The following is a 72089-nucleotide window of genomic DNA, read 5'->3' on the forward strand; positions in this document are numbered from 1 at the left end:
ACTTTACTGTCACAGTTTACTATTTCCTAATATAATCTTATATTTAATTTTTTTTATTTCCATTCCTAGCTTTGGTTTATATATGTTTTTTGATTTAAATGTATATCATTTATTCTTTTGTTGGTATTTTTTATATCACTGTTTATTAATACTGAGGGGTTCTGAGATTGCCACACAGCGCCTCTAGTGGCTATCAAACTACATTCATATTGGTATAGTAATGAGCTATATATATCGCCATATATCACTCACGTTTAAATCACACTTTCAAAAAGTTTTATATGTTTAGAGTCAGTGCGATTTATATATTTCTCAAATTTTTGATGTTGTACCTGTGGTAGACGGTGGACAGACCAAGGAAACCACTAATGCCACGTATACACACGATCGGATTTTCCTTTTTCCGGCGGAATTACGCTCAAATTTGGCTTGCATACACACGGTCACACAAAAGTTCTCTTAACTTTCGACCGTCAAGAACGCAGCAACGTACAACACTGCGGCCAGCCAAGAAAATGAAGTTCAATGCTTCCGAGCATGCGTCAAATTGTTTCCGAGCATGCGTCAGAATTTTGCACATCGGAATTGCTACAGACGATCGGATTTTCCGATAGGAATTTTTTCCGTACGAAAATTTGAGAACCAGCTCTCAATCTTTTGTTGGCGGACATTCCATCAGCAAAAGTCCGATGGAGCATACACACGGTCGGAATTTCTATCCAAAAGCTCACATCTGACTTTTCTTGTCGGAATTTCCGATCGTGTGTACGCGGCATAAGGGGGAATCTCATCCTATGCAGGCCATGGATGGGGAGGACGGGGGTGTAGAGGAAACTTCCCCACTACAGGTTATGTCCCAGGAGGATAAAGGGGAAATTTCCTCTAGTTCGGTGCATCCGGAGGTGGAAGTGTTAAGGTGTGCATTTGGCACTGCCCAAATTAGGGATTAGTAAGAAAAATGCCGGAGAAAATTCAAATGGATAAATGGGGTATCGCAAGCGTCTGAGGCTGAAAGAAGGTTTCACCATTTTGTGATAAATAGCGATCAATCACATCGAGTCACAGAAGTCCGGGATGAAGTGGTCGACTAGTTACTGGTCCACCAGCCTTTTAGACACATGATACTGGATTTGGCTCACAATGACACAATGGGAGGTCAGCTACAATATAAAAACCCCAGAGGCACAGATAACAGAGCAGTTTTACTGGCTGGGAGTCATTGTTGAAGTGAAAAGAGATTGCAGTGTCACTTTTTAGGAATCCCTTGGTGCCTCTGCCTACTATGGAGGGACAGGTCTGGTGATCCCCCTCAGTGAAATCAGCTCGGGGGCACCAATATATCCTGGTGGTACTCTGAGGAAGACCTTCTCAAAAGCATTTGCTAGAGAGCTATTTAACTATGTTCTCAAGAACTGGGTTCCCAAAAGAATCCTGATGGATCAAGGCACTCCGTTCCTATTGAAGGTGTTGGAAGACCCGTGCAAGTTGTTCCAGATTAAACAATTGCATACGTCTGTCAATCACCCGCAGATGGATGGGTTGGTTGGGAGGGTTAATAAAACCCTAAAATCTGTGCTCATGAGGGTTGTACAAAAAGATGTGAAAGATTGGAACTGCTCACTCCCACCACTGATGTTTGCCGCATGAGAAATGTACTTTAACTATCTACTGGGTTTTCACAGTTTGAGTTGGTTCCTTGATCTGGTTAAAAAACCTGGGCAAGCAAATCTTCTCCACATAAGACAATGATGGGGTATATCACCCGAATGAGTGAATGAATTGCTAAGGTGATGCCTCTAGTAAAGGGGCATTTATAAAGAGCCCAAGAAGTGTAAGATCGGTCCACCATGCTCATACAGCTCTACGTTGGGGACTAGGTCACTGTGCCTATACCAACTGTGGAGAATAAGTGGCAGGGGCCATATGAGGTGATAGAAAAGGTTGGTGGGGTAAATGGAAAGGTACACACACTTGGGAAGCAGAAGCCTTTTTAAACTGACGATGTGAATCTATGAAACCTGTGGAAAGATCAGGAGCAGGTAGCCGCCCTGGCTGCAGTGAATTCAGAGCCCCCTGTAGTGGTGGATTAGTCCCAATTGCCACCAACCTGTCCAAACCCCAGACTCAACAGGTACACATTTGTATTATTTATTACATCTTTTATTTCACAATTGTCTCCATAGCGCGGGTACCTTCATTATTATGTTAAAAACATCAATAGTATGAAAGCTGAAGTGAACAGAAGCCCTTAAAGCGGGGGTTCACCCTAAAAACAATTTTCTAACATTAGAGCCAGCATACTAAGGACTGTAATATTGGGGGTGTTTAGCTCAAGTGGGATATGCGATTTTAAGCGATTCACGCCAGTCCGGAACTATGTTTAAGGGCTTGTTGGCCCACTTTTATTGAAAAGGCAAAAATAAACAAAATCCAAACATAGGTTTCCCACGCAGGGGGTTTTCACTGTCCACACGGAACTGTACCTTCAGCCTCCTGGCTTATACGTGCCAAAGAAAATACCGAGCCACCTCGCTCTTGTCAGCAGTAGCACAACTGCTCAGGCTCCAGCATGGAGCTCTCCTGACTCCTGTCAGCAACCTTAGACTCAGGTCTCTGGGGTTTCACAGTGCAGCCTGCACTCTCCAGCTTCTCTAGCCACTTCACAGTGCACACCTGCACTCTCTGCGTTCTCCCTTGCAAGCCTGGACTCCTGGGGAGGGTGGAGCCCAGAATGCTGGTCCTGAGTCTGCTATCAGGCCCACACACACCTGCACAATCAGTGTGCTGATCACCTCTAAAGCCTGAACCCAGGACTGGGGATTTTATTAACCATTGAGGAAACTTGAATGCCAGTTTCCTCTGTAAACTGCAAGCTCCCTGGAGCCCCTCAACCAGTCCAATTGAAAACCCTGGGTCACCACACCCCTGGGGTACCACACTACTACATATCTCCCCCCCTTGTTTCGACCCAGAGGGCGGAACACCAGCATACCTCATCAGGGTTGGGACACCTCTGTGCCGGCTGTCAGCCGCGTAGGCCGAACCCTTTTTCCGGGTGCGCTTCCAGGCACACCCTACCCTGGATCGGAACGGGGTCCTACCATTCTGTATCCCCAGTCTACTCCCTCTGTCCTTGGGGTTCCTGAACTCACATTTCTTTTCTGGTGGCCCCCTGCCTTTCCTGCTACTTCCTTTAAACTCAGTTTCTGGTTTCTGTAAGGAACCTGCTCCAGACACTACGCCTGATGAGGAACCACCTTTTCTCCAATTACCAATAGTGTCAGTAATTTCTTGCTCAGGGTTTGTTAGGACCAGGCCCAAGGAGGGACAACACCCAGGTGAGCAGCTATCCCCTATGGGACCTTCACAAGGCTTCACTTCACCTGTTGTCCAAATCTCTGTGGGCAGTTGTCCTAACAACTGACATTGAACAACGCATGACCCATTCCTAGCCGTACCAATTTTTGCCAGCTCACACTTTTCCATGTCACAATGTTTGTTCCTCTCCACTCTATATTTGAGAGTGTCTCCGGGTACCCCATCTTGTACCTCTTTATAGGTGAGAGACAAAATATCTGCTTTTGCTGCGTCCATATCTGGCCCTTCCTTCTTAGGAGGTGTAACAGGTGAGGCAGTATCCACGCCATTTACTAAACACTGCTCAGCCGCACCTCGGACCGCACTAGCAGATATGTCCATCACCACATAAGGCGGAGAGACCTCTGACATCTCCAGCAGCCCCTCAGAGTGCCTTTCGTACTTAACTGTATGCGGAAGCACCCTCACAGGAAACCGGGAGATCACCTGCCACACTATCAGAAAGCACCGTACTAACCAGTTCCACTGGTGACTAATTTTAACTGGCACAGGTTGCACTACCTGGCTCCATCCATTGGTACCACACAGTACCACCACCGCCGACTGTAATGGAGGCACCCAGGTATACAAGGACTGTGCTTTCACCAGTTCAAGCAAATCCACTAGCATATCTGTAATTTCTACACACTCCACATCAATATGCCAAACATTTTTGGGGACCTTAACCTTATTAGAGACATGGAGGGGCTCATTCACTGCAGCTTGGGGGTCCGAGACCTTTAAAGGGGCATCCACCTCACTGGAGGTAGCCACCACAGTCGGATGCTCCCCTGGAACACTGTCCAAATTTAGCATCACTTGTTTCCCCATGTACACTGCATGCTTCATTATGTCAGTTTCATCACCAACATCCTCATATGACTGCAGCCTCGTCCTAGTCTCCCTCTGAAGGACATCCTGACTGTCTCGCCACTCTGAGGTTTCCAAGTCATGTGACACCTTGCTGCGCTTTGGGCCATTTCCCTCCAACCATTGTTTACCAGGATCCTTCTCAGATCCTAGAAGCTCCTCAAACCTCAGGAAACCTTCCCCAGAATTACCCTCCTGAACCTCTAGGGGGTCTACTTCTGCTATACCTTTTTCCTCTTCTGTGTCAAACCCATCATTCCCTGTCTCGCTACAGTTTTCAGGGTTTTCTACAACCAGATCAACTTGACCAAGACCATCATGTCTACCATTATTTTTGATGTCACCCATGGCAACCATACCATCAAAAATCGCCAACATGCTACATTTTTCATCATGGTCAGAAACATCAATGCATTTGTCATATTTAATTTCACCCATGTTCCGCAGGGCAGTGTCTGGAGAGGAACTGCACCCAGCGGAGTGGTTGTCCATGGCAGCTTCAGTACACGCAAACTCCACTGGCATGAGATCCTCTGCCAGCAACTGTCCCGACCGCTGAACATCACATAACACAACATTTGGATCTTTGACTACAATCAGTTCACTTATTGCTGTGCCCTCTGGCACTTCCACCAACATCAGCTCATTTGGCACGGCACCATCCATTACCACATCATTAGAACCTTTGTGGATCACAGACATGACCTCTTCTGTGCATTCGCCGTTACTTGGCGCTTCCATCTTGTGAGCAACATCATCTGCAGCAGCAAATGCACCATTGCATACAAGTTGCTCTGCAGGTCCTTCATCTGGCACTGCAGAAATCATGTCTGCTCCACTTTTACCAACAGAGGCCTTTTCCAACAAAGCCAACAGGCTTTTTGCCCATCTGTCCCAATCTGTTATCTCTGCGCTACCAGAGGGACAGAGTGGCACAGCAACAGACACATTGCAAACATCACTTTTGTGTAAACCAGACTGTGGTAATACATTTTTAACCATTGCAGGCTGCAATACCACACTCTCACCACCTTGCTCTGGTGGCGCTTCATTAAATGCATGAACACCTTCACACCTGTCATTGCCAGACTGCATTAACCCCTTTTCACCATGAGTGTTTTCAAACATTTCCATTTTAGCATTTAACATTTTGTCATCACCATGTTCAGGTACCCTCCTATTCACCAGAGCGGCACCATAGCTGTCCCAGGCAACCTCCGGCTCCAAAACGCAGAGCTCCCTGGGGGTTTCTAGGGACACCTCTATAACCTTTGTCTCAGTTGCTAGGGGAGATCGCACATCTTTAACTACATTCATAGCAACGTTTTTATCTCTAGTGTGCTGCACTAGCCCATTAGCAGCTGGGCCATCAACTTTAGCCAACACAATATTGTCAGTTTTACCCATCACATTGTCATATTCAACTTTACCACTTGCCTCCCCACTGAACAGGGCACTGCAGCGAGGCAAGTCCTTTTCCACACAGACAGCGGATCTCCCATTTGGGGTCATTTCAACTGCAGTGTGCACATTCACATAGTCATTTTCTATGCATTTACCAGCAACAGTCTTACCGATCACTGTAACAGGGGTTGTCATGTTCATTTGAGTACGTTGTCCATCCTTTATCGCACTTTCACTGGCCAACTCTCCCTGGTGGCCATGGGATGAAACTGCAGCAGCCACTGCTGACTCCTTAGCACCCCCTGCAGGCACAACAGATACTTCCTTACTGTTGCCAGAGGTGATTGCAGACACGCTTGCAAAAAAATCTGGGCTTGCAGACAAAGACTTCTGCCCAGTAGCCATATCTTCAGCCATGTTCCATAACCTGGGACAAGAAAAAATGCCATGCCCGAGCCGACCACATTCCAGGCATGGTACATTTTTGCACATTTCTTTAGTGGGACGCCTCTCCACATCTCCACTGTAGCTCCTTCTTCCGGTTGACATCTGATCTTTCGTTGCTAAAGGAGATGGCACTCTTCCAGCTGTACTTTGCTGACTCTCCCAATTGCAGCGACTTTGCGATTCTTGATGCATTGTTGCTTTCAGCTTGCCACGATCCTCTGTCGGCAATATGTTTCTCACGTGGTTTGCAGACTTGACATCATTACCGTTGCTACGGGCAACCACATACCGCTCAAACTTCTGATCCGCCTTTTGGACACTCCTGGCACTCAAATTAGGTTTCCCAAACATGGTCGCAGACCTTTGTCTGGCCATGTCACCTTGTCTTGGCGACTGAGACAAAGGGCACTTGGAGACAACATGCCCCCACTCTCTGCACCGCAAACAGCGCTCTTGCTTCAGAGCATTAGCAGAACGTTCCCAACTGCATCCTCTTGTAAGTATGGGACTTTGCATATTAACAGCTGGCCTGCCTGCACCAGCGTTGCCAGGGGCAACCACATGCACTTCCCCTTTAACTGGCGTTGGTTTAGCAAAAAACAGTCTGCAATGCTCTCCGGCAGGCTCAAACCCTTGCATCATCTTTGCAGTCACTCCACCAAACTTTTGCACCGTCCAGCAAAAAAATTAAGCACTGTCACTTTAAAGCAAGTTGCTTTTCACTTCATGCAAGCTCTCCTCAGCTGCACACACAGATTGTGCTGTCTCAAGCACACAAACACAGTTCATAAAACAGATGAACTTACTTTTGCAGAGATCTCCAGTTCTGCCAAGATTCTCCTTTCACAGGTACATAACCTGCAATGCCTTTTGCCTGGCTGCACTTCCACACACAGCCAACAGTTCCTGACGTGAACTCACTGTAGAGCAAGGACCCGGATACCACCGTCTTGTGCCCGCTGAGTCCACCACTTGTAATATTGGGGGTGTTTAGCTCAAGTGGGATATGCGATTTTAAGCGATTCACGCCAGTCCGGAACTATGTTTAAGGGCTTGTTGGCCCACTTTTATTGAAAAGGCAAAAATAAACAAAATCCAAACATAGGTTTCCCACGCAGGGGGTTTTCACTGTCCACACAGAACTGTACCTTCAGCCTCCTGGCTTATACGTGCCAAAGAAAATACCGAGCCACCTCGCTCTTGTCAGCAGTAGCACAACTGCTCAGGCTCCAGCATGGAGCTCTCCTGACTCCTGTCAGCAACCTTAGACTCAGGTCTCTGGGGTTTCACAGTGCACACCTGCACTATCCAGCTCTCTAGCTACTTCAGTGCACACCTGCACTCTCAGGGTTCTCCCTTGCCAGCCTGGACTCCTGGGGAGGGTGGAGCCCAGAATGCTGGTCCTGAGTCTGCTATCAGGCCCACACACACCTGCACAATCAGTGTGCTGATCACCTCTAAAGCCTGAACCCAGGACTGGGGATTTTATTAACCATTGAGGAAACTTGAATGCCAGTTTCCTCTGTAAACTGCAAGCTCCCTGGAGCCCCTCAACCAGTCCAATTGAAAACCCTGGGTCACCACACCCCTGGGGTACCACACTACTACAGGACATTTACTGTATGCTGGTCTTTTTTTTTTTTTTTCTCCTTACATACCGTTATATTCTGATTTTGTCCAGGGCTTCCGGGTTCTGATGACTGCGGGACTGGGCGTTCCTATCCCTGCCTCAGGTTTCTGATGACTGCGGGACTGGGCGTTCCTATCCCTGCCTCAGGGTTCTGATGACTGCGGGACTGGGCGTTCCTATCCCTGCCTCAGGTTTCTGATGACTGCGGGACTGGGCGTTCCTATCCCTGCCTCAGGGTTCTGATGACTGCGGGACTGGGCGTTCCTATCCCTGCCTCAGGTTTCTGATGACTGCGGGACTGGGCGTTCCTATCCCTGCCTCAGGGTTCTGATGACTGCGGGACTGGGCGTTCCTATCCTTGGATTACATGATTGACGGCTTGTGAAACAGTTCCCCTGTCGCACAACGCGCGTCACCAGATTTCCGGAAATAGCCAAGCTGCGAGTCGGCACTATACGGCGCCTGCGCAGTCAGCTCTACACAGCAGGCGTCGTATAGTGCCGACTCGCAGCTCGGCTATTCCCGGAAATATGGTGACGCGCGTTGTGCGACAGGGGAACTGTTTCACAAGCCGTCAATCATGTAATCCAAGGATAGGAACGCCCAGTCATCAGAACCCAGAAGCCCTGGACAAAATGACAATATAACGGTATGTACTGAGAAAAAAAAATGACCTGCATACAGTAAATGTCCTTAGTATGCTGAATGTAATGTTAAAAAATTTTTTTTGGGTGAACCCCCGCTTTAAGATGCTAACTCATTCACAGAAATCACATACTGTACACAAAGATCACATTTATCTGCTCAGGGTGTTGGTTCCAAAGTCCAACAGTCTTTCTCAGTAGGAAGTTGATGGCTGCCGAGAGAAATTACGCCATAGGGGAGCAGGAATGCCTGGCCATCAAATGTGCTAGTTTCTCCATGACAGGAAATTTCATTTGGTGTCAGACAATGCCCCACTGACCTGCATGAGACTTAACAAACACACAAATGCTAGGGTGACTAGGTGGTTCTTGGCCCTACAAGAGTTTAGATTTGTGTTGGACACAGGCCTGGAAAACAACCCCATAATGCTGGTCCCCTCTTAGGGTATATTAAGAGTGTCCCACACTGCCTCGGACACCTCCTCATAGAGTAAGGTGACCAGATTTTTTAAATGAAATCCGGGGACATATTTTTTCTTTACTAGTAATGGCAACAATCAGCGACTCTCTGCCCGTCGCCGCCCGCCTCACAGCCTCTCAAGTCTTACTCTTCGGGCCCTGGCTACTACTGGATGGGGAGCCGAGGAAGATCACTCCACCAGGGAAGGCAAGGAGATAGGCAGGTGGCTGGCCAGGATTTGAGCCAAGGCAGAAGAAAATGCGAGCGAAACTGAATGGGCATGCGCCCGAAACTGAAGAAATATTCCCTCCGCTCCGACCAGCACATGATCATCAGAAAGGGGCACAGATAATGGGAAAAATACAACCCCCCTATGCTAGTAAATACAGCAGAGCGGGGATGTGTAATTCAAATTTTTTTATTTTAATTCTGCACTAATTGTCTTTGAAATTGTCCCTGCCCCCTATTAGATCCAATCTGGGGACAAAACCAGGGACAGACTTGGTCCAGGGACAGTGTCCTCAATCAGGGGACTGTGCCCTGAAACTGGGGATGTCTGGTCACCCTATCATAGAGGTGGGATATGTTCACGCTGCTAAGGATGTGCGCTGGATGGGAGATGTACATCCCCGATGTTTGGGTTGATCTTTTTAAGAGAGATGACAAGAGCCAGTTGGATTATTCAGGCATTATGAGGAGTTCCGGGGTGATCTGGTAAGGGGGGGAAACTGGCCTGTAGTTTCCCCAGGATTGTTAAGACCTATTAGGACCTAAAATCGGTTGTGGAATTCAGTGACTCGGAGATCAGCTAGCTGATTATCCAAACTCTCCCAAATATTACAGACTGCCTTATTTTTCAGAGGTCAATGGAATGGTCCCTTACATTGGTGACCAGTGGAAGAAGGGCCCTCTTACATCGTCATCAGCAGGTAGACTGCCCCTTTACAGATCATTGATGCCAGTTGTTACTGAGAGACAGAAATTGTTAATTTCTCAAGGAACCCCTAGTAACCTTTGGAGGAACGCTGGTTGAGAAAGGCTGGACTAAGCTGTAATATATTTCTATCCCCTTTGGTGGGAGTGGAGATTACCTCATCTATAAGGATATACAATACATACACGCATAGCACAAGGCCTGTGTTTACACTACGAAGCGTTTCTCAAGGCTGCAGTTCCTCTGAGCTCCACAAAGTGGTGATCTCACTTCTACCCAGACAAGAAGTCTCTATGGAAGACAGGAAATGATGTCAGGTATAAATAGGAAGTTCCAGGTTAGAGGTGCGTCGGGAGGAAGTAGAGAGGAGACATTGCTGAAAGTGGCAGCAGAGGAGGTAATAAGATCTTATTTTCACCCAGTAATCCCCGTCATGTCCGTCCTCTTCCTCCATAGTCACTGTGACGTCTTTTATCTCCAGCAGATGATGATACACACATATATTGTGTGGAAACCTAGATTAATCCCTTCAGGGTCAGAATATTTTCCCACTTATGGGGTCAGAACATTCTCTTTATTTTGGAGATGGGTCACCTTTTCCACCAATGACCTTCTCACCTCATCAGTCTATACCAGGGGTCTCCAAACTTTCCGAGCAAAGGGCCAGTTTACAGTCCTTCAGACTTTGAGAGGGCCGGAGTTTGGCCAGTGTGAGTAGAAAATGCCCTGGCGTCAATGTGGGTAAATAATGCCCTATCATTGATATTAGTGGGAGGAAAATGTCCCCATTGTTGGTATTAAGGGAAGAATTATGGCCCCGTCATTGGGAGGATTAGGGTCCCCTCATTAGTGTCAGTGGGAAAAATAGTTGTTGGTATCAGGGCAAAGAATTGTGCCTCATCATTGGTGTCAATGGGAAGAATAGGGCCCTATTGTTGGTGTAGAAGGTATAGTGCCCCATTGTTGGTGTACAAGGAATCAGTGTTGGGAATAGTGTCTCAAGGGCCTGATAAAGGCAAGCAAAGGGCCACAGTTTGGAGACCCCTGGTCTATACTAATGGATTATACAATGCTTATTATAGGGGGGTTTATTTAGGGGGGTTTGAACATGTATGTTTGTAAGATTCAAATGACATCACAGTGACCTCACAGCTCCTCCTCCCAATGTCCTTTCATCCCGCTCATTTCTCTTATTTTCCAATGCTCTTAGGATGTGGGCCTGTTTTGTATGTAATGATGTCAGAAAGCCTGTGACCTTTGTAGTAGGGGGCTCTGTGTTGGTAAATTATACCTCAGCCTGAAGTGACTTTAATAAATTGGAGACATAAATAGAGAGGTGAGGAGGATTCTGGCAGGTCACATGACATCACTCCTTTTACTATTATTAAAACACAGACCTGACTGGAGAGGTGAGGGAGATTTAAGGAATGTAATTTGATTTTTACTATTCATACTGTATATCGATTTTTTTAGATTTGGGAAGTCTGGTGAAAATGACCATCACATTTCTTCCAACTCCTGATAGAATACAGAAATAAAAAGAAGATTCCAGAAGTCCCCAGCAAGATCACTGGGCTGCTGACAGGAGAGGTGAGCGGTGCTGGGAATTCTGGGACATTATCCAGTAACAGACAAGGGATGTGTCTGGATGGTGACTGTATCATTGTGTGTGTCAGGTTCCTATAAGGTGTCAGGATGTCACTGTCTATTTCTCCATGGAGGAGTGGGAGTATTTAGAAGGACACAAGGATCTCTACAAGGACGTCATGATGGACAATCAGCCGCCCCTCACATCACCGGGTAAGAGGAGACTTTATTGTAAAGGAGAGAGCAGTACGGAGGCTCCACCTAGATCCCCCATCATCTGATAAACACACAGAAACAAAGGGCCAGATTCACAAAGGGGATACGACGGCGTATCTCCTGATACGCCGTCGTATCTCTGTTTCTATCTATGCGACTGATTCATAGAATCAGTTACGCATAGATATCCCTAAGATCCGACAGGTGTAATTGTTTTACACTGTCGGATCTTAGGATGCAGTACCGCGGCCCCCGCTGGGGGAGTTCGCGTCGTAAACCAGCGTTGGGTATGCAAATTAGGAGTTATGGCGGATCCACAACGGATTTTCGCGTTCGCTACGTCGCCGCTAGTCTAGTTTCCCGTCGCAAAGTTAGTCGTCGTTTTAGGTGCCCTAACTTTAGTCAGCAAACGTATTGCTGTCTAAAGTATGGCCGTCGTTCCTGCGTCGAAATTTAAAAATGAACGTCGTTTGCGTAACACGTCCGGGAATACGGAAGTACGCTACGCGCATCGCCGTTCGATAAAATTACGTCACGGCGCGCAAAGCACGACGGGATTTGCGAAACTGAGCATGCGCAGTAGGTCCGGTGCGGGAGCGCTCCTAATTTAAATGGCACACGCCCATTTGAATTGGCCCCAAGAATTGGCGTAGTTTTCATCGCAAGTGCTCTGTGAATCAGGCACTTGCGATGAAAACTTGCGGCGGTGTAACGTATCTACGATACGTTACGCCGCCGCAGTTCTATGTGAATCTGGCCCAATGTATTCAGTCAGTGTTCTGGACATTTTATAGATAGACAACTCCTATCCTCATATTGATTCGTGGTTCCAAATTAATAACTACTGCAGTAGGGAACAGACAGAAAAGATACACTCAGCATCTTTCCAAATAACTGTTCTGTTTATTGAGCGCAATTTAAAAAAAATTTATATACGCGATTACGTAGGTATCACATTAATATTACAATTGTACTTTTATGGTAACAAGGGGCGTAACATAGACAGGCCAAATTGTAATCAGGACTCGAAAAAGAATGCAACATGTAATGAAAACATTATTAGAGCTGTTTGCACAATAATGTCGCCCACACACCGCCGGAATTTCCGACAACAAATGTTCGATGGGAGCTTGTCGGAAATTCCGACCGTGTGTAGGCTCCATCGGACATTTGCTGGCGGAATTTCCCACAACAAAAATTTGAGAGCCAGTTCTCAAGTTTTTCGAGCGTGTACACATTTCCGACGCACAAAATTCCACACATGCTCAGAATCAAGCAGAAGAGCCGCACTGGCTATTGAACGTCATTTTTCTTGGCTCGTCGTATGTGTTGTACGTCACCGCGTTCTTGACGTTCACAATATCCGACAACATTTGTGTGACCGTGTGTATGCAAGACAACTTTGAGCCAACATCCGTCGGAAAAAAAATCCACGTTTTTTTTGTTGGAATGTCCGATCGTCTGTACGCGGCATCAGTGTAGTATGCAATACATAGGCAAACCATACAAAAATAGAATACGGTTCTATACAGAATTTACAAATTTCCTTTACAATCTCCCCTCTTCTGATCAATATTTTACATTTTGATCACTAACCATACCTCGTATTACCCTTAACCTGGAACCTCTACACGCTTAGGGAGGTAGTCCTGGCCAATGAGGCAAACTCCAATGGGGAGAATTTAATAGCTGAGACTCGTTACAATGTTACAAATTACCTTTTATTGTGATTAAAACCTACATAGAAACAAAGGATTATTAAGAAATATTTACAGAGTACAGTGGAACCTTGGATTACAAGCATAATCCGGTCCGGGAGAACGCTCATAATCCAAAGCACTCGCATATCAAAGTGACTCTCCTACTGTGAAACATTCTCTTTGAGATCCGAGTGGAGGACTTCAGCTGCTGGGACAAATACAAGCAAGTGAGCAACACACACCATACCAAATCTCATAGGGAGAGGTTCCAATGTCCCCTTAGGGGCTTAAGAAAACGTTCAGGCAATAGTTTTCTAGCTTCCCGACATCCCTTTAGTCTCTCTACTTTTTCCACTACATTGTGGACAGAAGCGGTGTAAAATAGAAGATCAACATTTCTTGTAATAACTTCCCCACAAAATGTGTCTGTTACTCTCTCTAGCTTCTGGGACTACTACTTACAAACTACTTCTGATAAAACTTTTTGCTGTGGCCTTTGCAGTAGCATTTACAACTGGCCAAACGTCTGGCCATCCAGGAAAAATCCTGCTCAAATTGCTGTTTCTCTAGCTGCTTAATCTGCATGATTCTTAGTCCCTGTAGACTTGGTAACCCTGTTACCCATTGCTGTGGATCCCTGTCCACTTTAATCAGTTATCTAGGGGCTCAGTATAGGTGGAACCACACCTTTGGTTCAAATATATTCTAGTGCTCCTCTTGCGACGGGCATTTCTGAGGGTCTCTTACCCTCCATTAACTACTTAAAGCGGAGGTCCACACAAAAATTGAACCTCCGCTTTCCGGATTCCTTCCCCCCCCCTCCGGTGTCACATTTGGCACCTTTTCAGGGGGGAGCAGATACCGGTCTAAGACAGGTATTTGCACCCATTTTCGGGCATAGACCCCCGCATATCTGCCTCAGTCTGCGCCACATCTGGCGCCCCCAGCTGTCTTCTAGAAGATACACGAGTTCCAGAAGACAGTAGGGACCAGTGGCATTGCGCAGCGCGAGTCGCAGCAAGTCGATTCCCTTACCGAAAATGGCAGTGGCAGCATCCGAGGGATGGGTCGGCCTTGGGTGCAGACATCGCGTATGTGCTGGACAGGTAAGTGTCCTTATTTTAAAAGTCAGCAGCTGCAGTATTTGTAGTGTAGTGTACTATTTCAGCAGATGTATGCTTCATATAACCTGTTATTAGTGTTAGTCTTCCTTTTCTTATCTAACACTCGGATGAACAGTAGACAGTGATGACATAACCACCAATTAATTGTCACAGTTCAGGAATGTAGTCAAAAACAGAAGCCAGGGTTTGGAAGCCAAAGCGGGTAATCAGAGGGGCTGGGATCAGGAGACCAGAAGTCAGTGTTGTCAGGAGCAGGAATTAGAAGAGAAGTCAGGCAGGTACGCACTGGAGATCATAGACCACGCAAGGGCACGGAGGGAATGAGCAAGGCTGTTTAACCCCTTTTAGACCGCCCCGCGTATATGTATTGTGGCAGGGCGCCCTTGAGCGTGAAGTCATGTACCTGTACGTGATTTTGATTTCCGGGTCTGGGGCACGCGCCACTGGCGACCAACTTCCACTGTGATTGGACACAGCGGGAGCCAATCAGCGGGTCCGGAGGACCAGATGTCCGCTGGGACCCACCGATCATTCCCGAGGCAGACAGAACTGCGGTCTGTCTATGTAAGCAAGGCAGATTGCCATTCTGTGACAGGAGAATACATAGTATTTCTGCTAAGCAGGAACATGGATCTCTGTCTTTTTACAGTACAAGCACCTCCATCCCACAGTTAGGGACACATGTAACCCTTTGATTGCCCCTGATGTTAACCCTTTCCCAGCCAGTGTCATTAGTTCAGTTACAGTGCACAATTTTTAAGCTCTTATCACTGTATTGGTGTCACTGGTCTCCAAAAAAGTGTCACTTGGTTTCCGATTTGTCCACCGCAATGTCGCAATCCCGCTATAAGTCGCTGATCTCCACCATTACTAGTGCAAAAAAGAAATAAATAATAATTCCATAAAAATATCCCATAGTTGGTTTGCGCAAAAGTTCTAGCATCTACAAATCAATATACACTTATTGGAGCCGAATACATATTGGCCTAAACTTAAGAAGAAATTCGATTTTTGAAGATTTTGAATTGGATGTGCTTTATAGCAGAAAGTAAAAAATATAGTTTTTTTTTCAAAATTGTCTGTGATTTTATTGTTTTTATAGTGAAAAAAATAAAAACCACAGGGGTGATCAAATACCACCAAAAGAAAGCTATATTTGTGGGGAACACGGACATCCATTTTATTTGTGTGCAGTGTTGCACGACCGCACAATTGCCAGTTAAAATTGTGCCGTATCGCAAAAAATTGCCTGGTCATGAAGGCGGGTAAACCTTTCAGTTTTAGTCAAAAAGGGGCTGGATGTAGGCTGACTAATGAGGCAAGTAATGGTAACCAGGTAAGTCACTGTGGAAACAACAAGTGGCTGGTAATTAATCAACAGCTGAGCAGCCTCTGTGTACAGAAAGAAAAGAGCTGCTAGTAAATAGGAGGAGCCAAGCCCTGACATCAATACAGTTCAATTAAGGGGAGTAAAATAGGTACCCTTTGTCCCAAAAATGCCTTACCGATCAAGTAAGTCTTATAACTCAAATGTAAACAAAGGGCTTACCTCAGCCGACTGATTATCAAAAATTCCCAGATAGTCCCAGCCTCCTTGTTTCGAATTCTCAGGGTCACCTGTAAATCCCCTCCTGGCTGGCTCGCCAACTGATCTGGAAATTTTATAGATAGGCAACTCCATTCCTCATATTGATTAATGGTTCCAAAGTACTGCATTAGGGAACAGACACAAAATATATACTCAGCATTTTTCCAAATTACCATTCTGTTTATTTGGCACAACTGAATCTTTTTATACACATGATTACATAATTACAATTGTACTTTTATTGTTACAAGGGGTGTAACATAGGCAGGCCAAATTCTAATCAGGACTCAAAAGAATGCAACATATAATGAAAACATTGTGCGTGCCATGTGTACAATGAGTGCAGTGTGCAATACATACAGTAGGCAAATCATACAAAAAAGAAACAGTTTTATACAGAATTTTCAAATTTCCCCTTTACAGTCAGTGTTTGTGTCTCCGACAGATGGATTCAGTAATGGGAATCCACCAGAGAGATTTCCTCATCCTCTGTATTCCCGGGATTCCACACAGGAACATGACACCATCCCTCACAATGATCAGGTAGATGCATAATAACTATTGGTAGTTATGATTTATACACAAGCTTGTTTGACACAATGAATGTTTTATGTAATATTCAGAGCGGGAATCTCGAGGAATATAATATTGTTATCAAAGAGTATAAAGAAGAGGATGAGGAGTATGGAGTGATGGAGAAGTTCTCAGGAGGACACAAGGATATGATGGAGCCACCTAATACCAGGAACCCACCAGAGAGATGTCCCCGTCCTCTGTATTCCCGGGATTCCACACAGGAAGGTCACACTATTCCTCACCATTACAAGGTTGGTGGGATGGAGCATCTAGAACATGGAGACATGATGGAAAAGTGTGGATTTGTTATGTAATATCACAATATTAAAGCCTTTAGTTTACAGATGTTATTTTCTATAATTTTCGTGGTTTAGGGTGAAGATCTGATGGATATGAAAGTTGAAGTTAAAGCAGAAATAGAGACGTATGTGAGGGATGATCAGCAATCTATGGAGGAGGATGGAATAATGCGGAAAATTAAAGAGGAGGACACTCTTACAGAGATCAGCACAGGTGGGTCATTAACACTAAATACACTGCTCAAAAAAATTAAAGGAACACTTTTGAATCAGAACTCCTGGGATATTGATCTGGTCAGTTAAGTAGCTGAGGGGGAGGGGTGTATACAGAGGGGGTTAATAATGAGTTTCAGCTGCTGTGCTGTTAATTGAAATTAACAACAGGGGCACTAGATAGGCAACAATGAGACGACCTCCAAAACAGGAATTGTTTTTCAGGTGGAGGTGTCTGACATTTTCCTTACTCATCTTTTCTGACTGTTTTTCACTGGTTTTGCATTTGGCTAGGGTCAGTGCCACTACTGGTAGCATGAGGCGATACCTTGACTCTATAGAGGTTGCACAGGCAGTCCAACTCCTCCAGGATGGCACATCATCATGTGTCATTGCCAGAAGGTTTGACTGTGTCTCCCAGCACAGTCTCAAGATCATGGAGGAGAATTCAGGAGACAGGCAGTTACTCTAGGAGAGCTGGACAGAGCCGCTGAAGGTCCTTAACCCATCAGCAGGACCGGTATCTTCTCCTTTGTGCAAGGTGGAACAGGATGACCTCCAGCAGGCCACTGGTGTGAATGTCTCTGACCAAACAATCAGAAACAGACTTCATGGGGGTGGCCTGAGGGCCCGACATCCTCTAGTGTGCCCTGTGCTCACTGCCGGACACTGTGGAGCTGGATTGGCATTTTTCATTGAACACCAGAATTGGCAGGTCCACCACTGGTGCCCCATGCGTTTCACAGATGAGAGCAGATTCACCCTGAGCATATGTGACAGACATGAAACTGCATTGCTCAAAATATGGGATGACGCTCTCAAGGCCGCAGACGAAGGAGAATCTTGTCTCCTAGTTCTGTTGGACCTAAGTGCAGCTTTTGACACGGTAGACCAGAAACTATTACTGACTCGGCTAGCAGAAGTAGCCAAAGTCGCAGAAGGTGATCTATCATGGTTCTCCTCTTTTTTTGGAAAATCGATCACAAATAGTGAAACTGGGACCTTTCACTTCTGAAAAACGCACGGTGTCATGCGGAGTCCCTCAAGGATCCTCCCTGTCACCGGTGCTGTTCAACATCTATCTTCGCCCTCTCTTTGAAATCATTAGCAGTCAAAAACTACTTTACCACTCTTATGCAGATGACACACAACTGTATTTTCGTATCTGCAACAAAAAGGATCATCATCTCAGTCTAGAGAAATGCCTCTCTTTGATTGAAAACTGGATGACAAAGAGTTATCTTAAACTCAACAGTTCCAAAACAGAACTTCTTCTGTTTCACGCCAATCGCAAGAACCAACTTGCAACAACTTGGACATCCCCGCCCATTCTGGGCCAAACAATCGCCCCTAGCGCCAAAGTCAAAAGTCTCGGGGTCATCTTTGACACCTACATGACAATGGACGCACAAATAGGGTCAGTAGTCAGCGGATCTCAACATCTGCTGCGCCTACTACGCAGACTTATCCCATTCATTCCCAAAGAAGGCATAGCAGTCGTGGTGGGAACAATCTTCAACTCCAGACTGGACTATGCCAATGCCCTCTATCTCGGACTCCCAAAGTACCAAATCTCTCGTCTGCAAGTCATTCAAAACACGGCCGCCAGACTTGTGACTGGGAAAAAACCCTGGGAATCGATCTCACCTTCACTGAGAACCCTTCATTGGTTGCCAGTAAATTGCTTTTAAAGCACTCTGTCTGACACATAAGTGCATCCATGGGAAGGCCCCCCAATATCTATGCGAAAAAATAAAAGCTTACAACCCCAATTGCGTTCTGCGATCCACCAACCAAAATCTGCTCCAGATACCCAAAGCCACATACAAGTCCAAAGGAGAAAGAAGGTTTGCGTTCCAGGGTCCCAGACTATGGAACGCTTTACCAACCAGCATTCGGTTGGAGGAGAACCACTTGGCCTTCAGAAAAAAGATCAAAACTCATCTCTTTTGATGTCAAAGGAGACAGGAACAACGAGCGCCCAGAGGCGATTTAGTTTGCATGTGCTGCGCTATATAAGTTCTTCACTCACTCATGAAAGGGTCTAGAGAAGCCGTGGAGAACTTTATGCTGCCTGTAACATCATTCAGCATGACCGGTTTGGTGGTGGGTCAGTGATGGTCTGGGAGGCATATCCATGGAGGGAAGCACAGACCTCTACAGGCTATACAATGGCACCCTGACTTCCATTAGGTATCGGGATAAAATCCTTGGACCCATTGTCAGACCCTATACTGGTGCAGTGGGTCCTGGGTTCCTCCTGGTGCACGACAATGCCCGGCCTCATGTGGGGAGAGCATGCAGCCAGTTCCTGGAGGATGAAGGAATTGATACCATTGAATGCCCCCCACGCTCACCTGACCTAAATCCAAAAGAACACTTCTGGGACATTATGTTTCGGTCCATCCGGTGCCGCCAGCTTGCACCTCAGTCTGTTCAGGAGCTCAGTGATGCTCTGGTCCAGATCCGGGAGGAAATCCCCCAGGACACCATCCTTCGTCTCATTAGGAGCATGCCCTGATGTTGTCAGGCATGCATACAAGCACTAGGGGGCCATACAAACTACTGAGGACCATTTTGAGTTGTTGCAATGAAATTTCAGCAAAACGGACTAGCTTGCTGCAATTCTTTGAATTCTGTCCTCTGCAGGTTGATAATTTTCATTTCCATCAAATGATGTGCCATCCGTTCATTCCTAACACATTACCCCGTCCATATCAGTATAGATATCCAGCATGAGACTTTTGCCCGTTGTGATCTGATGTGTTTTCAAAGTGTTTCTTTAATTTTTTTAAGCAGTGTGCATTCATCCACCCATACTGCTTACTGATTGGTCCAGAGTAGGGTGGGGACTGGGTGATATCAGCCTGTAATACCCTGGTAACTATCCTGAGCTGTGTTTCTTATCCTGTATTTCTCTCGGATAATCTTCATTCTCTGTGCTGCAGACACAATTTATGTATCTAGACTTGATTTAAGTATATTCTGGGGTTCAGCTGGCAGGGACGTGTTGATTTTCTTCACGTTCATTGCTCAGCCCAGGCACCTGGTTCAAGTGTCTGGGGTCTTCTTTCTTTTGTCTGGGTCTAGTAAGATATCTGACAGAGCAATTTACCCCGAGGTTACTTACTCTGTTGTTGGCTGGCTGTGCGGGGTGAGTGCAGTCTCAGGAGATAGGAGGCAGTGGTGTGGGACCTCTGCAACTTATCTCAAGTAAACATTTAAATTGCAACTGATTACTGAATATCAATATTATGATTCCTGACCCTTACACTATATAATTTATATTGTACATTACATCCTTGCCCCTGCACCATATACTGTACATTTGCATTTGTTGTACATTACACAGTCCTGACCCCTGCGCTATGCACTCTATGTTGTAGAATACATAATTCTGATACTGTTTAGTCCTAACATTTGTAACCAATATAATACGTTTACATTACATAGGCCTTACTACTTTTGTATCCATTTTCTACTAGCTGGATGTTTTATTTCTGATGATTTGATTGGAGCACAGACTTTTACATGTTGATAATAATGTGATAACATCTTCAAACTACAGACCTTTAAACAGAAAATGATAATGAGGGAGGAGTCAATAACCCAATGATGGTGGTGTTCAGGATCAGTCAAGTCTTCATCTTGGTTGTTCCCCCCCCCCCCAATCCTCACTCTCTGACCTCTGGTGGGGCTCAGCCCCGCTGTTATTCATGACTAAATCATGGACTAAATAAGGAAGTGCAGGACTTCTTGTGTTGGGAAGATGGCAATGAGTGATAGAGGGGGTGGGGACACTCGTCCTATAATCCCCTCATCACTGTCACACCTATAAAAGACAGTTCTCATTGTTTCCTCACTCTCTGACTAAGGTCTATGAATTAATAAATTAACTGGTAGGAGATCAGAGGACCCATTTACTAGTTACCTTGAGGGGGGAATTGTAAGATCCTCAGAGACAAAGCTGCCTGATGTGGGCGGAGTCCTGGTTTAGGGGAACCAATCAGCTCATGTCTAGTAATAATCTTTTTATTTCTATTTTAGTAGATGGACGGGAGATGAGGAAAACCTCAGAGGATTGTCTCACTTTGTCTCCAGACTGTAAAGTAGAAGATGAGGACATCACACAGTATAGTCCAGGAGAAAACCCGACTACCTCAAATGTCCATCCGGCACCACACAGTGTAGATGGACCATCGTATTCCTCTTATCCTGAGGAACCTCAGACTGTGTGGGACGGGGCCGTACTTCCAACAGATAAGAGGTTTTCCTGTACTGAGTGCGGGAAGGGATTCCATTCTAAATTCCATCTTAATGTGCATAAAAGATCTCACACAGGGGAAAAACCGTATTCCTGTAATGAGTGCAGAAAATGTTTTTCACAAAAGTCAAATCTTCAAATACATCAGAGGCTTCACACAGGTGAGAAGCCATATTCCTGTTTTGAGTGCGGGAAATGTTTTTCAGTGAAGTCCCATCTTTTCATGCATAAGAGGTCTCACACAGGGGAGAAACCGTATTCCTGTCTTGAGTGTGGGAAATGTTTTGTCTTAAAATCACATCTTGTCACACATGAAAGGCTTCACACGGGGGAAAAACCGTACTCCTGTTCTGAGTGCGGGAAATGTTTTTCAGACAAGTCTTTTTATTACAGACATCAGAGATTGCACACAGGTGAGAAGCCGTATTCCTGTCCTGAGTGTGGGAAATGTTTTTCAGACAAGTCCAGTCTTTACATACATCAGAGATCTCACACGGGGGAGAAGATGCACTCCTGTCCTGAGTGCGGGAAATGTTTTTTAAATAAGTCACATCTTTATACACATCAGAGATCCCACACGGGGGAGAAGCCGTATTCCTGCCCTGATTGTGGAAAATGTTTTTCAGAGAAGTCAAGTCTTGACAGACATCAAAGATCTCACACAGGGGAAAAGCCGTATTCATGTTCTGAGTGCGGGAAATGTTTTTCACAAAACTCCAGTCTTCGCAGACATCAGAGGTCTCACACGGGAGAGAAGCCGTTTTCCTGTCCTGAGTGCGGGAAATGTTTTGCAGTGAAATCCAATCTTTACAGACATCAGAAATCACACACGGGGGAGAAACCACTTTCATGTCCTGAGTGAGGGAAATGTTTTTCAGTGAAGTCCTGTAATCCTATACAACAGGGATCCCACACAACCCTCGAGGTGTATTAGTGCCTTGAGTGCGGAAAATGTCTTGTATATGAATGTTGCTGGACATCACAGCTCTCATGTGGGGAAGAAGCACACCCTGATATACACCTCAGATATACTCCATGGCTGATCTTCATCATGTAAGAAACACTTCATAAGGAGATCAGAGATCACCAAAGACATGGATGAAGTGTTGTACCATGTTGGCCATTGATAGCAGTAGAAAAATAAAAATGGAGTCATTACCTCTCATTCGCTGAGTACATTTTGTGGTTGAAGTTTTTTCGCAAGGCCTGGGTGCAGGATGCATTGGTCAGGAGTATGTCATATATAGCCCAGCATACAGAGTGATCAAGAACATGGATTATTTGTCATTTTTCTCTTCTTTGTGATGGTGACCTGCAGTTTACATCTTGGCCTTGAGCTCATTAGTCAACACTACACTTGGGTACAGGGCCAGGACAAGGGGGTGGGTGGTCACCCAAGGTAGCTGCACAGTGTTTAATGTGGGGGAAGGGTGTGGGGGTGTCAGAAACCATGAATCAGACCGAGACAGAAGTACAGTTAAATCACACTTGTTTAATAATAATAATAAAAAAGTATAGAGTATAGAGTAAACTAAGGTGACCAGATTTTTAAAATTAAATCTGGGGACATATTTTTTTTTACTAGTAATGGCGGCAATCAGCGACTCTCTGCCCGTCGCCGCCCGCCTCACAGCCTGTCAAGTCTCACTCTCCGGGCCCCGGCTACTACTGGATGGGGTGTGGAGGAAGATCCCTCCACCACAGAAGGCAAGGAGATAAACAGGCAGGCGGCTGGCCGGGACTTGGGCCAAGGCAGCAGAACTTGTGAGTGGAGCTGAATGGGTATTCGCTCGAAACTGAAGAAATATTCCCTCCGCTCCGACCAGCACATGATCATCAGAAAGGGGCACAGATAATGGAAAAAATACACCTCCCCTAAGCTAGTAGGAGCGGTGGAGTGGAGGTGTGTAATTCAGATTTTTTTTTTTTATTCTGCACTAAATGTCTTTGAAATTGTCCCAGCACCTTTTCAAATCCAATCCGGGGACAAAACAGGGGACAGACTTGGTCCAGGGACAGTGTCCTCAATCTGGGGACTGTCCCCTGAAACCAGGGATGTCTGGTCACCCTAGAGTAAGCGTAGTCAAAACATAGCCAGAGTTCAGGAACCGGATCGCATAGTCTGACAAACCAAATTTTTTTATAAAGCTAGAGAAGAACGTAGTAGAACAGCAAGCAGGATCTGGAGCCAGAAGGAACATCAGCCAGGCAAGTCTTCAACAGGAACGCAGGAGAAAGTCTCTGTGATGTTGACCAAGGCGAAGGCAGAGAGCAACTGAGCTGGAAGGCTTAAAGCGGTGGTTCCCCCTAAAACTAATTTCTAACAATAGATTCGTAAGACCCGTTACACTGCGGGTAGGCTGGCTTTTTTTTTTTTTTTTTTCGTACATACCGAGATCTCCCCGTCTCGTCCCTTGGCGGTGGGCGGAACTAGTTGATTGACGTTCCTCGGACGGGCGCGTACGTGACGTCACGACTTTCCCGAAAGAAGCCGAACGTCGCTGCGCATGCGCCGTATAGAGTCGGCTCTATACGGCGCATGCGCAGCGACGTTCGGCTTCTTTCGGAAAGTTGTGACGTCACGTACGCGCCCGTCCGAGGAACGTCAATCAACTAGGAACGCCCACCGACAAGGAACGAGACGGGGAGATATCGGTATGTACTAAAAAAAAAAAAAAAAAAGCCAGCCTTCCCGCAGTGTAACGGGTCTTACGAATCTATTGTTAGCAATGTGTTTTAGGGGGAACCACCCCTTTAAGTAGGCATTACTGACAAGCAGGATCATCAACAGGTGAGTCACTGTGGAGAGATAGGAGCTGGCAATTAGCCAACAGCTGAGCGGCCAGCTCAGAGCAGGAAGGGCTGAGCCAGCCCTGACAGGGGGTGGCAGACACCTCTTAATACATCCTGGGATATGACCTGTCACATGAGCATGTTGGTAAATACCTGTGTAGAGAAAAGCATAGGGGTGCTGGGGAGGTGACCTGATTCATCTGATGCCACAGACTTCTCTGTATTCTGAAAGTCGGCCTTCGGCAGCTGTACAGGAGCTACCACTGGGGGTGAGAAGAAGGAACTCACCAGCAGATGGTGGACTGTGGGGACTCACCAGCAGTGCCATGCCTAAGTCTGGTGAGTACAATTCAGAAAGGGGGGAATTTGTAGTTGGGTTGTTTTTTTCATAGAGATTTGGGGATTGGAGTTGGGAGGGATTTTTTTATGGGAGCCACTCTGCGCTTTACCTATTTTTGACCTTTACACTTTGTGTGTTATGCACTCTTGACCCAGAGCAAAGTAGGTTCAATTGTTATTAAACTATACCTCTTTGAGCCCCTCCCATGGTTAGCACATTTCCCCCCCTTTCTGAATTGTACTCACCAGACCTAGGCATGGCATATGCGTTAAAAACAGTTCCCGAACTTCTCCTACTTATGAACTGGGAGCTGCAGGGACCCTCTGTCATTTTCGGCGGACTGTCTGCTGTTCTGCGCATGCGCGGCCAGACGGAGCCTCGGAAATGTCCATTATTGCCTGGCATTCGACAGAACTTCTGAAATGTCCGTAATTACCCGTCTGCTCATTAGGGTGCCCACGTGTCCCGGATTGCCCGGGACTGTCCCACAATAGACATGTCTGTCCCGGGTCCCGGGCACCTTCATTCCGGGACAATACAATGTCCCGGAATGAAAAAGAGGACACAGCCACCCCCTACTAACTAATAACTACATTTCCAGAACTAGTTGCTAGGGCCGACGCTGCCTGGCATCTTACAACCAGTGACAATTTACTCTCAGAAAGTGAGACCGGGAGCGAGGTCTGCGCCTAGTGCAGCACTGCTGTCCCCACCCACCTTGGCTCCTCCTCCGTTTCCGGCACCCAGCGGCAAGCAGCAGGGACTTGTGTGATCCTTATTCTCCAGATAGTGACGCCACTCCTTTCCTTCTACGCACGTGGGTCATGCAGAGGGAGTGACATCTGGTGGCAGACGATGGGTGGCAAGCGGCACTGCATCTGGTGGCAAGTGGCACATTCACCTGACAACCCGCCGCCAAATTCCCCATCAACCTCAAGACTACATTTCCCCCCAACCCCCCTCATCTTTTTGGGGGGAAGGTGAGAGAGGGGGTGTGTCCCTGAATGGCAGTTTGGAAGTGTGGTCACCCTACTGCTCATGCAAGGCCGACTTACGAACATTTCCAATTTACAAACAGGAGGAAAGTCCCTAACGGGTTCGTAACCCGGGCACCCCCTGTAAGTCCAATTATTGGTGTCAGTGAGATAAAATAAGCCTCATTGTTGTCGTCGGTGAGATAAAATAGGACACATCATTGGTGTTAGTGAAGTAAAACAAGCCCCATAATTGGTGTCACCGAGATAAAAATAAGTCCTATTGTTGGTGTAGCACCCTTTAGTGTGCTAGGTGTAATATAATTGGTAGTGTAGGAAAATTAGTTTTAGCTCAGAGCTAAGCCTGAGCTGCTGAATCTGCGTCAGGATTCAATGGGTTCAGGCTGAATTAATCATCCTTACAGCTTTTTTGGTGCATTTCAACAGTCAATAATTCACTGCCACTGTGCAAAATCCTGGATCCTGCAAGATAAAAACATGATAACACTGTAGCCAAAATTCCAGGCCTGTCCTGCTGCATCTAGTCACCAATGAAAAGGTCTTGCTCATAGTGTACATTGGAAATGTTATCAGAGCTGCAGTTCCTCTGAGCTCCACAGGGTGATGATCTCACTTCTACTGAGACAGGAAGTCTCTATGGAATACAGGCAGGAAGTGATGTCAGGTACAGACAGGAAGTGATGTCAGGTATAAATAAGATGTTTCGTTTGGGAGGAAGTAGAGAGGCGACATTGCTGGAAGTGGCAGCAGAGGAGGTAATAAGATCGTGGGCCAGATTCACAAAGAGCAACGAAGATTCACAAAGAGATACGACGGTGTATCTACAGATACACCATCGTATCTCTGACTTACACTGGTCCTATCTATGCGCCTGATTCATAGAATCAGTTACGCATAGATAGGGCTAGATCCGACAGTGTTACACTGTCGGATCTATTTTTAAATTTTTTAAATATTTAAATAATATGTAAATCAGCGAGATACACAAATTCACGAACGTACGCGGACCCGACGCAGTCTTCTTACGTCGTTTCCGTAGCGGCGTACCCGTCGTATACTTACCCCTTCTTTTATCAGGCGCAGCCAATGTTAAGTATAGCCGGCGTTCCCGCGTCGAATTTGAATTTTTTAACGTCGTTTGCGTAAGTCGTTCTCGAATACGGACGGACGTCATTTACGTAAGCGTCGAAACCACTAACGTCCTAGCGACGTCAGTGGGAGCAATGCACGGCGGGAAATTTCGCGGACGGCGCCTGCGCATTTAAATCGGCACGGGAACACGCCTGATTTAAATAGTACACTCCCCTAGCCGCGGAATTTGAATTCCGCCGGGGGATTTAGGATCCGCCGTCGCAAGTTTGGAGGTAAGTTGTTTGTGAATTAGCCACTTGCCTCCTAAACTTGCGGGAGCGGATCTTAATTCACGTAGATCGAGCGGATCTATAGATCCGCTGAGCTACGTGAATCTGGCCCCTTATTTTCTATTTACACCCAGTAACCCCGTCATGTCCGTCCTCTTCCTTCATAGTCACTGTGACGTCTTTTATCTCCAGCAGATGATGATACACACATATATAGTGTGGAAACCTAGATTAACCCCTTCAGGGGCAGAACGTTTCCCACCTACAGGGCCGAAATATTCTCTTCATTTTGGAGAGATGTCATCTCACTGGTGATGAAATGAACATTCCTGGGTTCCGTGTGACACGGCTTCACAGAACAGAACTAAAGTTCAGGTGCCGAATCTGAACCCCATTGAAGACCATGGGAGCCGAATGTTAAAGACCAGTAATGGCCGTTTTCGAGGCTAAGGGGCGGGGGTGGGGCTGGGCACTGCCCTGGGTGACATGGACCAAAACAAACCGATTTTATTTATAAATCCATTTGGCAGGCAGCAGTAATTTTAGTAATGCTTAAAGCGGTAGTTCACCCTCACTTACATCATTTTTCCATCGAGACAGGCATTGTAGCGCGAGCTACAGTATGCCTGTCCCGATTTTTTTAACCCCGGACTCGCAGTGTAATCGTACATTATAGATTTCGGCTCCCGCGGGGAATGGGCGTGCCTATGGAGAGGGAGGATGATTGACGGCCGGCCCTGGCACGTCACTCTCCCCGAAGACAGCCGGAGTAGGTCTCTGCTCTTCACGGCGCCGATTCCCCGAGGGGAGTCGGTATCTTCGATGTACGAGTAAACGGTGAGTACGGGGAAAAAAAAATCGGGACAGGCATACTGTAGCTCGCGCTACAATGCCTGATTTTATGGTAGAACAAAACATTTTTTTTTTTTGGGGTTTATAGGGTGAACCCCCGCTTTAAAGTGTTACTAAACCCAGGACCCTTCATTCACTATTAAGGATGAGCTCCCGCGTGTTCGCACAGACCACGTGCAGAGCCAGCCAGGAAGTCGACACTGCGCTGCGCTAATCACAGGCAGTGAGACATTCTCCCGATCTCTGCATTCACACATCGGGGGAAATATGTCTCACTGCCTGTGATTAGCACAGCGCAGTGCTGACTTCCTGGCGGGCTCTGCACATGGGCTGTGCGAACACACCGGAGCTCATCCTTATTCACAATATCTGGTCTCCCACAGTACACATGGAAATTCAATAATTTTCGTAAATATAAACTGCTAAATACCTTTTCTCATCAGCAGTCTTATGGTTTCTAACACTGGTTAAAGCTTGTGGGAGGCGTTTTCATTCCCCTCTGACTGTGCTATGAGGCTGCATGACCCCCGACCCAATGTCTGGACAGTGCTGATTGGCCTTGAGCTGATCACATGCACCCTTCCAAAAAATAAAGGGCTAGATTTAGATAGCCCGGCGTAATTTTCTGCGGGCGTAACGTATCTCAGATAACTTAACTCAACTTAACTTAGGGCGCAAGTTCCGTATTCATAAAGAACTTGCGCCCTAAGTTACGGCGGCGTAGCGTATGTGGTCCGGCGTAAGCCCGCCTAATTCAAATGTGGATGATGTGGGCGTGTTTTATTTAAATTACTTATGACCCCACGTATTTGATTTTTTTTACAAATGGCTCATGCGCCATCCGTGAAAGAATCCCAGTGTGCATGCTCGAAATTATGCCGCAAATCGTCAATGCTTTAGACGTGAACGTAACTTACGTACAGCCCTATTCGCGAACGACTTACGCAAACGACGTAATCGAAGGAAAATTTGACGCTGGCCCGACATCCATAATTAACATAGGATACGCCTCATATAGCAGGGGTAACTTTGCGCCGGAAAAAGCCTAACGTAAACAACGTAAAAAAATGCGCCGGGCGGACGTACGTTTCTGAATCGGCATATCTACCTAATTAGCATATTTCTTGCGTAAATCGACGGACGCGCCACCTAACGGCCAGCGTAAATATGCAACTAATATACGACAGCGTAAGAGACTTACGCCAGTCGGATCTTAGCCTAATTTCGGCGTATCTTGCTTTCTGAATACAGAAAGAAGATACGCCGGCGCAGCTTTGAATTTGCGCGGCGTATCAATAGATACGCCAACGTAAATTCTTTCTGAATCTAGCCGAAACTCTTTAGCAATACACACCAAACTGAGCATGTGCACCGTGCCTCCAAGACTCTGTACTATCAGCAGATGGATTGGGGATGGTAAAAGAAGGGGCTGATCAGAGAATACAAACAAAATGGCCCCTTCCCAACTATAACTGGCCTTCACAGCAAGGGCAACGCATGCAAGACAAAACCAGACAAAATTCCCAGCCAGTCTGCTCACTAACCGAATTAACTTGTCTAACCAATGTGATTGGTCATAGTAGTAAGCAATGGCTGCTTGAAACAGCAGCCAAACATTATGACGCGTACACACGATCGGTTCGTCTGATGAAAACGGTCTGATGGACCGTTTTCATCAGACGATCCAATCGTGTGAGGGCCCCATTGTTTTTTTATCCATCGGTGAAAAAACTAGGAACTTGTTTTAAAATGATCTGATGGTTAAAAAAAACGATAGAAAAAAAAAACGATCGTCTGTGGGTACGTCCATCGGTTAAAAATCCACACATGTTCAGAATCAAGTCGACGCATGCTCGGAAGCATTGAACTTCATTTTTCTCAGCACGTCGTTGTGTTTTACGTCACCGCGTTCTGACACATTCGGTTTTTTAACCGATGGTGTGTAGGCACGACTAATGAAAGTCAGCTTCATCGGATATCTGATGAAAAAATCCATCAGACCGTTTTCATCAGACGAACCGATTGTGTGTACAGGGCATTAGGGAAACGATTGCTTATTCAATCATCGTGACTGTATAAGCAATCACAGTGTAATTAAAAAAATATAATATTGGTCACCCCCTCCGCTATGGTGACACTGCACAAAAAAAAAAATAGATATTTTTTTTTTCCATACTGTCACAAAAGCAAAAGCTGTGTCGCTATGGTTACACTGTAATTCTGCTGTAGTCATCATGTACAATGGCTCGCAGCTCTGATATCCCCCAGCAGTACAATCTCAGCAGACCAGTGCTACCAATCACCGCAGTGTACCTAATCAGCACCACATCAGTCCCAGTGTCCCTAATCTCCCCCGCTCCAGTCCCAGTGTCCCCGATCACTGCCACACCAGTCCCAGTGTCCCCGATCACTGCCACACCAGTCCCAGTGCCGCCAATCACAGCCACACCGGTCACCATATCTCAGATCACGGCTACACTGGTCACCACCATGTCCCCAATCACTGACACACTGGTCCCCAATCACTGCCCTGACAATGTCACCAGACCCGTGCTGCCAGTGACCACAGTGTTCCTAAAAAGTACCACACCAGTCCCCTGGTCCCTGACCACCTCCCCTGTTTTGGGGTGTAATTGCAAGCATGCCCATGCTCTAAGTGAAAAGATCATATAAAATGTAAAACTTTTTGGAAAAAATATATATATATCTATAACAGTATACACAGTATCTTACAAAAGTAAGTACACCCCTCACATTTTTGTAAATATTTTCTTCTATCTTTTCATGTGACAACACTGAAGAAATGACACTTTGCTACAATGTTGTGTAGTGAGTGTACAGCTTGTATAACAGTGTAAATTTTCTGTCCCCTCAAAATAACTTCACACCCGCTGATTTTTTTTATTTTTTTTAACCTAAAAGGCATAATGAACTAGTATGCACCACATACTAGCTCATTAGGAAATACTTGCCTTAGAACGAGGCGTGTCGCCAGTGATCCCGGTCCACGCCGATGGAGTGGACATTTTCCCTTGGCGTATCTTCCGGGTATCGCGGCTTCGGCGCTGTGATTGGCTGGAGCAGCGATGTCGTCACTCCCGCGCATGTGCGCGAGAGACTTCTTTACGGCAAGGTCCGGCGTCTGCCAGACTTTCATCCGAGGTTTAGGAGATATTCTTTTTACCTACAGGTAAGTCTTATTATAGGCTTACCTGTTGGTAAAAAAAAAAAAAAAAAAGGGTATACAACTGCTTTAATACACCCCTAAGTGAAAATGTCCACTTCCAGTGACCAGTATGAGAGAGTGAGAGCGATAACACCGAATTTAACATACCTGCTCCCCATTCACACCTGAGACCTTGTAACACTAACGAGTCACATGACACCGGGGAGGGAAATGGCTAATTGGGCCCAATTTGGACATTTTCACTTAGGGGTGTACTCACTTTTGTTGCCAGAAGTTTAGACATTAATGGTTGTGTGTTGAGTTATTTTAAAGGAACAGCAAATTTACACTGTTATACAAGCTGTACACTCACTACACAACATTATAGCAAAGTGTTATTTCTTCAGTGTTGTCGCATGAAAAGATACAAGAAAATATTTACAAAAATATGAGGGGTGTACTTACTTTTGTGAGATACTGTATATACACATACATTTTTATTACATTATATCATCATTTTCCAAAAACTTATGGAAAAAAATGAAAGCTTCAAAGGGTGTTTGCTTTCTAAAATGTGGTCATTTTGTAGTTTCTACTCTAATTTATGCCCCTAGAAAGCCTGAAAGTGGTCCTTGGACTTTGTGCCTCTCTAAGTGGCTACACTGTGAAAAAGACTCACAAATGTGGTATCACCATACTTAGGAGGAGTAGCAGAATGTGTTTTGGGATGTAATTCTAAGTATGCCTATGATGTGTCTTAGAAATATCTTATTAAATTGGAAGTCCAGGCAAAAACTAACTAACACTACACCTGCTCTTCCACATTCTAAACCTAATCTTTCTAACCCTGTAAAGCACAAATTGCTGTAATTACCTATTCTGCAGCTGATTTGTTTCGGTCCTCAGGGGCGGAACCTTTGTGCCGGAGAGGACCGGCTGTAAAATGCCTGGGAAGTGATCTTACTCATTACTATGAGTAGTTATAACTACTTACGAGTTACTATTAGTGTTGCTCACGAATATTCGCATTGCGAATATTCGACTCGAATATAGCATATTCGAGAAATCGCGCTATATTTCGAATTTCGCGGTGAATATTCGCAATTCCGAATATTCGCATTTTTTCAATTTGATTTTTAAAACAGATCACATCCTATCGACGTCTAAAAGCATTGCTGGTATGATTAGAGACCCTGGGCCGAGTAGCTAAGCTGAGGCGATCCTTTTATGTTGCCAAATTGAAAAAAAAAAATTGCGATTTTTCGCTATTGCGAATGCGAAAATGATTGCGAATTTTCGATAACTGTGGTAGGAGAACTCTGATTGTCTCTGATGCAAAAGGGGGGGGGCTTTGTGTATGTGTATGTTATGAATATTTGTATGTTTGATATTATTATTTTTTGTAAGAAGGAAAAAATTGCGCATACCTTAAAAAAGGGGAGAATACAGCAGCAACTCAAAAATGTTATACAACATAAATTAATACAAGACAGAAAATGGAGTCGCTCTACAAGAATAAAAAATATGTCTAGTGACAAGACATGTGGGCAAATTATAAAATAAGCAAGCGCAAATAACTTGTGTAATACACAGTGAAACAAATATATAAAGAAATATAGTCCCAATAATAGAAAAATAATCTTTCATAAAAATGTCTTTGATATGTGAAGTGAAAAAAAGTCCAAAGCATGCAGCATGAACGTGTTCAATCTTTAAGGTGTTTGATTGACAAATGGCTGTGACAGATGGATAGAGTAAAGAATCACCACCAATGCAAAACACTTTTTATTTTCTATTGTAAAATATCAAGAATATTCTGAGCCAATCAGAGTGCTCCTTCCGCATTTGCCGAATATTCGCAATTATTTTGTATTGTAAAATATCAAGAATATTCTGAGCCAATCAGAGTGCTCCTTCTGCATTTGCCGAATATTCGCAATTATTTTGTATTGTAAAATATCAAGAATATTCTGAGCCAATCAGAGTGCTCCTACAGCATTTGCCGAATATTCGCAATTATTTTGTATTGTAAAATATCAAGAATATTCTGAGCCAATCAGAGTGCTCCTTCCGCATTTGCCGAATATTCGCAATTATTTTGTATTGTAAAATATCACGAATATTCTGAGCCAATCAGAGTGCTCCTACAGCATTTGTCGAAATTGCGCAATAAATATCGCATTCGCATGTTGCGATATTTCGATAAAATATCACGAATATTCTGAGCCAATCAGAGCGCTCCTCCAGCATTTCTCGAAATTGCGCAATAAATATCGCATTCGCATGTTGCGATATTTCGATAAAATATCACGAATATTCTGAGCCAATCAGAGTGCTCCTACCGCAGTTATCAAAAAATCGCAATTATTTTCGCATTCGCAATAGCGAAAAATCGCAATCATTTAATTTCGATAAAATATCACGAATATTCGAATTTAGCGAATATATCTCGAATATTCGAATATATATTCGAGATATATCGCGAAATCGAATATGGCATATTCTGCTCAACACTAGTTACTATGGGGTTTCTGTTGTCGGCTGCCTCTCCACACTGAAGCCACTACTGACAGCTGAGGCTGGGACTGGACTCGCTGCAGAATATGCAAGTACAATGACTTTCATTGGGTTAGGTATATTAGGTTTAGAGTGTGGCAGAGAGCAGGTTTAGCATTAGTTAGGTTTTGCCTGAACTTCCACTTTAACTCACAACTTCATGTAACAACTTTTCCAAAAACTTGAAGTTTTCAAAGACTCACTATGGCCCAGATTCACAGAGAGCAAGGCGCACATTACGCCGCCGTAGGGCAAACACTGTACGCTACGCCAACGCAGCGCAGAGAGGCAAGCATTGCATTCAGCAAGCCAGTGCTCCCCACGCTGCGCCAGCGTGGCGTGGGTTTCGAAGTCGCACGCCGGTGTAGGTTGAAGTGGGCGTGAACCCATGCAAATGAGGCTTGACCCCCATGCAAATGATGGGCCGAGCGCCAGACACGTACGTATCACAAACTGCGTATGCGCCGTGACGTGGACGCAAGCACAGCACCCCCATGCGCCTGCTCACAACCACAACGCCGGCACAACTGCCTAAGCTACGCCGGATCACTGCGTATGCCGTGAATATAACGTACGCCCAGCCAGACACACGTCCAACGCACAATACGCCGGCTTGTGTTCCCTGGTGTAGACCTGTGCATGTCTGTTGCTGGGTTGCACCTCCTTTATGGGGAATAACTTTACGCCGGACGCACAACTTACACGCATCTCGCGTAGCATGCGCCAGGCACACGCACGTACGTGAATCGCCGTATTTCCCTCATTTGCATGTTTGAATGGCTAATCAATGGGAGCAGCCCCATGCGTCCATCCTAAATGTGCGCCCACCCTACGCCGGAGTGTGCAAGCTACGTCGGCGGGGTGTAGCCTGTTTTTAGGCGCATATTAGTTTGTGGGTCTGGCGCACACATACGCCGGCGCACATTTGCACTTACGTCAGCGTAACGTGTTATACGTCGGCGTAAGTGCTTTGTGAATCTGGGCCTATGTCTTTAAGAAAAAAACCTTAGGCTATTTGCTTTCCAAAATGGGGGCAGGCGTGAGTGGGTGTTTCTTTTGTTCTGGTAATTCAGGGACTCAAGAAATATGATAGGTAGTTGGAAAATTAGATGCATTATTTACGTTCTATGAAAACCCAAAGGTGCTCCTTGGATTTTGGGTCTCTCTATGAGTAGACTGTGAAAAAAGTATCACCCATGTGATATCCCAATACTTGGAAGGCAATGTGTTTTGTTGTGTAATTGTAAGTATGTCTATGCCATGGGTGATAAACAATGTGTTAGGATGACAACTTTGTAAAAAAAAAAGTAATTGTTAAACAAATTGTGACAAAAAAATTACAACTTAAAAAAACTCAGATAATTCTTCGCTTACAGAAAAAAACTTGCATAAATTATATGACCACAACAATGAGGATGGACGAGGACCAGAATCACATGACTGAGAAGATACTAAACCTCACCCTGGAGATCATCTACCTGCTGACCGGAGAGGTGAGGAGGATTCTGGGAGGTCACATGACATCACTCTTATCTCTATTAATAAAACACAGACCTGACTGGAGAGGTGAGGAGGATTCTGGGAATCTAACATGATATTCTTATTGGTTTTCCAATATAGAGATTTCCTCTTCTGAAGTCTGGAGATCATATCACTATCACAGTGCCTCCATGTGACGCCCTAAAACCTGAGAGACACAACATGCAGAAGATTCGAGAAGTCACCAAGAAGATGATGGAGCTGCTGACAGGAGAGGTGAGGAGGATTCTGGGACATTATCCAGTAACAGACAAGGGATGTGTCTGGATGGTGACTGTATCATTGTGTGTGTCAGGTTCCTATAAGGTGTCAGGATGTCACTGTCTATTTCTCCATGGAGGAGTGGGAGTATTTAGAAGGACACAAGGATCTCTACAAGGACGTCATGATGGACAATCAGCCGCCCCTCACATCACCGGGTAAGAGGAGACTTTATTGTAAAGGAGAGAGCAGTACGGAGGCTCCACCTAGATCCCCCATCATCTGATAAACACATAGAAACAATGTATTCAGTCAGTGTGTGTGTTTCCTACAGATGGATCCAGTAATGGGAACCCACCAGAGAGATGTCCCCGTCCTCTGTATTCCCGGGATTCCACACAGGAAGGTCACACCGTCCCTCACCATCATCCGGTAGATGGAGTTGAGGATCGGGAACATAAGTGTGAGAGATCATCCCAAGTACCAGGGTGTGTTCTCTGTGGTGTCTTTCTCCGTCCCTCTGCCTGGGACCAAGTCTCCTCCCTTTCCTCTTCTCAGAACTTTAATTACTCTGGGATCTGTAGTTACTCTGGTCCATCGACAAAGCAAGATTAGTCTGTATGGAACTACCTCTCCCACAATCACCAGTTCCTACCGCAATTCAGGCAGTCCACAACCTCTTCCTGTGTGGTGGTGGGGGGGATTTAACAGGCTGCACAAACCTCTGTAATAACAGAGTCCAATTACAGCTGTGCCTGTCCCTCTGTAAACACAAGCAGGGACATCAGCAAAAACAATGAAACTGCAGCTGCTTCTCTCTGCTAGCATTGCTAACCGAGGCTATACCCTCCCTCCACCAAAGTTCTTTGGTCTCTGAAGAAACAGCAGGACCAGGTAAAAGGAGTAAATATGTAGTCGCTCTTTTCTGCTAGCATTGCTGACCGAGCTACACTTATTAATTTGGGGCCAGATTCAGGTACAATTACGTTACACAGCGGCGGCGTAACGTATCCCATTTACGTTACACTGCCGCTAGTTTACAGCGTAAGTGCCTGATTCACAAAGCACTTACCTGTAAACTTGCGGCGGTGTCACGTAAATCCGCTTGGCGCAAGCCCGCCTAATTCAAATGGGGCGGGCACCATTTAAATTAGGCTCGTTCCCGCGCCGAACGTACTGCGCATGCTCCGTCCGTCAAATTACCCAACGTGCAGTGCGCTAAATGACGTCACAAGGACGTCATTGGTTTCGGCGTTAACGTAAATGGCGTCCAGCGCCATTCACTGATGACTTACGCAAACAACGTGAATTTTCAAATTTTGACGCGGGAACGACAGCCATACTTAACATTGGTTAGTCCACCTAGAGGGCATCCTTAGTTTTACGCGGCGTATCTCGACGGAAACGACGTAAAGTTAGAGCGACGGGTAACGCGTACGTTCGTGAATCGGCGTAACTAGTGATTTGCATATTCTACGCCGACCGCAATGGAATCGCCACCTAGCGGCCGGCCTAGAATTGCAGCCTTAGATCCGACGGTGTAAGTCAATTAAGTATACAAACTGAAGATGGTGGCATGCTAAATCATATGTCTGGTGTGTGTGGGGACCAGGGCTGGTCTGGGACAAAAATTTGGCCCTGGACTTCATCCAGACTGGCCCACTTTAATTTTACAAAAACTGTATAGAAACTATACGCAATTACATCAGAGAGCCCCTCACTTACATCAGGGTCTCCAGAGAGCCCCCCTTACTTCAGGGTCCCCAGAGAGCCACCCCTCCTTACATCAGGGTCCCTAGAGAGACCCCTCTTACATCAGAGTCCCCCTACCTTGCATCGGGGTCTCCAGAGAGACCCCCACTTACATCAGGGTCCCCAGAGAGCCCCTCCTTACATCAGGATCCCCAGAGAGCCCCCCTATCTTATATCATGGTCCCCAGAGAGCCCCCCTCCCTTACAGGGTCCCCAGAGAGCTCCCCCTTACATCAGAGTCCCCAGAGAGCCTCAGCCTTGCATCAGTGTCCCCAGAAAGCCCCCCACTTACATCAGGGTCCCCAGAGAACCTCCCCTTACATAAAAATTCCCACAGAGCCTCCCCCTTGCATTAGGGTTCCCACAGAACCTCCCCTTTGCATCAGGGTCTCCAGAGAGCCTACCCCTTACATCAGGGTCTCCAGAGAGCCCTCCCACTTACATCAGGGTCCCCACCTTGGTTAGTGAGTCTCCATGGGCTTGATGGTATTTTCTGCCATTCTGTTGGTTTAGGGTGAAGATCTGATGAACATGAAAATTGAGGGTGAAGTAGAAGGGACGTATGTCAGGGATGATCAGCAATATATGATGGAGGCTGGAATGATGAGAACAATCAAAGAGGAGGAGTCTTCTACAGAGATCAGCACAGGTGAGCCATAATATATTCTTCTGTTATCTCTGCTCGGGTTGTAAAGGTTTGTTTTTTATTTTTTAAATAGGTTCCTTTAAGCTAGTGCATTGTTGGTTCACTTACCTTTTCCTTCCATTTCCCTTCTAAATGTTTTATTTCTTTGTCTGACTTTCTCACTTCCTGTTTCTCCTCAGTAAACTTGCCACCATCATCCGAGCGGTGGTTAGTCAGGGACGGATCTTGAAGCAGGCTCCTGAAGAACCTGTGCTCAGATGGAGGCTCCCGGCCGCATGCCTTGCTGCGCTGTAAAGTACAGTGAGATCTGTGCTGAGGGTGATTTATGTGACCCCCACCTGTCACCAAACCGACAGGAAGCTGGCGAGGATGAATGCGTCCACACACACACGCCGGATGCTCTCCTGGCTGCCTAGGCTACAGTGCCGTCTTATTCCTCCAACTGTCCGGGGCTCTGCTTGCAGCTGAAGGCCATGGTCCCAAGAGAGCAACTCCTTCCCAGCACAGACTATATAGCACCTCCTCCAGCATTCTGTTCTCTCCCTGCAGCAGGCTGGAACTTGTAGTCCACAAGGGTCCGACTCCAGTGGAAATGTGGCTCTTCTGACTACATGTCCCAAGATCCATTGCTCTTCTCTTGAATCTCACTGGCTCTGCCTTCAGGATTTGACAATACAGTATCTAGGCTGAGCACTAGAGGGAACGGCCTCATTGTGGCTGGTGTTAGAGTGTCCCCCGATGACACAGGCAATTTAGCCAGCACCTGGCTACATGACATTATAACATGATTAAAGTCTTTATGGAGAAAGACGCTATAGAAATATTTTATTGATACAATGTATACAACTATTTACAAAGAAAAAGATGCCATTTTATTTGTGGGTAAATGGTGGCTCATGCTTATATCTGTTCCTCGTTCCCTTCATTTATACAAGACCCTTTTGACCCTAGATGAGCATCTGGCATAGATGTAAATGGGAGAATCTCATGAAAAAAAAGGGTGCTTCTGAAAATACTGTCTTGAAAGGACCTCCTGAACAATACCTGGCCCTCAAAATGGGTGGGGGGAGTTTGTCTGAGTGCCCACCATGGCACAAATCCTCATCCTCATGTTGAGGACAAGGTTCTCTTTCCCCACAAACCTGGCCCAGTGATTGTGGGAATCTGTGGGCAAAGGTTTATCAGAACCTGGAAGCCCTCTTTAAAAAATATAGGGGCCCTCAGTTTCTGCCCCCCACTGTGAATGACAAAGGGGTACATAGTAGGGTTGTCCCGATACCACTTTTTTAGGACCAATACTTTTTTTCAAGTACTCGCCGATACCGAATACCGATACTTTTTTAAAATGTGTCCCCAAATGCAGCCACGTCCTCCACATATGCAGCCACGTCCCCCACATATGCAGCCACGTCCCCCCACATATGCAGCCATGTCCCCCCATACCTAGATGCCGCCGCCGCCTAGTTAATCAGCGTGCAAGGAACATTACAGCTTTCATTTAAATAGCTGTGTGTTCCGCGCCGCGTATAGACACTCCCCCTTGCTCGGGTGATCTGCACTTTGATAGACAGATCACCCGTCCAATCCCGAGCAAGGAGGAGTGTCTAGACGCGGCGCGGCGGGGAACAGACCGCTATTCAAATGAAAGCTGTAATGTTCCCTGCACGCTGAATAACTAGGCGGCATTGCGGTATGCGGCGGGGGGGGGGGGGGGGACACGTAGTATCGGATCTGGCATCGGGGGCATTTGCGGGAGTACAAGTACTCCCGCAAATGCTCAGTATCGGTCCCGATACTGGTATCGGTATTGGGACAACCCTAGTACATAGTAACCCTACTGTTCTGTTCCAAATTCTGCTTTATGTTTTGACCCAGTCAGTCTGGACAGTATGGTCACCTGCTGATTTGACACCATCCACAGTCAGTTTAAAGTGATTGTTATTTAAAAAGAGACTTTACAAACATGTTATACTTACCTGCTCTGTGAAGTTGGTTTTGCACAGAGTAGCCCAGTTCCTCCTCTTCTCGGGTCCCTCATCACTGCTCCTGGCCCCTCCCTCCTGGTGAGTGCCCCCACAGCAAGGAGCTTACTATGGAGGCACTCGAGCTGAGTCACAGCTCCCTGTGTCCATTCAGACACGGAGCCCCGACCCGCCCCCTCTCCCCTGATTGCCTAACTGACTTTGATTGACATTTGTGGGAGCCAATGGCGCCACTGCTGTGTCTCAGCCATTCAGGAGCATTAAGATAAGAAAAAGCTTCAGCCTTTACAACTCCTTTTAAATCTTTAATAAGGCACAGAATTTGAGTCCGCCACAACTTAAAGGGGTTGTAAAGGTTTGTGTTTTTTCACCGTATGCATTAAGGTGAAAAAAAAAACTGGCAATCGTGGCCCCCCCCCCCATGTTTTACTTACCGGAGCCAGTTCACCTGCTCTGTGCGTCCCCGGCATCCTCTTCTCCACAGAGTCTCGGCATTGATTGGATAGATTGATAGCAGCAAGCACAGCCATTGGCTCCCGCTGCTGTCAATCAAATCCAATGTCGTGGCCGCCGGGAGGCGGGGCTGAGTCATACACTCGGCGGCTATGGACGCAGAGTGTATGACACTGGAACGCGCCTGCAAGGTAATCCCCTCGGGAGAGAGCTTCCCAGAGGGGGTTAGCTATTGCGGGGAGGAGCCGCCGTGGGACCCCATAAGAGGACAATCAGGGCCACTCTGTGCAAAACGAACTGCACAGTGGAGGCAAGTATATTATATTTGTTATTTTAAAAAAAAATGAACCTTTACAAGCACTTTAACCACTTCCAAACCGCCGTACGTCTTTATACGGCCTAACTTTAAAGATGGATATCTCGGTAACGGCAGCAGCTGCTGCCACAACCGAGGTATCCATCTTTAGTGTCAGCGGTTCTGTTAACGATAACGGCGGTCTCCGCGGCGGATTCGCCGCGAGATCGCCGTTATCGGCAGCGGGAGAGGGGCCCCCCCCCTCCCGCCGCTCTCCCGCGCCCTCCGCCGCTTACCGGAGCCGTCGGTAGCGGCGGAGGAGATCGGGACCGTTCGGCAGCTGAGCGGGGTTACGAGTGAAGGAAAAATCTCCTTCGCCCGTCCCCATAGCTCTGCTGGGCGGAAGTGACGTCAAAACGTCAGTCCCGCCCAGCGTCTTAACCACTTACCCCCCTGACCATATTGCTGCCCAAAGACCAGAGTACTTTTTGCGATTCGGGACTCTGTCGCTTTAACAGACAATTGCGCGGTCATGCGACGTGGCTCCCAAACAAAATTGGCGTCCTTTTTTTCCCACAAATAGAGCTTTCTTTTGGTGGTATTTGATCACCTCTGCGGTTTTTAGTTTTTGCGCTATAAACAAAAATAGAGCGACAATTTTGAAAAAAATGAATATTTTTTAGATTTTGCTATAATAAATATCCCCCAAAAATATATAAAAAAACATTTTTTTTCCTCAGTTTAGGCCGATACGTTTTCTTCTACATATTTTTGGTAAAAAAAAAATCGCAATAAGCGTTTATTAGAAAACAATTGGTTGTGAATGTCACCGGCGCAAAAGAAAATAAATAAATAAATAAATAAATGTGAACCGTGATCTGCTGCAGTACTGTGTGCCCTTAGTGGGGGTCAATAGTGCATGAGGAAGAAAAGTGTTACTGCGCTGATCTAATTATCCAGAGGTATTAAATCTCTGGGAGTATGGACATAAGTGAAATATCAGGGCCACAATGTACCCAATCTTAAATGTGAATAACCTGGATACAAACAATATATAAAAAAATATGAGAAATATATGAGTCATACAAATGTGACACAGTGATTTCAAACTTGAATCGTATATCTAGATCAGTGTGTCAGCATACAATCCATATGCCACAGTGCTTCTATGAGAAAAATGGCTGTTGCTGCTACTGACCAACCAAATAGTGAAAACAATACGAAAGATATTACAAAAAATATTGTGTATATATGTGTATAAAACTACAATATGCAGTATACCAACTGCACCGTGAGTTGTCCAATAACCGGTATTGGAACAAAATAAATATCAAAAAAGTGAAATAATTATCAAACAACCATACAAATGTGCAATGTGCTGACTGCACTTAAAAATAGTCCAAATGGCAGGCAATCTTGCGCTTATACAATAGGTTCCAGCAAACACAAGGTTCAATGTTGGTAGTACTGTGTAGAGGAAAGTGCCGCTATCTCTTCCACCCGACAAAGATGTGCCACCATCACCAATGGTTAAAATCAACACTCACCAGACCCCAGATATTATTAGGCTCCAAAGTGGTGTCTTTTCTTTGTCCGTCAGTGGGTGTTGCCTCCTTTTCCCTTTTACAAGGTGTCATCAATTCCTCAAAAACAAGGGGCTTATCATGGTGTAGTATATTAAAATATGTATTTATTTAAAAAAGGTAAAAAAATAACACTTACAATATAAAGTGCCTCTGACCGGCACTGAGTGTCTTTGGCAGTGTCAACCGTTAAAAGCCGCTGACCAGCATTTAAATGGCGTCCTAAGAGGTGTGCTTGCCCCGCTGTGCTCCGCATGTATTGCTACAAGGGGTCCGGGCGCGCTGGTGTGCTGCACCCTCTGTGTGCGTGTCCAAACAGCCTCTACGCGTTTCGCTAATTGCGTCGTCAGGAGAGCTGTGGACACTACTGTTTAAGCTGTATTTATACCCCTGTGGATTCCCTGAAATGCTGCAAGGTAGTCACAGGAAACAGGAAGTCTTCCGGCCACCATCTTGGCTGATGGCACAGGAAGTTCCTGTTCCACCATTTTGGTTACTGGATACCTGGCTATTTGCCAGTCCTGCCTGTTGTTACTGGGTGTCAGCAATAAAAATATGCCCAGCAGCCAGGGTGGCTGTATGTGTGGGGCGCTATGTGCGCTGCTACCTCCGTTCGTTTGTGCACCTCCCCCCCCCTCCGTGTGTGCGCGCTTATCGCCCTGTGTGTTATTCCCTGTATTATCGCCGCTACCGGAAGTGCTTGTGCGGCCATCTTGCCTCCGTCACCGGAAGTGTCCGTTCCGCCAATTTTGGTTACTAGCATCCTATGTTAGTCTATGCCTGTTTTGGGTAATGGCTAATTCTCCACACAGGATGTAATGTTAGTCATTTTAGCTACTGGCAATAGTCCCTGTGTAGCAGTCACCGTCTCTGGTTGACGCTGCCAGGGACACTTTACAAAAAACAACATTTTATCACCTATATTACTTTAAGTGGTCAAAAGCTGTGTTTACTAAAAAAATGTATTTACTAAAAATTAATCAAACACCATGAGGCCATAAGCAGCAGGAAACAATACAGTTTTCATTTTTCTGCTGCTATATTTTGACTTTTCTGTATAAACACTTCTCAGTGTGTGTTATTACTGGTTTAATTTTCTTATAATTTTTTTGCAAATCTATAAAAGTTTCAAAACTGTTAAAGTCCCTGTTTGGCGCAAACTTAATGCCCTTGTCTAATACCAGTAGTTCCTCCTGGGAGAATTCAATGTTAGTTAGGTTGAAGATCCCTTCACCTAACCCACCCTTTTTCTTTTTGCTTCACCTTCTGTACCCTCTCCTTCTTGGGGGTTGTGATTCCACCCCCCTCTGCCGGTCTGAAAAACCGGCATAGGTGGTCTGAAAAACTCCCCCCAGTCCCTCCATTCCCCCTGCCATTGGGGTGGCCCATAGTTTTGGCCATAGTATCCTCTCCCTCTACCCCTTTGGCCTCCCCTCCAGGGTCTGGAGTATTGGCCATAATAAGGGGGGTAGGAGTGTTGTTGGGGTGGTGGTGGTGGAGGTGGTCCCCCTTGTTGATTTTTATTTGGGGTGGATTTATGTGCAATATTTTTAACAGCCGGGGTGGCTGCTTTCTTTTTCACACTAGTAGTCTCAATTTTCCCCTGGGAGGTGCTTGCACCCTGCGTTTTGTTCGTTTCCATTTCGTCATTAAGGGATGTATTATTCGAATTGGGTATTATATCATTCTCTTGCCAGCTATAAATTTTTCCTGCTACATAATCTTTCTTATCTCGTTGGTATTTTTTAACCTTTTTATTTTTGATTTCATTATCTAGTTTAGTCAGGAAATCTTGCAATTTTTTAGCTCTGGTGCTGTAATCATCAGTGCTGCTATGTGGGGTCATGTTCTCTTTAAGGCCGTTAATGGTTGTTTCAATTTTCTTTAGCTTTATCTTTCTTCTGTCAATAATAATGTCCAATAGTTTGTTTTCACATCCATTAAAAAAGTTATACCAAGCTTGTGTTAGGCCCTCCTCTGTTAGCCCATCATTGGGTCCTAAATCCCACCTTAACCTACGTGGTGTTATGTGGGCTTGTTTGTATTTTTCCAAGGTTGTAATGTCCCACCACACCCTTGTTTGTTTGTCCATTAAGTTTTTTAACTGTTTGAACCCTTGTTCCAGATTGACTGTGGGGATATCATCTGTATTTTCAAATGGGTCTCCCATTTCTAACCTTCTACTGGCTAACATTACATCCTGTGTGGAGAATTAGCCATTACCCAAAACAGGCATAGACTAACATAGGATGCTAGTAACCAAAATTGGCGGAACGGACACTTCCGGTGACGGAGGCAAGATGGCCGCACAAGCACTTCCGGTAGCGGCGATAATACAGGGAATAACACACAGGGCGATAAGCGCGCACACACGGAGGGGGGGGGAGGTGCACAAACGAACGGAGGTAGCAGCGCACATAGCGCCCCACACATACAGCCACCCTGGCTGCTGGGCATATTTTTATTGCTGACACCCAGTAACAACAGGCAGGACTGGCAAATAGCCAGGTATCCAGTAACCAAAATGGTGGAACAGGAACTTCCTGTGCCATCAGCCAAGATGGTGGCCGGAAGACTTCCTGTTTCCTGTGACTACCTTGCAGCATTTCAGGGAATCCACAGGGGTATAAATACAGCTTAAACAGTAGTGTCCACAGCTCTCCTGACGACGCAATTAGCGAAACGCGTAGAGGCTGTTTGGACACGCACACAGAGGGTGCAGCACACCAGCGCGCCCGGACCCCTTGTAGCAATACATGCGGAGCACAGCGGGGCAAGCACACCTCTTAGGACGCCATTTAAATGCTGGTCAGCGGCTTTTAACGGTTGACACTGCCAAAGACACTCAGTGCCGGTCAGAGGCACTTTATATTGTAAGTGTTATTTTTTTACCTTTTTTAAATAAATACATATTTTAATATACTACACCATGATGAGCCCCTTGTTTTTGAGGAATTGATGACACCTTGTAAAAGGGAAAAGGAGGCAACACCCACTGACGGACAAAGAAAAGACACCACTTTGGAGCCTAATAATATCTGGGGTCTGGTGAGTGTTGATTTTAACCATTGGTGATGGTGGCACATTTTTGTCGGGTGGAAGAGATAGCGGCACTTTCCTCTACACAGTACTACCAACATTGAACCTTGTGTTTGCTGGAACCTATTGTATAAGCGCAAGATTGCCTGCCATTTGGACTATTTTTAAGTGCAGTCAGCACATTGCACATTTGTATGGTTGTTTGATAATTATTTCACTTTTTTGATATTTATTTTGTTCCAATACCGGTTATTGGACAACTCACGGTGCAGTTGGTATACTGCATATTGTAGTTTTATACACATATATACACAATATTTTTTGTAATATCTTTCGTATTGTTTTCACTATTTGGTTGGTCAGTAGCAGCAACAGCCATTTTTCTCATAGAAGCACTGTGGCATATGGATTGTATGCTGACACACTGATCTAGATATACGATTCAAGTTTGAAATCACTGTGTCACATTTGTATGACTCATATATTTCTCATATTTTTTTATATATTGTTTGTATCCAGGTTATTCACATTTAAGATTGGGTACATTGTGGCCCTGATATTTCACTTATGTCCATACTCCCAGAGATTTAATACCTCTGGATAATTAGATCAGCGCAGTAACACTTTTCTTCCAATAAGCGTTTATTGATTGGTTTGCGCAAAAGTTATAGCGTTTACAAAATAGGGGGTAGTTTTATGTCATTTTTATTATATTTTTTTTACTAGTAATGGCGGCGATCAGCGATTTTTTTTTTTTCGGTACTGCGACATTATGGCGGACACTTCGGACACTTTTGACACATTTTTGGGACCATTGCCATTTTTATAGCGATCAGTGCTATAAAAATGCATTAGATTACTATAAAAATGCCACTGGCAGTGAAGGGGTTAACACTAGGGGGCGGGGAAGGGGTTAAGTATGCCTGGGTGTGTTCTTACTGGGGGGGGGGGGGGGGGGGGTGGGTGGCCTCACTAGGGGAAACACTGATCCTCGGTTCATACATTGTATGAACCGAAGATCAGCATTTCCCCTGCTGACAGGACCGGGAGTTGTGTGTTTACACACACAGCTCCCGTTCCCCGCTCTGTACCGAGCGATCGTGTGTGCCCGGCGGCGATCGCGCCCGCCAGGCACACGCACGGGAGTCGGGGGCGAGCGGGGCGCGCGCGCGTCTCCGGCGGCGCGCGCGCGCCCCTAGTGGCGGCTGGGAGAGAGGACTTCATATTACGTGCTCTCGCCCAGCAGAGCCACCTTGTGGACGTATTTCGACGGCGCGCCGACGGTAAGTGGTTAAAGAAACATATTTTTTTTTTTGTCATTTGAAAAAATTTACATTCCTTGTAATAGGAATAAAAGTGATCATTTTTTTTTTCCCAGTGTAAAAAATAATAAAATAAATAAAAATAAATAAGGAAAAAAAATAAAAAAATTTTAAAGCGCCCCGTCCCGACGAGCTTGTGCGCAGAAGCGAACGCATACGCGAGTAGCGCCCGCAAATGAAAACGGTGTTCAAACCACACAAGTGAGGTATCGCCGCGATCGTTAGAGCGAGAGCAATAATTATAGCCATAGACCTCCTCTGTAACTCAAAAAATGCAACCTGTAGAATTTTTTAAACGTCGCCTATCGAGATTTTTAAGGGTAAAAGTTTGACGCCATGCCACGAGCGGGGGCAATTTGTAAGCGTGACATGTTGGGTACCATTTTACTCGGCGTAACATTATCTTTCACAATATATAAAAAAATTGGGCCAAATGTATTGCTGTCTTATTTTTTAATTCAAAAAAGTGATTTTTTTCCAAAAAAAGTGCGCTTGTAGGTCCGCTGCGCAAATATGGTGTGATAAAAAGTATTGCAATGATCGCCATTTTATTCTCTAGGGTGTTAGAAAAAAATAAATATATAATGTTTGTGGGTTTTAAGTAATTTTCTAGCAAATAAAACTGTTTTAGTCTTGTAAACACCAAATCTGAAAAACACCCAAAGTAGAGAAGTGGTTAAGCTAGCTGTGGTACAGACAGTGATTTTCTAGTCTTTTGAAAGGCAAGAAAAAAATCAGTTTCCTAATCCCTGTCTCTGAGAAGAACTAACGCTAACTAAGGGAACATGAAAGAAACAGGGAGGGTCTATCTAGGACTAAACTAACTAGTACTAATCATCTTGCTAGGATGAAAAGTAAGGAGGAATATAGAAAACGGAAACGCTTGTATTTGCAACAGGAAATACTTCTCCAAACACCCTCCAGTGCTAGGCCTATGGTCATTAGTTTTATGCTAAAGGGTCTGAAAGTCAGAACTTTGAATCTCTTCATTATCGGAGATCACATGACCCAGTGCCTAGGCTTGTGGTGTGAAAAGCATGTACCTCCCAGTCCCCATTGGTTCCTGCACTTCTGACAAGGCTGTGTAAATATAGAAGTGATCTGGGAGGAGGACCAAAGGTCGTTTTTACTATAGAGGGGAAGTCATAGCTGGTTTGGACATCCACAGAAAATATCTGCTCACTAAAATCTACCTGATTTAGATGGAATCTTGAGTTAGGTGAACTTACCGTTGTGTATCTATTGATCATGGTTTTTATATGTTTTTTCTAGGACAGGCCATTGAGGAACCCTCAAAGGATCATCTCACTGTATCTCTAAGCTGTAATATGGAAACTGGGGATATCACAAGAGATTGTGCAGAAGAAAAGACAATGAGTCCCGCTACGGATGGAGAACATGACACCCTGAATAGACCATCAAATCCCCCTGACTCTGAGCAACCTCATACTGTGAGGCATGGTGCCAGAAATAAGGGGAAGGAGAAAATTCCTGGTCCAGAATGTGGGGAAAGTTGTAGCTCTGAATCAAGTCTTACTGTACATCAGAGATCTCACACTGGTGGGAAGCTTCATTCTTGTTCTGAATGCAGGAAAGGTTTTTTTAAAAATTTAAAACTCTTCATACATGGCAGATCTCATACGAACAATAAGCAATATTCCTGTCCTAAGTGCAGGGAATGTTTTTCACAATTGTCCCATCTTTACATGCATAAGAGGTCCCACATGAGGACTAAGACATATTCTTGTCCTGAGTGTCGGAAATGTTTTTCAAGGAAATCAACCCTTGTCATACATCAAAGATCTCACACAGGGAAGGGGCCGTACTCCTGCCCTAAATGTGATAAAAGTTTTTTACGCAAGGCCAATCTTTGCGCACATCAGAGGATTCACACAGGAGAGAAACCGTATTCCTGTTTTGATTGTGGAAAATGTTTTCCAAGGAAATCAACCCTTGTCATTCATCAAAGAACTCACACGGGGGAGAAGCCGTACTCCTGCCCTGAATGTGATAAAAGTTTTTCACGTAAGTCTAAGCTTTACACACATCGGAGGATTCACACAGGAGAGAAGCCGTATTCCTGTCCTGAGTGTGGCAAATTTTTCTCAGACAGATCAGCTTTTGTTAGACATCAAAGATCTCATACAGGTGAGAAGCCGTATTCTTGTGCTGTGTGTGGGAAATGCTGTTCAAAGAAATCACACCTTATTGTACATCAAAGATCTCACACAGGTGAGAAGCCATACTCCTGTTCGGAGTGTGGCAAATGTTTCTCAGACAAATCAAGCCTTGTTAGACATCAAACATCTCACACAGGTGAGAAGCCCTATTCCTGTCCTGAGTGTGGAAAATGTTTTGCGCGGGCATCGTATCTTACCAGACATCAGTGGTCTCACACGGGGGAAAAGCCATATTCCTGTTCGGAGTGTGGGAAGTGTTTCTCAGATAAATCAACCCTAGTAAGACATCAAACATCTCACACAAGTGAGAAGCCGTATTCCTGTCCTGAGTGTGGGAAATGTTTCTCAATGAAATCGGAACTTGTTAGACATCAAAGATCTCACACAGTTGAGAAGGCGCATTCCTGTGCGGAGTGTGGGAAATGTTTTTCAAATAAATCAAGACTTGTTCTACATCAAAGATCTCACACAGGTGAAAAGCCGTATTCCTGTCCTGAGTGTGGGAAATGTTTCTCAGACAAATCAAGCCTTGCTAGACATCAAAGATCTCACACCGGTGAGAAGCCGTATTCTTGTCCTGAGTGTGGGAAATGTTTCTCGGTGAAATCGGAACTTGTTAGACATCAAAGATCCCACACAGGCGAGCAGCCACATTCCTGTGCGGAGTGTGGGAAATGTTTTTCAAAGAAATCAAGACTTGTTGTACATCAAAGATCTCACACAGGTGAAAAGCCGTATTCCTGTCCTGAGTGTGGGAAATGTTTCTCAGACAAATCAAGCATTGCTAGACATCAAAGATCTCACACAGGTGAAAAGCCATATTCCTGTCCTGAGTGTGGGAAATGTTTCTCAGATAAATCAAGCGTTGCTAGACATCAAAGATCTCACACAGGTGAAAAGCCGAATTCCTGTCCTTAGTGTGGGAAATGTTTCTCAGAGAAATCAACCTTTGTTAGACATCAAAGAACTAACAAAGTTGGGAAGCCAAATTCCTTCTCTGAGTGAGGAATTTTTTTCACAGGTGTCCCATCTTCACACTCATCGAATGTTTCACACAGGGAGAAGCCGTGTCCCTGACCTTAGTGCAGAAATATATATATATATATATATATATATATATATATATATATATATTTTTTTTCAGAAATCAGACCTTGTTATACATTAAAGATCTTACACAGGTGAGAAGCCATACTCCTGTCCTTACTGAGAAATCTTATCTACAGAAAACAAAACATACACAGGCAGCGCTTTGCACACAATTCATCAAAACAGTTAGATCAGTATATACACACATTGATTTTAGTCCATAATCAGTTTTTCAAAGGTTGTTGTGTAAAAGGTTGGTAAAAAAAAAGTTCAGTCCTTTCCGATCACATCTATCAAGATTGCCACCAACACCTCCACACATGCAGAGAGAAGGGGGGGGTGCTAGAACCCCCTCTTGTAAAAACTCTTACCAGAAAGAGCTTGATTAGTGCGCATAAATCACAGAATGTTATACGCTCTCCACGGATGTTTCCTTTTCCAGATCAGGCGATGCCAGATAACTGAATCCACAATATGCATATAACATTAGCGTTGTTCACATATAGTCAGCTTGCACAATCAGGTAACATTGTAGCATCTCCTACCCCACTAAGCTTGTGTATCAAGAGGTAGTTACCGGCCGTGTCCCCGAAAAACAGGTTACGTTGTATGGCCACACCCTCAGATGATGTCGTGAATGACGAAACGCGTCAGGGTGGAGCCATATGATACGTAGTAATGATGTTGGCACGTTGTTCGGGGACACGGCTGGTGACTACCGCTTGATACATGAGCACAGTGGGGTAGGAGATGCTGCAATGTTACCTGAGTGTGCAAGCTGACTATATGTGAACAACGCTACTGTTCTATGCATATTGTGGATTCAGTTGTCTGGCATCGCCTGATCTGGGAAAAGAAAACATCCGTGGAGAGAGTATAACATTCTGTGATTTATACACACTGATCAAGCTCTTTCTGGTAAGTTTTTACAAGAGGGGGTTCAGCACACACACCCCCCCCCCTTCTCTCTGCACATGTGGAAGTGTTGGTGTCAGCAATCTTGATAGAAGTGATCGGAAAGGACTGAACTTTTTTTTTACCAACCTTTTACACAACCTTTGAAAAACTGATTATGGACTAAAATGAATGTGTATATACTGATCTAACTTATGCCGCGTACACACGCTCGGAATTTCCGATGGGGACTTTTTCTGACTTGGATAGAGAGCAGGTTCTCTATTTTTCCGATGGAAAAAAATTCTATTGTTAAATCCATTCGTCTGTATGCAATTCCGACGCACTAAAAACCACGCATGCTCAGAATCAAGCAGAAGAGCCGAACTGCCTATTGAACTTCATTGATCTCGGCTCGTCGTAAGTCTTGTGCGTCACCGCGTTCTTGACGGTCGGGATTCCCGACAAGATTTGTGTGACCGTGTGTGTATGCAACACAAGTTTGAGCGGAATTCCGTCGGAAAAACCATACGATTTTTTTTTTCCAATGGAAAATCCGATCGTGTGTACGCGGCATAAGTGTTTTGATGAATTGTGTGCACAGCGCTGCCTGTGTCTGTTTGACTACATTGTTTTAAATTATTTTTGACTTGCCTTTGAGCGAGTTGTTTGTAGTTGTAGCCTTATTTGGCTGTGTTTTGTCTTAATTTCACTACTCCAAGAGCGCTTGTTTTTTTAGGAGCGGGCCATTTTCTTTCTGTTTTAATTAGAAACAAAACCTGTCACACAGGGGAAGCTATATTCCTGTCTTGAATGTGAAAATGCTATATATGGAAATCCGACTTTGTTATACATCAAAGATCTTACACAGAGGAGAAGCCATATTTCTGTCTTTAGTGTGGGAAATGTTTCCATGGCACCACACATGGGTTGACTGTCCTCAAGTTCCCCAGGACAGTATAAATAAATATATAGAGTTCAACTGATCAGATATGTTTATTTTTTCATCCTCCTTTCCCCAGAAGGAAGACTTACCTAGCTCAGTAAATGTTAAAGGGTCACTAAAGGAAAAAAAATGTTTTGCTGAAATGACTGTTTACTGGGTATAGAGACATAAAAGTTAACTGATTCCTTTTAAAAATAATTAAAAATTGAATTTAATCCATCATATAATGTGCCTCTAGTTTCACTTTCGGTTTTAAAGGTACATACATGAAGTTCCGGGTGAGAGGTGAGTCGGGAAGACTCACAGAACAAAAACAAACAAATCCAGGGCAGTGTTTTGTTTTTAAAATGAATCTGATTGGTTCTGAGGAGTTTTAGACACACAGTAATGACAGCTTTGACGACCGTGAAAATCTCCCAGTACCATGATTATAAAGGAAACAGGCAACCAGGAAGTGTGGAGATCACAGCAGAATTACAGCTACTTCAAAGCAAAAACGAACAATGAGGACATGAAACCAGTACTGCAGTAAGGTAAAGGAAGCTATTAAGCTAAAAAAAAAAAAATTCCTTTAGTGACCCTTTAATTTTAAGACATTTTATCCAGCTAAGTACCCATTAATACTGCTGGGGTCTTCTTCATTGAAATATGCATCTTACATGGAGTGTGATACTGCCTACTGCTCCACCAAATAGTATCTGATGCCTCGTACACATGACCAGTTTTCCCGTCGAAAAAACTGTGATGGCCGGGAATTCTGACCGCGTGTATGCTCCATCGCAGTTTTTCAGATGGGAAAACTGCCGGAAAAAAAAGAGAGAGCAGGATCTCTTTTTTTCCCATCAGAAAAAAAATCCTAGCAGGAAAACCGTTCGCCTGTATGCTTTTCCGACGGGGAAAAAACTGCGCAGGCTCGGAAACAATTCAACGCATGCTCAGAAGCATTGAACTTAATTTTCTTGGCTCGACCTATTCTTTTACGTCACCACGCGCTTGACAGTCAAAATTTCACCGAACGCGTGTGATCGTGTGTATGCAAGGCAGGCTTGAGAAGAATTCCGTCGGGAAAACCAACGTTTTTTTTTCAGACGGGAAAACCGCTCGTGTGTACGGGGTATGAGTCTTCTTTGCCATTCAGCTGCCTTTTCCCCTGTGCAATTCCTGTGCTGCTATGCTTTATTGTCTGTTTTACAAATCCCTTTCTGACATGCATTTTATCTTCCCCTACTTGTTCTCTGTACTGGCAATGTGCATCTGCTGCTCTCCGATGGTCGTGGGCACACTCTGTTTCTGTGTAATCAGCTGAAGCTGGAGGATGATGTGTGATGGAGCACGTGCTGTGCTTTCTAGCCAGGGGGCTTGGCACTTCTGTGGAAGCCTGCAGTAGGCAGAGGAAAGGCAGTGTGATGCGCATTGTGCTTCATAGGCATCAGGGTATGGGGTATGCTCAGCAACTAATGCATGCTCTATATACAGGTGGTTCTCAAAAAATTAGCATATTGTGATAAAATTCATTATTTTCTGTAATGTACTGATAAACATTAGACTTTCATATATTTTAGATTCATTACACACAACTGAAGTAGTTCAAGCCTTTTTATTGTTTTAATATTGATGATTTTGGCATACAGCTCATGAAAACCCCAAATTCCTATACCAAAAAATTTGCATATCATGAAAAGGTTCTCTAAACGAGCTCTTAACCTAATCATCTGAATCAACTAATTAACTCTAAACACCTGCAAAAGATTCCTGAGGCTTTTAAAAACTCCCAGCCTGGTTCATTACTCCAAACCGCAATCATGGGTAAGACTGCCGACCTGACTGCTGTCCAGAAGGCCATCATTGACACCCTCAAGCAAGAGGGTAAGACACAGAAAGAAATTTCTGAACGAATAGGCTGTTCCCAGAGTGCTGTATCAAGGCACCTCTGTGGGAAGGAAAAAGTGTGGCAGAAAACGCTGCACAACGAGAAGAGGTGACCGGACCCTGAGGAAGATTGTGGAGAAGGACCTATTCCAGACCTTGGGGGACCTGCGGAAGCAGTGGACTGAGTCTGGAGTAGAAACATCCAGAGCCACTGTGTACAGGCGTGTGCAGGAAATGGGCTATAGGTGCCGCATTCCCCAGGTCAAGCCACTTTTGAACCAGAAACAGCGGCAGAAGCGCCTGACCTGGGCTACAGAGAAGCAACACTGGACTGTTGCTCAGTGGTCCAAAGTACTTTTTTCGGATGAAAGCAAATTTTGCATGTCTTTCGGTAATCAAGGTGCCAGAGTCTGGAGGAAGACTGGGGAGAGGGAAATGCCAAAATGCCTGAAGTCCAGTGTCAAGTACCCACAGTCAGTGATGGTCTGGGGTGCCATGTCAGCTGCTGGTGTTGGTCCACTGTGTTTTATCAAGGGCAGGGTGAATGCAGCTAGCTATCAGGAGATTTTGGAGCACTCCATGCTTCCATCTGCTGAAAAGCTTTATGGAGATGAAGATTTCATTTTTCAGCACGACCTGGCACCTGCTCACAGTGCCAAAACCACTGGTAAATGGTTTACTGACCATGGTATTACTGTGCTCAATTGGCCTGCCAACTCTCCTGACCTGAACCCCATAGAGAATCTGTGGGATATTGGGAAGAGAAAGTTGAGAGACGCAAGACCCAACACTCTGGATGAGCTTAAGGCCACTACCGAAGCATCCTGGGCCTCCATAACACCTCAGCAGTGCCACAGGCTGATTGCCTCCATGCCACGCCGCATTGAAGCAGTCATTTCTGCAAAAGGATTCCCGACCAAGTATTGAGTGCATAACTGAACATACTTATTTGAAGGTTGACTTTTTTTTTATTAAAAACACTTTTCTTTTATTGGTCGGATGAAATATGCAAATTTTTTGAGATAGGAATTTTGGGTTTTCATGAGCTGTATGCCAAAATCATCAATATTAAAACAATAAAAGGCTTGAACTACTTCAGTTGTGTGTAATGAATCTAAAATATATGAAAGAAAAGAATGAACTTTATCACAATATGCAAATTTTTTGAGAACCACCTGTAGTTGGGATGCCCTTGATATCCCGTTCCTCTCTACGTTTAAAGATAAGGGAATTTCTATTATGCCGCGTACACACGATCGGAATTTCCGACAATAAAGCCTCGTACACACGATCGGATATCTGATGGAATCTAATCCGATGGATTTTTTCGTTGGATATCCGATGAAGCTGACTTTCATCAGTCTTGCCTACACACCATCAGTCAAAAATCGTGGCAAAACGCGGTGACGTAAAACACTACGACGTGCTGAGAAAAATGAAGTTCAATGCTTCCGAGCATGCGTCGACTTGATTCTAAGCATGCATGGATTTTTGACTGATGGACTTCCACACAGACGATCGTTTTTTTTTTATCCATAGGGAAAATTTTAAATATGTTCTATTTTTTTTTTCACCGATGGAAAACAAACGATGGGGCCCACACACATTCGGTTTTCATCGGACAAACCGATCGTGTGTACAGGGCTTAAAAATGTTCGATGTGAGCTTTTGGTTGGAAATTCCGACCGTGTGTAGGCTTTATCGGACTTTTTCTGTTGGAATTTCCGACAAGAAAAATTTGAGAGCTAGTTCTCAATTTCTCCGACATGAAAAATTCTTGTCGGAAATTCCGAACGTGTGTATGCAATTCCGACGCATAAATCCATGCATGCTCGGAATCAAGCAGAAGAGCCGCACTGCCGATTGAACTTCATTTTTCTCGGCTCGTCGTACGTGTTGTACGTCACCGCGTTTTTGACGGTCGTAATTTTGTGTGACTGTATGTATGCAACTCAAGTTTGAGCCAACATTCCGTCGGAAAAAAATCCACGGTTTTCTTGTCGGAATCTCCAATCGTGTGTACGCGGCATAACTCTCTTCAGCATGTAATAAACTATTAGCTGCAGTTGATTTTCTATATAAATAGTTAGAAGAGCCGGCAACACTAAAATCCTTGAAGTGTCGTTTATTGGTACATCAGAGTGACAGTAAAACAATAGCGCTGACGCGTTTTGGCAATAGTCTTAGTCGTAGCTAATTTGAAATAGATATGGCAAGATATATACAGTACACATACACCTACACAGACTCCACCGTTGAACAATTAGCATATCAAATTGATACCACATATAATTAACATATTTTGTTGATTCCACCACTCATTCAAGTGGATGGTGACTACACCTGTTTTTGCCAGAAGAAAAAAGGGGATAAAAAATGTTGGGCCAAAAAATAAGAAAAGTGTGAAAAAAAGGTTATTATAGAAATTGCTGCATAAGATGTTTAACCACTTGCTTACTGGGCACATAAACCCCCTTCGTTCTCAGGCGAAATTTTAGCTTCCGGCACTGTGTCGCTTTAACTGACATTTGCGCGGTCGTGCGATGTGGCTCCCAAACAAAATTGACGTCCTTTTTTCCCCACAAATAGAGCTTTATTTTGGTGGTATTTGATCACCTCTGCGGTTTTTATTTTGTGCGCTATAAACAAATAAAGAGCGACAATTTTTTTTTTACTTGTTGCTATAATAAATCTCCCATTTTTTAAAAAAAAATTGCAATAAGCGACTGGTTTGCGCAAAAGTTATAGCGCCTACAAAATGGGGAACAGAATTATGATTTTTTTTTCATTATTTCTTTTTTTACTAGTAATGGCGGCGATCTGCGATTTTTATTGGGACTGCAATATTGCGGCGGACGTATCGGACACTTTTGACACAAATTTGGGACCATTCACATTTATACAGCGATCATTCCTTTAAAAATGCACTAATTACTGTATAAATGTGACTGGCAGTGAAGGGGTTAACACTAGGGGGTGAGGAAGGGGTTAACTGTGTATCCTGGGTGTGTTCTAACTGTGTGGGGGGAGGGGGGTGACTGGGGGAGGTGACCGATGCTATGTCCCTATGTACAAGGGACACAGATCGGTCTCCTCTCCTCTAACAGCACGTGGAGCTCTGTGTTTACACACAGAGCTCCACGTCCCTGCTGTTACCGGCTGTGTTCCCGACGATCGCGTGTACCTGGCGGACATCGCGGCCGCCAGGTACACGCATCGGGTCCCCAGCGATGCGGCGGCACAGTGGTTACCCGCCGCGCGCCCCCCAGTGGCGCGCACGGGTAATGCATTTAAAATGATGTCCAAAGACATCCACTTGGCACCTGAGAACCGCGCTGTTGACGTCTTTTGTCAATAGCGCGGGTCTCAAGTGGTTAAACATTGTTCTTCCAAAAAATGGAAGAGAGGAAAAAAAAGAAAAGATATATATATATATATATATATATATATATATATAGAGCATAATGGCCAGAGGTGGGGGGGTGCCCGAGAGCCTTGGTAATACTCGGAAAGGCCTGAGGACAGCTCGGCTAAAGTCGGAAAACCTCGCAAACAGGTTATTTCCAAGCATTTTTGAACGGCTCTGATCGGCTCCGGCGCCCCCCACCTAAGGCCGAACGCGGTACTGCACACCACTGTGGCTTGAATCCTGCTCATTTTGCGAGACAACACTCGCAAACCGAGTCAGGATTTTTTTTAAATACATCGCTTGTATTGCGAAAACGCTCGTTAACCGCGTTACTCGCAATCCAAGGTTTCACTGTATTCTTAAGTCAAAAATACTTAATAGTGACACAATGTAAGAGCAAAATAAGTGACAGAACTACTATTGAAAGATTATGTTAAAAATAAACAATTAACCAGAAGTGGCAGGAAAGAGATAAAAAAAAACAGGCACAGAAAGAGCTCACTAGAAACAGCTTTGCCCACAGCTTCTACTGGCCACACATAGGACCAATGTCACTAATTATTTTCAGTCCTGTGTTGGCAGATTGGAGACACAACTGAGGCCTTTGCCCAATTTGGATGAGCCCTTCCAGAGGGGGGTAGTAGATATTATCGGGCCCTGTGCATACCCAGCAATTCAGAGAAACATCTCATACTTACCAAAGTAGATTATGCTACCCGGTACCCAGAGGCAGTAGCCCTGAGCTCTACTTGGGCAAACAAGGTTGTGGGCGCACTGTTGGGCATTCAGGTAGGGGTGCGCACTGATACGGCGGCGCAGCGTATCGTTTTTACGCTACGCCTCCAAAAATTACTGGAGCTACGCTGCATTCACGAAGCATTTGCTCCGTAATTTGCGGCGGCGTTTCGTAAAAGGGGCCGGCGTAAGCGTGCATAATTTAAATGATCCCGTAGGGGGCGTGGATCATTTAAATTAGGCGCGTTCCCGCGTCGAACGTACTGCGCATGCTCCGTCGGGAAAATTTCCCGACGTGCATTGCGGTAAATGACGTCGCAAGGACGTCATTGACTTCGACGTGAACGTAAATGGCGTCCATCGGCATTCACGAACGAGTTACGCAAACGACGCAAAATTTGAAAATCGCCACGCGGGAACGACGTCCATACTTACCATTGGCTGCGCCTCCTATTAGCAGGAGCAGCCTTACGGCGAAAACGACGTACGCAAACGACGTAAAAAACGAGCGCCGGCCGCACGTACGTTTGTGAATCGGCGTAAGTATGCAATTTGCATACTCTACGCTGACAACTATGGGTGCACCACCTAGCGGCCAGCGTCAGATTGCACCCTAAGATACGACGGCATAAGAGTAGGGTGCCCACGTGTCCCGGATTGCCCGAGACTGTCCCGCAATTGACATGTCTGTCCCTGGTCCCGGGCACCTTCATTCTGGGACAATACAATGTCCCTGAATGAAATAGAGAACACAGCCACCCCCTACTAACTAATAACTACATTTCCGGAACTGGTTGCTAGGTCCAGCGCTGCCTGGCATCTTGCAACCAGTGATAATTTACTCTCAGACAGTGAGACCGGGAGCGAGGCCTGCGCCTAGTGCAGCACTGCTGTCCCCATCCACCTCGGCATCTCCTCCTTCTCCGGCACCCAGCGGCAAACAGAAGGGGACTGGTGTGATCTTCACTCACCAGATAGTGACACCACTCCTTACCGTCTATGCACGTGGCTCATGCAGAGGGAGTGACAGCAGCACGGCATCTGGTGGCAGGCTATGGGTTGGAAGCGGCACTGCATCTGGTGGCAAGGGGCACATTCACCTGACAAATAACCCGCTGCCAAATTCCCCATCAACCCCGAAACTACATTTCCCCCTGTCCCCCTCATCTTCTTTGGGGGAAGGTGAGAGAGGGGGTGTGTCCCTGAATGGCAGTTTGGAAATGTGGTCACCCTACATAAGAGACTTATGCCAGTCGTATCTTAGGCTACAGTCGGCGTATCGAGCTTTCTGAATACAAAAAGTAGATATGCCGGCGCTACTTAGCAATTACGCTGCGTATCTATGGATACTAGGGTTGCCACCTCATCCCTTTAAAACCGAACACATATTAATTACACAGGTTCTGTGGCTAATTAAGGTGGTAATTAGACTCATTTGGTGCCTTACCTGCATTAAATCAGCCACAGAACCTGCGTAATTCATATGTGTTCGGTTTTAAAGGGATGAGGTGGCAACCCTAATGGATACGCAGGCGTAATTACTTTCTGAATCTACCCCAAGGTTGTGTTCACCTTATGAAAACTTTCTCAGGGCTGCAGTTCCTTTGAGCTCCACAAGGTGGTGATCTCACTTATACTGTGTCAGAAAGTCTCTATGGAATACAGACAGGAAGTGATGTCAGGTATAAATATGAAGTTCCGGGTGAGAGGGGAGTCAGGAGGAAGTAGAGAGGAGACATTGCTGGAAGTGGCAGCAGAGGAGGTAATAAGATCTTATTTTCTATTTACACCCAGTAACCCCGTCATGTCCGTCCTCTTCCTCCATAGTCACTGTGACGTCTTTTATCTCCAGCAGATAATGCTACACACAAATATTGGGCTAGATTCAGATAGCCCGCCTTAAGTTTGTGCGGGAGTAGCGTATCTCAGATACGCTACGCCGCCGTAACTTAGTGAGGCTGGGGCTGGATTCACAAAGAACCTGTGCCCTAAGTTACGGCGGGGTATCGTAAATCTGCCGGCGTAAGCGCTCCGAATTCAAATTGTGAAGAGGTGGGCGTGTTTTATGTAAATAAAACATGACCCCAGGTAAGTGACGTCTCTAACGAACGGCGCATGCGCCGTCCGTGAACGTATCCCAGTGCGCATGCTCCTAATCACGTCGCAAATAGTCAATGCTTTCGACGTGAACGTAATTTATGCAAAGCCCTATTCGCGAACGACTTACGCAAACGACGCAAAATTCAACGCTGTCCCGACGTCCATACTTAACATTGGATACTCCTCATATAGCAGGAGTAACCTTATGCCGGAAAAAGCCTTACGTAAACGACGTAAAAAAATCCGCCGGGCGCACGTACGTTTCTGAATCGGCGTATCTAGCTCATTTGCATATTCTACGCTGAAATCAACGGAAGCGCCACCTAGCGGCCAGCGTAAATATGCACCCTAAGATACGACGGCGTAAGAGACTTACGTCAGTCGTATCTTGGCAAAATTCCGGCGTATCTTGCTTTCTGAATACAGAAAAAAGATACGACGGCGCATCGTAGAAGTTACGCTGCGTATCAACAGATACGCCGACGTAACTTCTTACTGAATCTGGCCCATAGTGTGGAAACCTAGATTAAACCCTTCAGGGTCAGAACATTTCGCCCACTTACAGGGTCGGAATATTCTCTTCATTTTAGAGATGTGTCACCTTCTCACTGGAGATAATGGGCCAGATTCACGTAGCTCAGCGGATCTATAGATCCGCTCGATCTACGTGAATTAAGATCCGCTCCCGCAAGTTTAGGAGGCAAGTGGCTAATTCACAAACCACTTACCTCCAAACTTGCGACGGCGGATCCTAAATCCCCCGGCGGAATTCTAATTCCGCGGCTAGGGGAGTGTACTATTTAAATCAGGCGCGTTCCCGCGCCGATTTAAATGCGCATGCGCCGTCCGGGGAATTTCCCGGCGTGCATTGCTCCCACTGACGTCACTAGGACGTCAGTGGTTTCGACGTGAGCGGGACTTGCGACGCGAGTGTTCGTGAATCGGCGTACGCAAACGACGTTGGAAAATTCAAATTCGACGCGGGAACGCCAGCTATACTTAACATTGGCTGCGCCTGCTAAAAACAGGGGTAAGTATACGACGGGAAAACCGCTACGGAAACGACGTAAGAACACTGCGACGGGTCCGCGTACGTTCGTGAATTTGCGTATCTCGCTGATTTACATATTATTTATCGTAAATCAGCGGGAACGCCCCCGGCGCCATTTTTAAGTGGAAAATAAGATCCGACAGTGTAACACATTGTAACACTGTCAGATCTTAGCCCTATCTATGCGTATCTGATTCTATGAATCAGGCGCATAGATAGGACCAGTGTAAGTCAGAGATACGATGGTGTATCTGTAGATAATACACCGTCGTATCTCTTTGTGAATCTGGCCCGAGATGAACATTCCTGGGTTCCGTGTGAGACGGGCTCACAGAACAGAACTAAAGTTCAGATGCCGAATCTGAACCCCATTGAAGACAATGGAAGCCGAATGTCAAAAAACAGTAATGGCCGTTTTCTAGGCTAATAGGCAAGAGATTGTCAGACAAATGAACATGCGATCAGTCATTTCCCCCCCTGACTGGACCGGGAGCTATGTGTTTACACACACAGCTCCCGATCCTCGCTCTGTAACAAGCGATCGCGGGAGCCCGGCGGTGATTGCGTCGGCACCTGGGGCACGCGGCCCCTAATGGCTGGAATGCGAAATGACGTATAGCTACGTGATTTCGCGCAGCTGAGCCGACCTGCCGCCGTATAACTGCGGCAGCTGGTCGGCTAATGGTTAAAAAAAAAAAAAAACGCGACCTCGGTTTACCAGCAAAGTGTTTACATCTGCTGGCGCCAGAAGTGACATTATGACGTCGCTTCCGGTCTCTGAAGTTAAAAAGATGGCCAGGGACCGTCTGGTCCGCAGTTACTTTTTTGGTAAACCGCCGCTGCCAGAAGATTCATTCGCACGGGCGAGCCAGGAGGGCATGCAGGGGGGGGGAGGGGGGCTTCGCTATGATGGCTTTTATTTTGCAGGGTGGGTCTGTTGTCTGGAGCTCTGTGGGTGGAGTCATGGTGTCAGTAGACTCCCCGCCCACCTCTACACTCCCCTTGTCAACAAGCATTTTCTCCTGTGTATTCCTTACACTAAATTCTGCTATGATCACTAACATCCAGCGAAACCGCAGAAAAATAACCACAACGTCAGAAAAGCAGTGGATGTGAGAATTAAAAAATAACGCCTGTCTCCAGGCTAGTGCATGAGATATGTAAATAACCTGTCACTCACAGCAAGGGGGCGGAATGGACCAAGATTTTTCTTTGTAAGTCCGCTTTATCTCACTGAACAATAAAAGAGGATTGCTCAGAGCTGGAATAACTGGCCCGGATTCAGAAAGAATTGCGTTCTATTTGCGGAGGCGCAGGGCAACGATTTTTCCCTGCGCCCCCGCAAATATTTTGTGCTGCCCTCGATTCACGGAGCAGTAGCTCCGTAAATTGCGAGGGCGAGCCGGCAAAATTGCCCGGCGTAAGCGCGCGCAATGTAAATGATCCCGCCGGGGGCGGGAATCATTTAAATTAGGCGCGCTCCCGCGCCGAGCGTAGAGCGCATGCTCCGTCGGGAAACTTTCCCGACGTGCATTGCGGCAAATGACGTCGCAAGGACGTCATTTGCTTCAAAGTGAACGTGAATGGCGTCCAGCGCCATTCACGATTCACTTACGCAAACAACGTAAAATTCGAACGTCGCGACGCGGGAACGCCGGGTATAGTTTAGCATTGGCTGCCCCTGCTATTAGAAGGGGCAGCCTTACGCTAAACACGCCGTACGGAAACGACGTAACTTGCGTACGCAGGGGGGGCGCAACATTGTGAATCGGCGTAAGTATGCAATTTGCATACTACACGCTGATCACAATGGGAGCGCCCCCTAGCGGTCATCGCAAGAACGCAGCCAAAAACCTGCGTGGCATAAGAGCCTTATGCCACGCAGATTTTAGGCTGCAGTCGGCGTAACGAGTTCTCTGAATCAGGAGAACTCGTTACGCCGGCGCAAGTCAGCAATTGCGCTGCGTAACTATGGTTACGCAGGCGCAATTGCTTACTGAATCTGGGCCACTGTTTGTGGCAAGACTGGGCACAGATGACAGGAAATCTTTTACTCTACATTGTGACCGCAAAAAAATAAATAAAAGATTCGGGTTTACATCCACTTTAAAGATGTTTTAAATATGCTGCACTTAGAGGGCGCCGTTCTCTTTCTTCTTGTTTATTCTCAGAGCCTCTTCTATCTTTTTGGACTGGCAGCCATCTACTAACTCAGCAACTTTCCTTTATCCCTCCTCACATGGATTATATACCATATATGGACTCATGGTGATCTTAACCCCTTCCCTGCCCATCCACTTTCCATTTATATATTTTATTGTTCTTTTTAGACAGCTATATCCAGAGTGCGCCATATCAACCCACTGTTTTTTGTTTTAAGGGGGTCGTTATTGGCTCTCCTCCTCCTGATCCATTTCAGGCCACATATCCTCAACATGGGGGGGATCCCTGGCAAAACACCTTTAGGTAGATTCACACACATTGGCCTAAACTTGCGGCGGCGTAGCTTAGCGTGTTTAGGCTACGCCGCCGTAAGTTAGCTAGGCAAGTACATGATTCACAATGTACTTGCCTGCTAAGTTACGGCGGCGTAGCCTAAAGCGGCCGGGCGTAAGGGCGCGTAATTCAAATGTGTGTAAGGGGGCGTGTTTTATGTTAATGGGGCTTGACCTTACGTTTGACATTTTTTTTTTTTTAACTGCGCATTCGCCGGGTGCCTACATTTCCCAGTGTGCATTGCGGCCAAGTACGCCGCACGGGCCTATTGATTTCGACGTAAACAACGTAAATCCCGATTCACGGACGACTTAGGCAAACGACGTAAAAAATTTGAATTTCGACGTGGGAACGGCGGCCATACTTGACATTACTATTCCAACTAGGGCCTAGCTCTAACTTTACGCGGCCAATCTCTTACGTAAATGGCGTAAAAGTACTGCGTCGGCCGGGCGTACGTTCGTGAATCGGCGTATCTACTAATTTGCATATTCTACGCCGACCGCAATGGAAGCGCCACCTAGCGGCTATCCGAAATATTGCAACCTAAGATAGGACGGCGCAAGTTTAAGTGTTTAAGCGTATCTCTGATTGAGAATACACTTAAACATAAGTCGGCGCAGATTCTGAGTTAGGTCGGCTTATCTACTGATAACTGCGTGGGAGCAAGTGTGATTTGAGCCGCGCAAGTACTGATTTGCTCCCAGGCAAATTTGCGGCTGATTCTGTAATCCAGTTAAGCCTGAAATTCTGCCATTTTCCCGCGCACGCAGCCTCGCTGCTCCGGCGCAATTATTGCGCAATTTTGCGCGGGGTGTAAGTTGCGCCTTCATGGAATTCCCTCAGCGAATATGCAAATTAGGTACTGCCGATGATTCAGAAACATGCGCGTGTGATGCGCATCTTGCGCTGGAAGCGCGCAAGCTTTTTTCCCCGGGCAAACTTGCTCCTGCTAAAAGCAGGGGCAAGTTAGCAAAAGATGGCCAAATCTCATCTGCAGGAGCGCGCAACTTCAGCAGCACCTAGACAGACGAGCTGAACAAGCAGAGCACCCACATTTTCGGGACCTCACATCTGTGCACCAACATGCCAGGGGCAGCTATGGTTCTTGATATTCTATTGACTGAGCCGACTCGTAGGAGGGCACGGGAGAGGATTTACAGAGGGCGCTACAACCTTTTTGAGATGAGTGATAATGAGGTGTATCGCATGTTTCGCTTCAGCCCTGAAGTCATCCTTGAGTTGGTAACAATCCTGCAGGATGACATCAGCAGCCCGACCCATCGGGGACAGGCAGTGCAGCCACTGGTGAAGGTAGTGGCAACCCTTCATTTTTTGGCAAGTGGCTCATTTCAGCGCACAGGTGGAATGGTGGCGGGGATGTCCCAATCCAGCATGAGCAGGTGTGTGCACCAAGTGATCCCTGCAATACTCAGACGCATGGGCACACAATTTATCAAACCAACCACGGCTGACCTGCGGCAGAAGGCAATCAGTGATTTTTATGAAATATCCAGATTCCCACGCACTGTGGGTGCAATAGATTGTACCCATGTGGCACTACGCCCCCCCCCGGCACCTCGAGCATATCTACTGCAACAGGAAGCATTGGCATTCGATAAATGTGCAGGTGATTGTGGATGCACATGGCCTCATATGGCATGTCCGTGCCAAACACCCAGGGTCAAGCCATGACAGTTTTATTTACCGACACAGCCCCATCCCAACAGAGTTTGACCAGAACATGTATGGAGACAGCTGGCTGATTGGTGAGTGACATGGGTGTCAGGTATGACTGCCCCCCCCCCCCCCCATGATGCAGACATCACAAGGGGCACATGCACGACTAACATCCTCCTTTTCCCTTCCAGGTGACTCTGCATATGCCCTGGGACCTCACATGATGACCCCATTTCGTAACCCTCAAACACCAGGAGAGGAAAGATTTAACGAAGCCCATGCACGTACCCGTGCGGTGGTGGAGCGCACATTTGGCATCCTTAAATCTCGATTCAGATGTCTGGATAAATCAGGGGGGACCCTGTTGTATTCACCCAACTTTGTGTGCCAAATCATCGGGGCATGTTGTATTCTCCACAATTTTGCTGAGAGAAGGGGCATGCACATTGAGCTACGCAATGACCTTACCCCCGAACCATGCAACCCCCCCCCCCCCAAGAAACACTACCGGATCTTCTGAGGGAAGAGCAATCCGGAATGGTCTTGTGGAACGTCTCTTTGCACATTAAACACACCCTGATCTTGTCACAAGTATAATGCATGTATGCACACCACTGTAGTCCCTAGCACACACACGACACATGCACCCCAAATTGGATTAGACCCAACAATACCCCATGGTATTAGGGAGCAGCAACGCCGCATCAAGGCTCCAATTATGTTGCTGTCCATTCATACACCTTTCACATGGCAGAGGGTGACACCCCTTTTCCAGCAGGAGTGCCACCCCCCCCATTCACACACCAGTCACACTGTAGTATACACTCCTCACCGTGTGTAGGGACTACAAATAAATATAAAAGCTCATATTCTGAGCATATATAAAAAAAAAATAAAGCTCATATTCTGAGCATATATAAAAAAAAAAAAAAAAAACTCATATTCTGAGCATATAATAATTGTAGAAATTATATAATTTTTTGGATTTCTTCTTTGGGCCAAGGGTGCCCCGGCTCTGGCTCCTCAATCTCCGTGGTGCGGAGGAGGCATGGGGTGGGGATGGAGGGGGGAGGAGCATCAACCCCTACTTCCAGACTCCTCGCAGGTGGTGGCTGCATGCCCTCCATGGCGTTGGCCAGGCGGGCGAGGATGGTGTTGGTCTGGGCCAACATCCGCATTTGGCGGGTGGTGGTGTTCCGATGATGACGGCGGGTAACTCTCCCCTCCTCCCGCACTGCAGCGGTGTTGGCCTGTACGGCAGCGGTGTTGGCCTCCACCGCAGCTGCCATCCTGCTTAATAAAGCGGGGGCGTTCTCCTGAGCCACCAAGCAGGTGACTATGGCCTTGGAGTTGCCACTTATTTCCGCCAGGCTCTGTGAGACATGTTTGTCCCGGTCTGCATGCAGGGTGAGGGCATGCTGCACAGAGGTGGAGGTGGATGCCATGCTGTCCGCCAGACGTCGAACATCTCCCACCATGGCCCCTATATGGCGGGTCTGCAGGGCCTGCTCCTCCAGCAGTCCGTCACAGAGGCTGGAGGATATATGCCTTGTTTTGGACAGAGCCTTCCTGGGAGGAGAGGCTCGGGCACGGACAGAGGGAGAAGGGGAGGGGTCCACAATGGAGGGGCTTGCCCTGGAGGGGCTTGCCCTGGAGGGGGATGACGTGCTGGGCGGGGGGTGGTGGGTTGATCAGGGATGGTGGTATCCTCCTGGAGGGAGCCAGAGTCCTCCTGGATGAGGAAAAAGGAATCCTCCTCCAAAACCACTTCCTCAACCATACTTGGCCCCGGTAGGATCTCTTCCTGGACCAGCATTGCCATAATGTCCATGGGGCCTGACTGGACCCCTGGCTCCGGTATGGATGGCGTGGGTCGCCCCGCAGCCGAAGACGGCCCAGCTTCATCATCCTCATCACCACCTGTGGATGACACCAAAACGAAAGATTTTGCTGGTGCAACACACTGCTCACATGTTCACTTCTACCCCCTCCCATGATGCACAGCAGATATGAAACAAAAATAATAGTTCCATCTTCACTTCTACCCACAAATATGTTCACTTCTACCCCCTCCCATGATGCACAGCAGAAATGAAACAAAAATAATAGTTCCATCTTCACTTCTACCCACAAATATGTTCACTTCTACCCCCTCCCATGATGCACAGCAGATATGAAACAAAAATAATAGTTCCATCTTCACTTCTACCCACAAATATGTTCACTTCTACCCCCTCCCATGATGCACAGCAGATATGAAACAAAAATAACTTACCAGTCCCCAAGTTCCCAACAGTGGAGTCGTACCCTGCAAGTCCCTCCACCTGCTCAAAAGTTTGGGCAATAAGCTCCTCCTCCTGATTTAGGCGGATCTTACATTGTGGTCCACCTCCCGTGCCACCGGTATGTTTTCGGATAAGAGCCAGTTTATCCCGGACCCTGCGCCTCATGTCATTACGTTTTTTCTGGATGTCATCCCAGGAACGCTCTTCATTACCCAGGGCATTGATGTCCAGGGCTATGGCTTCATAGATAGCCCTCCTTTGGGCAACGGTGGTGTTTGCCCGCTGGGCACCATATAGTACTTCTTTATGTTGCTGGAGTGCAGCAATTAGGATGTCCATCTCCGCAGCCACGAAGTTTGCCTTTCTTTTTTTAGTTCCTTTGGGAGGTGCCATCTCTTCAAAATGGGCTGAATTTCCTTGCTCAAGGGGGGTTGGAACAAGCAGGATGAAATTCAGCAAAGAACCTGCGCAAGTCTGCTCCTATTTATTTGCTCAGTGCAAGCAGCTGAGCAGGATTTGCCCTGAAAGTATGCTAGGCGCAGTTTGACGCATGCGCAGACGGCAGCGCTCTAACTGCGCATGCGCGCGCCCGGCGCAAACCTCTGCTGAGCCGAAAAATGCTCATTTACATAGGGGCACACCCACTTTCACTTGCGCGGCCTTGCGCCCTCAGCTTTGCCTTAAACAGGAGCAAATTAAATGAACAAACGATTCCTGAATCAGGTGGCAATTTGGCTAAATTGCCCCAGCGCAGAGAAATTCACCTGAGCAGCTCATGTGTAAGTAATGGGCAAATCTACCTGAATCTGGGCCCTTATTTCCTGACTACCTATGACATTTTTGCAGGCCATGAAGCACCATGACAGTGGAAACACTCACAAAATAACAATATTTTGAAAAGCAAACACCGTATGAAGCTTTACATTTAGTAAGTAAGACAGCACAGCGCACTTCACGCATGTGCAGTAGCAGCCTGGCTGTGAATTTCCATACCGACAATGCCAGCTGCAGCACCCGGCAGGGCAGTGCACACCAGCCCCCCCCCCCCCCCCCTCTATCATTTGTCAGACAATCTCTTGCCTATTAGCCTAGAAAACGGCCATTACTGTTCGGCTCCCATTGACTTCAATGGGGTTCAGATTTGGCACCTGAACTTTAGTTATGTTCTGTGGTCCCATCTCACATGGAACCCAGGAATGTTCATCTAATTTTCAGTGAGAAGGTGACACATCTCCTAAATGAGGAGAATTTTCTGGCCCCATAAGTAGGGAAATGTTTTGAACCCTGAAGGGGTTAATCTAGGTTTCCACACTATGGCCCGGATTCACAAAGCACTTACGCCGACGTATCTACAGATACGCCGCGTAAGTGTAAATATGCGCCGTCGTATCTGTGCACCGGACCCACAAACTAAGATACGACTGAAAATAGGCTTAATCCGACCAACGTAACTTGCCTACGCTGCCGTATCGTGGGCGCATATTTACGCTGGACGCATCTGGCGCTCCCATTGATTTCCTATTCAAATATGCAAATGAGGGAGATACGGCGATTCACGAACGTACTTGTGCCCGACGCAGGCTACGCGATGTGCGCGTAAGTTGTATGTCCGGCCTAAAGTTATTCCTCATAAAGCAGGTGTAACTCAGCAACAGACGTGCACAGGTCAGCTGGAGAGCAGCTGCAGCAGCACCGTTACGGACGAGCTGAGCAACCACACTTGCAGGACAACACATCTGTATGCCAACATGCCAGGGGCAGCTATGGTCATAGCACTACTATGTCCACAGGCATGGAGGAGGGCACGGGAGAGGATATATCGAACGCCCATGAACGTCTTTGGCATGGGGGAATCGGGGTGTATCGCATCTTCAGATTCAGCCCTGATGCCATCCTGGAATTAGCCACAGCCCTGCATGATGACTTCACCAGCCAGACAGATCGCTCACATGCAGTGGAGCCACTGGTCAAGGTACTGGCAACACTCCATTTCCTCGCCAGTGGATCGTTCCATTGTACAAGTGGAGTCGTGTCTGGGATGTCACAATCCACCATGAGCAGATGCGTGCACCAGGTTGTCCCCGCAATCCTCACACGAATGTCCCACCACATCATCAAACCCACCCATGATGAGCACCTGCGGCAGAAGGCAATGTAGGATTTCTACAGAATTGCCGGATTCCCACGCACCGTGGGGGCCATTGATTGCACACATGTGGCACTACGGCCCCCCGTGCCACAGAGCACATATATCGTAAGCAGTGGCATTCCATCAACGTACAGGTGATAGCCGATGCCCAATGCCTCATATGGCAGGAATGTCACCCACACATACACACCAGTCACACTGTAGCAGCACCGGGCAAACCCTGCCCCTGCAAACGGGTGTCCGGGCACCACTTCTGCACTCCTCACCGTGTGCAAAAAAAATAAAATAGGGATCATGCCCTTACCGGAGGACGGCACATACATCTGTGCCCGTCCAACCAAAACAAAATAATAAAGCTCATAATTTGAGCAAAAAAAAAAAAAGAGAGCAGTCATTTGCCCTCTCATGGGCCAGGCCTGGTGCCACGGGTACGGCTCCTCAAATGTCTGGGGGGGGGCATCAGGAGGAGGATCATCCCCTGGTCTGTCACTCCTGGCAGATGCTGGCTGCCTGCCCTCCAATGTAAGGGCGATGCGGGTGAAAACAGAGTTGGTCTCTGCCTGCATCCGCAGCTGGTGGTCTGCCGCTGGTGGCGCCTGTCTGCCTTCCCTCCGCCTCGATGGCAGCAGTATTGGCCTGGATAGCCTCCCCCAGGCTCTTCACCTCCGCCACAAGGCCTGCTGCTGTGGCCTGAAGCTCCCCAATTGCCTGGGTATGACCCTCCAGGCTGGCCTGAACATTGGAGCCCTGGTCACCAGATGGTGAGGGACCCTCTGCCACCATGTGGTGCCGCATGGCCTCCAGGGTCTGGGCTTGGTCACCCAAACATGTAACCATAGCAGCGCAGTTTGTGCTCACATCATGCATGCTGTCAGAGATTGAGGTGCTCTGCTCAGCCTGCTGTGTGAGGCACTGCCACATAGCAGCTGCGGTGCCCTGTGGCGCATCTGCTGGGCCTGCTCACTCTGCAGCCCTTCTTGGAGGGCTCCGGGTACACCCCTGGTCTTTTGTAAAGCCTTCCTGGGGGATGAAGAGGCTTGTGCCCGTCCGGACGGGGTAGCCCTGGATGGGGTAGACCGGAAGGGGGTTCCCCTGGATGGGGTAACCTGGGAGGGGGTTCCCCTGGATGGGGTAGCCCGGGAGGGGGTTCCCCTGATGGGCGGGGAGGTCTCTGAGGGTTCGGGGTAGATGGAAGCCTCCTCAAGATAGAGGCATTCCTCCTGGTGGATATCCACCGGCTCCTCCTCAACCATCTTTAGAGGAGAGGTGTGGGCACTCCCCTCCACCAATATTACCGGGCTTCCCAGGGGATCAGGCTGAGGCAGAGGATGTTCCGGGGATGGCATGTGTCGGACACCGGCAGACGACAACCCAGCTCCCTCCAGCACATCTGTGGATGACACAAAACATTCACATGTTGGTGGACCCACACACTTGTCATATATTCCCTTCCACCCCCTCACATGCTACACACCAGATGGGGGAAAAAACACACTTACCTCTCCTCAAGTCCTGGTCACCGGAGTCAAAGCCCTCCATGCCCTCCACCTGCTCCTGCCTCAGACAGCTGGCGACAACCTCCTCCTCATCAGTCAACCTCATGTGCCTCCTCATACTGGCCAGCTTATCACGGACCCGACGTCTCATGTCATTAATCTTCTTCTGTATATCGTCGGGGGTCCTGGTCTCATGCCCAAGGGCATTGACCTCAAGGCAGATGTTGGCATAAATCTCCCTCCTCCGTGCCTTGCTGGTCCGGGCACTGTGGGCATCATGGAGTTACACATCATATTTGGCTATAGCTGATGCGAGTATAGCCCTCTCCTCCCTAGAGAAATTTCTCTTCCTCCTCTCCTTAGCCATGGCTGAACAAAAGTACTTTGCTTCAGGGGGGGAAACAAGCAAACGGATGTACTTTTGCGCCAGATGGGCGTATGGCTGGGCGTATTTATGCGCTCGGCGTAACCTGGTGGGCCGGCGTATCTCAGGAAGTTGCGCCGACGTAGGTCTGAGCATGCGCACAGGGGTGCTGGGCAGGCGTCAGCATCACTGCGCATGTGCCGTTCAGGATACGCCGGGCGGAAATCACTGCACCACGCTCGGACCATCATTTGCATGGGGTCACACCCACTTCCACCTACGCCGGCTTACGCCTTCGAAATCTAAGCCACGCCGACACAGCTTTGGGAGCATTGGCTTTGTGAATCCAGTGCTTGCCTCTGTGCGCTACGTCGGCGTAGCGTAAAGAAGATACGCTACGGCGGCATAAATATGCGCCAATGTATGTGAATCCGGGCCTATATATGTGTGTATCATCATCTGCTGGGGATAAAAGACATCACAGTGACTATGGAGGAAGAGGACGGACATGACGGGGGAGTTACTGGGCCAGATTCAGAAAGGAGATACGACGGCGTATCTCCAGATACGCCGTCGTATCTCTGAGTGTGCGTGGTCATAACAATGCGACTGATTCAGAGAATCAGTTACGCATAGATTCCCCTAAGATCCGACTGGCTTAAGTGTCTTACACCGTCGTATCTTAGGCTGCATATTTACGCTGGCCGCTAGGTGGCGCTTCCGTATAGTTACGCGATGAATATGCTAATAAGATAGATACGCCGATTCAGAAACGTACGTCCCGCCGGCGCATTTTTTTACGTTAGGCTTTTTTCGGTGTAAAGTTACCCCTGCTATATGAGGCGTAGCTAATGTTAAGTATGGACGTCGTTCCCGCGTCGAGTTTTGAAAATTTTACGTCGTTTGCGTAAGTTGTTCGCGAATAGGGCTGTACGTAAGTTCCGTTCACGTCTAAATCAATGACGACTTGCGGCGTAATTTCAAGCATGCGCACTGGGATTTTTTGCCCCCTCAAGCAAGCAATGTATTCGCTCTACTTCCTCCCGACTCCACTCTCACCTGGGACTTCTTATTTATACCCAAAATCACTTCCTGTCTGTATTCCATAGAGACTTTCTGTCACAGTATACGTGAGATCACCACCTTGTGGAGCTTAGA

General features: G+C 46.3%; 2 protein-coding genes and 3 long non-coding RNA genes across 5 annotated transcripts; all 5 read left to right on the plus strand.

The window, feature by feature from the left end:
• The first annotated feature begins 9979 nt into the window (after positions 1-9979).
• On the plus strand, positions 9980-11463 carry LOC120935937. The gene is made up of 3 exons (XR_005748565.1): positions 9980-10143; positions 11220-11336; positions 11423-11463. It is a non-coding gene; the product is annotated as an uncharacterized LOC120935937 (long non-coding RNA).
• A 5283-nt stretch (positions 11464-16746) lies between these two features.
• On the plus strand, positions 16747-21132 carry LOC120935936. The gene is made up of 3 exons (XR_005748564.1): positions 16747-16788; positions 16912-17050; positions 21097-21132. It is a non-coding gene; the product is annotated as an uncharacterized LOC120935936 (long non-coding RNA).
• Positions 21133-21269: 137 nt separating this feature from the next.
• On the plus strand, positions 21270-22157 carry LOC120935541 (gastrula zinc finger protein XlCGF17.1-like; the record flags this gene model as incomplete). Its single annotated transcript, XM_040347590.1, has 1 exon — positions 21270-22157. A coding segment is annotated over one exon (888 nt), but the record flags the coding sequence as incomplete, so codon positions are not given.
• A 4000-nt stretch (positions 22158-26157) lies between these two features.
• On the plus strand, positions 26158-35073 carry LOC120935260. Its single transcript, XR_005748386.1, has 3 exons — positions 26158-26196; positions 34753-34869; positions 34997-35073. It is a non-coding gene; the product is annotated as an uncharacterized LOC120935260 (long non-coding RNA).
• Positions 35074-35455: 382 nt separating this feature from the next.
• On the plus strand, positions 35456-49487 carry LOC120935938 (zinc finger protein 260-like). The gene is made up of 3 exons (XM_040347964.1): positions 35456-35548; positions 37382-37517; positions 47461-49487. Exons 2-3 carry the CDS (start codon positions 37394-37396, stop codon positions 49284-49286), a joined length of 1950 nt encoding a protein of 649 aa, XP_040203898.1. The 5' UTR covers positions 35456-35548; positions 37382-37393; the 3' UTR covers positions 49287-49487.
• The last annotated feature ends 22602 nt before the right edge of the window (positions 49488-72089 follow it).

Source organism: Rana temporaria, chromosome 4 (genome assembly GCF_905171775.1).
Source record: "Rana temporaria chromosome 4, aRanTem1.1, whole genome shotgun sequence".
NCBI lineage: Eukaryota > Metazoa > Chordata > Amphibia > Anura > Ranidae > Rana > Rana temporaria.

Excerpts from the sequence above, each read along its gene's own strand:
- LOC120935938 (XM_040347964.1), top strand. The coding sequence starts at position 37,394 with ATGAACATGAAAATTGAGGGTGAAGTAGAAGGGACGTATGTCAGGGAT. Across the intron at positions 37,518-47,460 it reads TTCTACAGAGATCAGCACAG|GACAGGCCATTGAGGAACCC; the intron begins GTGAGCCATAAT and ends TGTTTTTTCTAG.